Consider the following 72,089-nt stretch of genomic DNA (forward strand, 5'->3'; position numbering starts at 1 on the left):
TAGTGCATCGGAAAGGAGATACTCGTATCCCAAAAGAAAATCCTGTCGTTTCCATAGAAACGTTACTCGATTTAAAAGGAGATGTCATTGAAGACATAGTATTTCATGGCGACGCAATTTCTGTGTTAATTCGCCAGTGTGAAAGATCAGGGGATGCATTAAAGAAGGAGTAGTGGAACGGAAAGGAGATACTCGTATCCCAAAAGAAGATCCTGTCGTTTCCATAGAAACGTTACTCGATTTAAAAGGAGATGTCGTAGAAGACATAGTATTTCATGGCGACGCAATTTATGTGTTAATTCGCGAGTGTGAGGGAACAAGGGACGCCGAAATGAAGGAATAGTGCATCGGAAAGGAGATACTCGTATCCCAAAAGAAAATCCTGTCGTTTCCATAGAAACGTTACTCGATTTAAAAGGAGATGTCATAGAAGTCATAGTATTTCATAGCGACGCAATTTCTGTGTTATTTCGCCAGTGTGAGGGATCAGGGGATGCATTACAGAAGGAATAGTGCATCGGAAAGGAGATACTCGTATCCCAAAAGAAAATCCTGTCGTCTCCATAGAAACGTTACTCGATTTAAAAGGAGATCTCATAGAAGACATAGTATTTCATGGCGTCGCAATGTCTGTGTTAATTCGCCAGTGTGAGGGATCAGGGGATGCATTAAAGAAGGAATAGTGCATCGGAAAGGAGATACTCGTATCCCAAAAGAAAATCCTGTCGTTTCCATAGAAACGTTACTCGATTTAAAAAGAGATGTCATAGAAGACATAGTAATTCATGGCGACGCAATTTCTGTTTTAATTCGCGAGTGTGAGGGAACAAGGGACGCAGAAAAGAAGGAATAGTGCATCGGAATGGAGATACTCGTATCCCAAAAGAAAATCCTGTCGTTTCCATAGAAACGTTACTCGATTTAAAAGGAGATGTCATAGAAGACATAGTAATTCATGGCGACGCAATTTCTGTGTTAATTCGCTAGTGTGAAGGAACAAGGGACGCAGAAAAGAAGGAATAGTGCATCGGAAAGGAGATACTCGTATCCCAAAAGAAAATCCTGTCGTTTCCACAGAAACGTTACTCGATTTAAAAGGAGATGTCATAGAAGACATAGTATTTCATAGCGACGCAATTTCTGTGTTAATTCGCCAGTGTGAGGGATCAGGGGATGTATTAATGAAGGAATAGTGCATCGGAAAGGAGATACTCGTATCCCAAAACAAAATCCTGTCGTTTCCATACAAACGTTACTCGATTTAAAAGGAGATGTCATAGAAGACATAGTATTTCATAGCGACGCAATTTCTGTGTTAATTCGCCAGTGTGAGGGATCAGGGGATGCATTACAGAAGGAATAGTGCATCGGAAAGGAGATACTCGTATTCCAAAAGAAAATCCTGTCGTTTCCATAGAAGCTTTACTCGATTTAAAAGGAGATGTCATAGAAGACATAGTATTTCATGGCGACGCAATTTCTGTGTTGATTCGCCAGTGTGAGGGATCAGGGGATGCATTAAAGAAGGAATAGTGCATAGGAAAGGAGGTACTCGTATTCCAAAAGAAAATCCTTTCTTTTCCATAGAAACGTTTCTCGATTTAAAAGGAGATGTCATAGAAGACATAGTAATTCATGGCGACGCAATTTCTGTGTTAATTCGCCAGTTTGAACGAACAAGGGACGCAGAAAAGAAGGAACAGTGCATCGGAATGGAGATACTCGTATCCCAAGAGAAAATCCTTTCGTTTCCATAGAAATGTTACTCGATTTGAACGGAGATGTCATAGAAGACATAGTATGTCATAGCGACGCAATTTCTGTGTTAATTCGCCAGTGTGAGGGATCAGGGGAAGCATTACAGAAGGAATAGTGCATCAGAAGAGAGATACTCGTATCCCAAAAGAAAATCCAGTTGTTTCCATAGAAACGTTACTCGATTTAAAAGGAGATGTCATAGAAGACATAGTATTTCATGGCGACGGAATTTCTGTGTTAATTCGCCAGTGTGAGGGATCAGGGGATCCATTAAAGAAGGAATAGTGCATCGGAAAGGAGATACTCGTATCCCAAAAGAAAATCCAGTTGTTTCCATAGAAACGTTACTCGATGTAGAAGGAGATGTCATAGAAGACATAGAATTTCATAGCGACGCAATTTCTGTGTTAATTCGCCAGTGTGAGGGATCAGGGGATGCATTACAGAAGGAATAGTGCATCGGAAAGGAAATATTCGTATCACAAAAGAAAATCCTGTCGTTTCCATAGAAACGTTACTCGATTTAAAAGGAGATGTCATAGAAGACATAGTATTTCATGGCGACGCAATTTCTGTGTTAATTCGCGACTGTGAGGGAACAAGGGACGCAGAAAAGAAGGAATAGTGCATCGGAAAGGAGATACTCGTATCCCAAAAGAAGATCCTGTCGTTTACATAGAAATGTTACTCGATTTAAAAGGAGATGTCATAGAAGACATAGTAATTCATGGCGACGGAATTTCTGTGTTAATTCGCGAGTGTGAGGGAACAAGGGACGCAGAAAAGAAGGAATAGTGCATCGGAAAGGAGATACTCGTATCCCAAAAGAAAATCCTGTCGTTTCCATAGAAACGTTACTCAATTTAAAAGGAGATGTCATAGAAGACATAGTATTTCATGGCGACGCAATTTCTGTGTTAATTCGCGACTGTGAGGGAACAAGGGACGCAGAAAAGAAGGAATAGTGCATCGGAAAGGAGATACTCGTATCCCAAAAGAAGATCCTGTCGTTTACATAGAAATGTTACTCGATTTAAAAGGAGATGTCATAGAAGACATAGTAATTCATGGCGACGGAATTTCTGTGTTAATTCGCGAGTGTGAGGGAACAAGGGACGCAGAAAAGAAGGAATAGTGCATCGGAAAGGAGATACTCGTATCCCAAAAGAAAATCTTGTCGTTTCCATAGAAACGTTACTCGATTTAAAAGGAGATGTCATAGAAGACATAGTATTTCATAGCGACGCAATTTCTGTGTTAATTCGCCAGTGTGAGGGATCAGGGGATGCATTACAGAAGGAATAGTGCATCGGAAAGGAGATACTCGTATCCCAAAAGAATATCCAGTTGTTTCCATAGAAATGTTACTTGATGTAGAAGGAGATGTCATAGAAGACATAGTATTTCATAGCGACGCAATTTCTGTGTTAATTCGCCAGTGTGAGGGATCAGGGGATGCATTACAGAAGGAATAGTGCATCGGAAAGGAGATACTCGTATTCCAAAAGAAAATCCTGTCGTTTCCATAGAAGCTTTACTCGATTTAAAAGGAGATGTCATAGAAGACATAGTAATTCATGGCGACGTAATTTCTGTGTTAATTCGCCAGTGTGAGGGAGCAAGGGATGCAATAAAGAATGAATAGTGCATCGGAAAGGAGATACTCGTATCCCAAAATAAAATCCTGTCGTTTCTATAGAAACGTTACTCGATGTAGCAGGAGATGTCATAGAACACATAATATTTCACAGCGACGCATTTTCTGTGTTAATTCGCCAGTGTGAGGGATCGAGGGATGCATTAAAGAAGGAATAGTGCATCTCAAACGAGATACTCGTATCCCAAAAGAAGATCCTGTCGTTTCCGTGGAAACGTTACTCGATTTAAAAGGAGATGTCATAGAAGACATAGTAATTCATGGCGAGGTAATTTCTGTGTTAATTCGCGAGTGTGAGGGAACAAGGGACGCTGAAAAGAAGGAATAGTGCATCGGAAAGGAGATACTCGTATCCCAAAAGAAAACCTGTCGTTTCCATACAAACGTTACTCGATTTAAAAGGAGATGTCATAGAGGACATAGTAATTCATGGCGACGCAATTTCTGTGTTAATTCGCGAGTGTGAGGGAACAAGGGACGCTGAAAAGAAGGAATAGTGCATCGGAAAGGAGATACTCGTATCCCAAAAGAAAATCCCGTCGTTGCCATAGAAACGTTACTCGATTTAAAAGGAGATGTCATAGAAACATAGTATTTCATAGCGACGAAATTTCTGTGTTAATTCGCCAGTGTGAGGGATCGGGGGATACATTACAGAAGGAATAGTGCATCGGAAAGGAGATACTCGTATCCCAAAAGAAAATCCAGTTGTTTCCATAGAAACGTTACTCGATTTATAAGGAGATGTCATAGAAGACATAGTATTTCATAGCGACGCAATTCCTGTGTTAATTGGCCAGTGTGAGCGATCAGGGGATGCATTAAAGAAGGAATAGTGCATCGGAAAGGAGATACTCGTGTCCCAAAAGAATATCCTGTCGTATCCATGGAAACGTTACTCGATTTAAAAGGAGATGTCATAGAAGACATAGTATTTCATGGCGACGCAATTTCTGTGTTAATTCGCCAGTGTGAGGGATCAGGGGATGCATTAAAGAATGAATAGTGCATCGGAAGGGAGGTACTCGTATTCCAAAAGAAAATCCTTTCTTTTCCATAGAAACGTTTCTCGATTTAAAAGGAGATTTCATAGAAGACATAGTAATTCATGGCGACGCAATTTCTGTGTTAATTCGCCAGTTTGAACGAACAAGGGACGCAGAAAAGAAGGAATAGTGCATCGGAATGGAGATACTCGTATCCCAAGAGAAAATCCTTTCGTTTCCATAGAAATGTTACTCGATTTGAACGGAGATGTCATAGAAGACATAGTATGTCATAGCGACGCAATTTCTGTGTTAATTCGCCAGTGTGAGGGATCAGGGGAAGCATTACAGAAGGAATAGTGCATCAGAAGAGAGATAGTCGTATCCCAAAAGAAAATCCAGTCGTTTCCATAGAAACGTTACTCGATTTAAAAGGAGATGTCATAGAAGACATAGTATTTCATGGCGACGGAATTTCTGTGTTAATTCGCCAGTGTGAGGGATCAGGGGATCCATTAAAGAAGGAATAGTGCATCGGAAAGGAGATACTCGTATCCCAAAAGAAAATCCAGTTGTTTCCATAGAAACGTTACTCGATGTAGAAGGAGATGTCATAGAAGACATAGTATTTCATAGCGACGCAATTTCTGTGTTAATTCGCCAGTGTGAGGGATCAGGGGATGCATTACAGAAGGAATAGTGCATCGGAAAGGAAATATTCGTATCACAAAAGAAAATCCTGTCGTTTCCATAGAAACGTTACTCGATTTAAAAGGAGATGTCATAGAAGACATAGTATTTCATGGCGACGCAATTTCTGTGTTAATTCGCGACTGTGAGGGAACAAGGGACGCAGAAAAGAAGGAATAGTGCATCGGAAAGGAGATACTCGTATCCCAAAAGAAGATCCTGTCGTTTACATAGAAATGTTACTCGATTTAAAAGGAGATGTCATAGAAGACATAGTAATTCATGGCGACGGAATTTCTGTGTTAATTCGCGAGTGTGAGGGAACAAGGGACGCAGAAAAGAAGGAATAGTGCATCGGAAAGGAGATACTCGTATCCCAAAAGAAAATCCTGTCGTTTCCATAGAAACGTTACTCGATTTAAAAGGAGATGTCATAGAAGACATAGTATTTCATGGCGACGCAATTTCTGTGTTAATTCGCCAGTGTGAGGGATCAGGGGATGCATTAAAGAAGGAATAGTGCATCGGAAAGGAGATACTCGTATCCCAAAAGAGAATCCTGTCGTTTACATAGAAACGTTACTCGATTTAAAACGAGATGTCATAGAAGACATAGTAATTCATGGCGACGGAATTTCTGTGTTAATTCGCGAGTGTGAGGGAACAGGGGCGCAGAAAAGAAGGAATAGTGCATCGGAAAGGAGATACTCGTATCCCAAAAGAAAATCCTGTCGTTTCCATAGAAACGTTACTCGATTTAAAAGGAGATGTCATAGAAGACATAGTATTTCATGGCTACGCAATTACTGTGTGAATTCGCCAGTGTGAGGGATCAGGTAATGCATTAAGGAAGGAATAGTGTATCGGAAAGGAGATACTCGTATCCCAAAAGAAAATCCTGTCGTTTCCATAGAAAAGTTACTCGATTTAAATGGAGATGTCATAGAAGACATAGTATTTCATGGCGACGCAATACTGTGTTAATTCGCCAGTGTGAGGGATCAGGGGATGCATTACAGAAGGAATAGTGCATCGGAAAGGAGATACTCGTATCCCAAAAGAAAATCCAGTTGTTTCCATAGAAACGTTACTCGATGTAGAAGGAGATGTCATAGAAGACATAGTATTTCATAGCGACGCAATTTCTGTGTTAATTCGCCAGTGTGAGAGATCAGGGGATGCATTAAAGAAGGAATAGTGCATCGGAAAGGAGATACTCGTGTCCCAAAAGAAAATCCTGTCGTTTCCATAGAAACGTTACTCGATTTAAAAGGAGATGTCATAGAAGATATAGTATTTCATGGCGACGCAATTTCTGTGTTAATTCGCCAGTGTGAGGGATCAGGGGATGCATTATAGAAGGAATAATGCATCGGAAATTAGATACTCGTATCCCAAAAGAAAATCCTGTCTTTTCCATAGAAACGTTACTCGATTTAAACGGAGATGTCATAGAAGACATAGTATTTCATAGCGACGCAATTTCTGTGTTAATTCGCCTGTGTGAGGGATCAGGGGAAGCATTACAGAAGGAATAGTGCATCAGAAAAGAGATACTCGTATCCCAAAAGAAAATCCAGTTGTTTCCATAGAAACGTTACTCGATTTAAAAGGAGATGACATAGAAGACATAGTATTTCATGGCGACGGAATTTCTGTGTTAATTCGCCAGTGTGAGGGATCAGGGGATGTATTAAAGAAGGAATAGTGCATCGGAAAGGAGATACTCGTATCCCAAAAGAATATCCAGTTGATTCCATAGAAACGTTACTCGATGTAGAAGGAGATGTCATAGAAGACATAGTATTTTATAGCGACGCAATTTCTGTGTTAATTCGCCAGTGTGAGGGATCAGGGGATGCATTACAGAAGGAATAGTGCATCGGAAAGGAGATATTCGTATCACAAAAGACAATCTTGTCGTTTCCATAGAAACGTTACTCGATTTAAAAGGAGATGTCATAGAAGACATAGTATATCATGGCGACGCAATTTCTGTGTTAAATCGCCAGTGTGAGGGATCACGGGATGCATTACAGAAGGAATAATGCATCGGAAAGGAGATACTCGTATCCCAAAAGAAAATCCTGTCGTTTGCATAGAAACGTTACTCGATTTAAAAGGAGATGTCATAGAAGACATAGTATTTCATGGCGACGCAATTTCTGTGTTAATGCGCCAGTGTGAGGGTTCAGGGGATGCATTAAAGAAGGAATAGTGCATCGGAAGGGAGATACTCGTATCCCAAAAGAGGATCCTGTCGTTTCCATAGAAACGTTACTCGATTTAAAAGGAGATGTCATAGAAGACATAGTATTTCATGGCGACGCAATTTCTGTGTTAATTCGCGACTGTGAGGGAACAAGGGACGCAGAAAAGAAGGAATAGTGCATCGGAAAGGAGATACTCGTATCCCAAAAGAAGATCCTGTCGTTTCCATAGAAACGTTACTCGATTTAAAAGGAGATGTCATAGAAGATATAGTATTTCATGGCGACGCAATTTCTGTGTTAATTCGCCAGTGTGAGGGACCAGGGGATGCATTAAAGAAGGAATAATGCATCGGAAAGGAGATACTCGTATCCCAAAAGAAAATCCTGTCGTTTCCATAGAAACGTTACTCGATTTAAACGGAGATGTCATAGAAGACATAGTATTTCATGGCGACGCAATTTCTGTGTTAATTCGCCAGTGTGAGGGATCAGAGGAATCATTACAGAAGAATAGTGCATCAGAAAAGAGATACTCGTATCCCAAAAGAAAATCCAGTTGTTTCCATAGAAACGTTACTCGATTTAAAAGGAGATGTCATAGAAGACATAGTATTTCATGGCGACGGAATTTCTGTGTTAATTCGCCAGTGTGAGGGATCAGGGGATGCATTAAAGAAGGAATAGTGCATCGGAAAGGAGATACTCGTATCCCAAAAGAAAATCCAGTTGTTTCCATAGAAACGTTACTCGATGTAGAAGGAGATGTCATAGAAGACATAGTATTTCATAGCGACGCAATTTCTGTGTTAATTCGCCAGTGTGATGGATCAGGGGATGCATTACAGAAGGAATAGTGCATCGGAAAGGAGATATTCGTAATACAAAAGGAAATCCTGTCGATTCCATAGAAACGTTACTCGATTTAAAAGGAGATATCATAGAAGACATAGTATTTAATAGCGACGCAATTTCTCTGTTAATTCGCCAGTGTGAGGGATCAGAGATGCATTACAGAAGGAATAGTGCATCGGAAAGGAGATACTCGTATCCCAAAAGAAAATCCTGTCGTTTGCATAGAAACGTTAGTCGATTTAAAAGGAGATGTCATAGAAGACATAGTATTTCATGGCGACGCAATTTCTTTGTTAATTCGCCAGTGTGAGGGATCAGGGGATGCATTAAAGAAGGAATTGTGCATCGGAAAGGAGATACTCGTATCCCAAAAGAAAATCCTGTCGTTTACATAGAAACGTTACTCGATTTAAAAGGAGATGTCATAGAAGACATAGTAATTCATGGCGACGGAATTTCTGTGTTAATTCGCGAGTGTGAGGGAACAAGGGATGCAGTAAAGAAGGAATAGTGCATCGGAAAGGAGATACTTGTATCCCAAAAGAAAATCCTGTCGTTTCCATAGAAACGTTACTCGATTTAAAAGGAGATGTCATAGAAGATATAGTATTTAATGGCGACGCAATTTCTGTGTTAATTCGCCAGTGTGAGGGATCAGGGGATGCATTAAAGAAGAAATAGTGCATCGGAAAGGAGATACTCGTATCCCAAAAGAAAATCCTGTCGTTTCCATAGAAACGTTACTCGATTTAAAAGGAGATGTCATAGAAGACATAGTATTTCATGGCGACGCAATTTCTGTGTTAATTCGCCAGTGTGAGGGATCACAGGTTGCAATAAAGAAGGAATAGTGCATCGGAAAGGAGATACTCGTATCCCAAAAGAAAATCCTGTCGTTTCCATAGAAACGTTACTCGATTTAAAGGGAGATGTCATAGAAGACATAGTATTTCATAGCGACGCATTATCTGTGTTAATTCGCCAGTGTGAGGGATCAGGGGATGCATTACAGAAGGAATAGTGCATCGGAAAGGAGATACTCGTATCCCAAAAGAAAATCCAGTTATTTCCATAGAAACGTTACTCGATGTAGAAGGAGATGTCATAGAAGACATAGTATTTCATAGCGACGCAATTTCTGTGTTAATTCGCCAGTGTGAGGGATCAGGGGATGCATTACAGAAGGAATAGTGCATCGGAAAGGAGATACTCGTATCCCAAAAGAAAATCCAGTTGTTTCCATAGAAATGTTACTCGATGTAGAAGGAGATGTCATAGAAGACATAGTATTTCATAGAGACACAATTTCTGTGTTAATTTGCCAGTGTGAGGGATCAAGGGATGCATTAAAGAAGGAATAATGCATCGGAAATTAGATACTCGTATCCCAAAAGAAAATCCTGTCTTTTCCATAGAAACGTTACTCGATTTAAACGGAGATGTCATAGAAGACATAGTATTTCATAGCGACGCAATTTCTGTGTTAATTCGCCTGTGTGAGGGATCAGGGGAAGCATTACAGAAGGAATAGTGCATCAGAAAAGAGATACTCGTATCCCAAAAGAAAATCCAGTTGTTTCCATAGAAACGTTACTCGATCTAAAAGGAGATGTCATAGAAGACATAGTATTTCATGGCGACGGAATTTCTGTGTTAATTCGCCAGTGTGAGGGATCAGGGGATGTATTAAAGAAGGAATAGTGCATCGGAAAGGAGATACTCGTATCCCAAAAGAATATCCAGTTGATTCCATAGAAACGTTACTCGATGTAGAAGGAGATGTCATAGAAGACATAGTATTTTATAGCGACGCAATTTCTGTGTTAATTCGCCAGTGTGAGGGATCAGGGGATGCATTACAGAAGGAATAGTGCATCGGAAAGGAGATATTCGTATCACAAAAGACAATCTTGTCGTTTCCATAGAAACGTTACTCGATTTAAAAGGAGATGTCATAGAAGACATAGTATATCATGGCGACGCAATTTCTGTGTTAAATCGCCAGTGTGAGGGATCACGGGATGCATTACAGAAGGAATAGTGCATCGGAAAGGAGATACTCGTATCCCAAAAGAAAATCCTGTCCTTTGCATAGAAACGTTACTCGATTTAAAAGGAGATGTCATAGAAGACATAGTATTTCATGGCGACGCAATTTCTGTGTTAATGCGCCAGTGTGAGGGTTCAGGGGATGCATTAAAGAAGGAATAGTGCATCGGAAGGGAGATACTCGTATCCCAAAAGAGGATCCTGTCGTTTCCATAGAAACGTTACTCGATTTAAAAGGAGATGTCATAGAAGACATAGTATTTCATGGCGACGCAATTTCTGTGTTAATTCGCGAAAGTGAGGGAACAAGGGACGCAGAAAAGAAGGCATAGTGCATCGGAAAGGAGATACTCGTATCCCAAAAGAAGATCCTGTCGTTTCCATAGAAACGTTACTCGATTTAAAAGGAGATGTCATAGAAGATATAGTATTTCATGGCGACGCAATTTCTGTGTTAATTCGCCAGTGTGAGGGATCAGGGGAATCATTACAGAAGGAATAGTGCATCGGAAAGGAGATATTCGTATCACAAAAGACAATCTTGTCTTTTCCATAGAAACATTACTCGATTGAAAAGGAGATGTCATAGAAGACATAGTATTTCATAGCGACGCAATTTCTGTGTTAATTCGCCACTGTGAGGGATCAGGGGATGCATTACAGAAGGAATAGTGCATCGGAAAGGAGATACTCGTATCCCAAAAGAAAATCCAGTTGTTTCCATAGAAACGTACTCGGTGTAGAAGGAGTTGTCATAGAAGACATAGTATTTCATGGCGACGCAATTTCTGTGTTAATTTGCGAGTGTGAGGGAACAAAGGACGCAGAAAAGAAGGAATAGTGATTCGGAAAGGAGATACTCGTATCCCAAAAGAAAATCCTGTCGTTTCCATAGAAACGTTACTCGATTTAAAAGGAGATATCATTGAAGACATAGTATTTCATGGCGACGCAATTTCTGTGTTAATTCGCCAGTGTGAAAGATCAGGGGATGCATAAAAGAAGGAATAGTGGAACGGAAAGGAGATACTCGTATCCCAAAAGAAGATCCTGTCGTTTCCATAGAAACGTTACTCGATTTAAACGGAGATGTCGTAGAAGACATAGTATTTCATGGCGACGCAATTTCTGTGTTAATTCCCCAGTGTGAGGGAACAAGGGACGCAGAAAAGAAGGAATAGTGCATCGGAAACGAGATACTCGTATCCCAAAAGAAAATCCTGTCGTTTCCATACAAACGTTACTCGATTTAAAAGGAGATGTCCTAGAAGACATAGTATTTCATAGCGACGCAATTTCTGTGTTATTTCGCCAGTGTGAGGGATCAGGGGATGCATTACAGAAGGAATAGTGCATCGGAAAGGAGATACTTGTATCCCAAAAGAAAATCCAGTTGTTTCCATAGAAACGTTACTCGATGTAGAAGGAGATGTCATAGAACACATAGTATTTCACTGCGACGCAATTTCTGTGTTAATTGGCCAGTGTGAGGGATCAGGGGATGCATTAAAGAGGGAATAGTGCATCGGAAAGGAGATACTCGTATCCCAAAAGAGAATCCTGTCGGTTCCATAGAAACGTTACTCGATTTAAAAGGAGATGTCATAGAAGACATAGTATTCCATGGCGACGCAATTTCTGTGTTAATTCGCCAGTGTGAGGGATCAGGGGATGCATTGAAGAAGGAATAGTGCATCGGAAAGGAGATACTCGTATCCCAAAAGAAAATCCTGCCGTTTCCATAGAAACGTTACTCGATTTAAAAGGAGATGTCATAGAAGACATAGTATTTCATGGCGACGCAATTTCTGTGTTAATTCGCCAGTGTGAGGGATCAGGGGATGTATTAAAGAAGGAATAGTGCATCGGAAAGGAGATACTCGTATCCCAAAACAAAATCCTGTCGTTTCCATACAAACGTTACTCGATTTAAAAGGAGATGTCATAGAAGACATAGTATTTCATAGCGACGCAATTTCTGTGTTAATTCGCCAGTGCGAGGGATCAGGGGATGCATTACAGAAGGAATAGTGCATCGGAAAGGAGATACTCGTATCCCAAAAGAATATCCAGTTGTTTCCATAGAAACGTTACTTGATGTAGAAGGAGATGTCATAGAAGACATAGTATTTCATAGCGACGTAATTTCTGTGTTAATTTGCCAGTGTGAGGGAGCAAGGGATGCAATAAAGAATGAATAGTGCATCGGAAAGGAGATACTCGTATAACAAAATAAAATCCTGTCGTTTCTATAGAAACGTTACTCGATGTAGCAGGAGATGTCATAGAACACATAGTATTTCACAGCGACGCATTTTCTGTGTTAATTCGCCAGTGTGAGGGAATGAGGGATGCATTAAAGAAGGAATAGTGCATCTCAAACGAGTTACTCGTATCCCAAAATAAGATCCTGTCGTTTCCATGGAAACGTTACTCGATTTAAAAGGAGATGTCATAGAAGACATAGTAATTCATGGCGAGGTAATTTCTGTGTTAATTCGCAAGTGTGAGGGAGCAAGGGATGCATTAAAGAAGGAATAGAGCATCGGAAAGGAGATACTCGTATCCCAAAAGAAAATCCTGTCGTTTCCACAGCAACGTTACTCGATGAAGAAGGAGATGTCATAGAACACATAGAATTTCATAGCGACGCAATTTCTGTGTTAATTCGCCAGTGTGAGGGATCAGGGGAAGCATTACAGAAGGAATAGTGCATCAGAAGAGAGATACTCGTATCCCAAAAGAAAATCCAGTTGTTTCCATAGAAACGTTACTCGATTTAAAAGGAGATGTCATAGAAGACATAGTATTTCATGGCGAAGGAATTTCTGTGTTAATTCGCCAGTGTGAGGGATCAGGGGATGCATTAAAGAAGGAATAGTGCATCGGAAAGGAGATACTCGTATCCCAAAAGAAAATCCAGTTGTTTCCATAGAAACGTTGCTCGACGTAGAAGGAGATGTCATAGAAGACATAGTATTTCATAGCGACGCAATTTCTGTGTTAATTCGCCAGTGTGAGGGATCAGGGGATGCATTACAGAAGGAATAGTGCATCGGAAAGGAGATATTCGTATTACAAAAGAAAATCCTGTCGTTTCCATAGAAACGTTACTCGATTTAAAAGGAGATGTCATAGAAGACATAGTATTTCATGGCGACGCAATTTCTGTGTTAATTCGCGACTGTGAGGGAACAAGGGACGCAGAAAAGGAGGAATAGTGCATCGGAAAGGAGATACTCGTATCCCAAAAGAAGATCCTGTCGTTTACATAGAAACGTTACTCGATTTAAAAGGAGATGTCATAGAAGACATAGTAATTCATGGCGACGGAATTTCTGTGTTAATTCGCGAGTGTGAGGGAACAAGGGACGCAGAAAAGAAGGAATAGTGCATCGGAAAGGAGATACTCGTATCCCAAAAGAAAATCCTGTCGTTTCCATAGAAACGTTACTCGATTTAAAAGGAGATGTCATAGAAGACATAGTATTTCATGGCGACGCAATTTCTGTGTTAATTCGCCAGTGTGAGGGATCAGGGGATGCATTACAGAAGAAATAGTGCATCGGAAAGGAGATACTCGTATCCAAAAGAAAATCCTGTCGTTTACATAGAAACGTTACTCGATTTAAAACGAGATGTCATAGAAGACATAAAAATTCATGGAGACGGAATTTCTGTGTTAATTCGCGAGTGTGAGGGAACAGGGGCGCAGAAAAGAAGGAATAGTGCATCGGAAAGGAGATACTCGTATCCCAAAAGAAAATCCTGTCGTTTCCATAGAAACGTTACTCGATTTAAAAGGAGATGTCATAGAAGACATAGTATTTCATGGCGACGCAATTTCTGTGTTAATTCGCCAGTGTGAGGGATCAGGGGATGCATTACAGAAGGAATAGTGCATCGGAAAGGAGATACTCGTATCCCAAAAGAAAATCCAGTTATTTCCATAGAAACGTCACTCGATTTAAAACGAGATGTCATAGAAGACATAGTATTTCATGGCGACGCAATTTCTGTGTTAATTCGCCAGTGTGACGGATCAGGGGATGCATTAAAGAAGGAATAGTGTATCGGAAAGGAGATACTCGTATCCCAAAAGAAAATCCTGTCGTTTCCATAGAAACGTTACTCGATTTGAAAGGAGATGTCATAGAAGAAATAGTATTTCATGGCGACGCAATTACTGTGTTAATTCGCCAGTGTGAGGGATCAGGGGATGCATTAAAGAAGGAATAGTGCATCTGAAAGGAGATACTCGTATCCCAAAAGAAAATCCTGTCGTTTCCATAGAAACGTTACTCGATTTAAAGGGAGATGTCATAAGAGACATAGTATTTCATAGCGACGCATTTTCTGTGTTAATTCGCCAGTGTGAGGGATCAGGGGATGCGTTACAGAAGGAATAGTGCATCGGAAAGGAGATACTCGTATCCCAAAAGAAGATCCAGTTATTTCCATAGAAACGTTACTCGATGTAGAAGGAGATGTCATAGAAGACATAGTATTTCATAGCGACGCAATTTCTGTGTTAATTCGCCAGTGTGAGGGATCAGGGGATGCATTACAGAAGGAATAGTGCATCGGAAAGGAGATACTCGTATCCCAAAAGAAAATCCAGTTGTTTCCATAGAAACGTTACTCGATGTAGAAGGAGATGTCATAGAAGACATAGTATTTCATAGCGACGCAATTTCTGTGTTAATTCGCCTGTGTTACGGATCAGGGGAAGCATTACAGATGGAATTGTGCATCAGAAAAGAGATACTCGCATCCCAAAAGAAAATCCAGTTGTTTCCATAGAAACGTTACTCGATTTAAAAGGAGATGTCATAGAAGACATAGTATTTCATGGCGACGGAATTTCTGTGTTAATTCGCCAGTGTGAGGGATCAGGGGATGTATTAAAGAAGGAATAGTGCATCGGAAAGGAGATACTCGTATCACAAAAGAAAATCTTGTCGTTTCCATAGAAACGTTACTCGATTTAAAAGGAGATGTCATAGAATACATAGTATATCATGGCGACGCAATTTCTGTGTTAATTCGCCAGTGTGAGGGATCACGGGATGCATTACAGAAGGAATAGTGCATCGGAAAGGAGATACTCGTATCCCAAAAGAAAATCTAGTCGTTTGCAATGAAACGTTACTCGATTTAAAAGGAGATGTCATAGAAGACATAGTATTTCATGGCGACGCAATTTCTGTGTTAATGCGCCAGTGTGAGGGATCAGGGGATGCATTAAAGAAGGAATATGCATCGGAAGGGAGATACTCGTATCCCAAAAGAAGATCCTGTCGTTTCCATAGAAACGTTTTTCGATTTAAAAGGAGATGTCATAGAAGACATAGTATTTCATGGCGACGCAATTTCTGTGTTAATTCGCGACTGTGAGGGAACAAGGGACGCAGAAAAGAAGGAATAGTGCATCGGAAAGGAGATACTCGTATCCCAAAAGAAGATCCTGTCGTTTACATAGAAACGTTACTCGATTTAAAAGGAGATGTCATAGAAGACATAGTAATTCATGGCTACGGAATTTCTGTGTTAATTCGCGAGTGTGAGGGAACAAGGGACGCAGAAAAGAAGGAATAGTGCATCGGAAAGGAGATACTCGTATCCCAAAAGAAAATCCTGTCGTTTCCATAGAAACGTTACTCGATTTAAGAGGAGATGTCATAGAAGACATAGTATTTCATGGCGACGCAATTTCTGTGTTAATTCGCCAGTGTGAGGGATCAGGGGATGCATTAAAGAAGGAATAGTGCGTCGGAAAGGAGATACTCGTATCCCAAAAGAAAATCCTGTCGTTTAAATAGAAACGTTACTCGATTTAAAAGGAGATGTCATAGAAGACATAGTAATTCATGGCGACGGAGTTTCTGTGTTAATTCGCGAGTGTGAAGGAACAAGGGACGCAGAAAAGAAGGAATAGTGCATCGGAAAGGAGATACTCGTATCCCAAAAGAAAATCCTGTCGTTTCCATAGAAACGTTACTCGATTTAAAAGGAGATGTCATAGAAGACATAGTATTTCATGGCGACGCAATTTCTGTGTTAATTTGCCAGTGTGAGGGATCAGGGGATGCATTAAAGACGGAATAGTGCATCGGAAAGGAGATACTCGTATCCCAAAAGAAAATTCTGTCGTTTCCATAGAAACGTTACTCGATTGAAAAGGAGATGTCATAGAAAACATAGTATTTCATAGCAACGCAATTTCTGTGTTAATTCGCCACTGTGAGGGATCAGGGGATGCATTACAGAAGGAATAGTGCATCGGAAAGGAGATACTCGTATCCCAAAAGAAAATCCAGTTGTTTCCATAGAAACGTTACTCGGTGTAGAAGGAGATGTCATAGAAGACATAGTATTTCATGGCGACGCAATTTCTGTGTTAACTCGCGAGTGTGAGGGAACAAGGGACGCAGAAAAGAAGGAATAGTGCATCGGAAAAGAGATACTCGTATCCCAAAAGAAAATCCTGTCGTTTCCATAGAAACGTTACTCGATTTAAAAGGAGATGTCATTGATGACATAGTATTTCATGGCGACGCAATTTCTGTGTTAATTCGCCAGTGTGAAAGATCAGGGGATGCTTTAAAGAAGGAATAGTGGATCGGAAAGGAGATACTCGTATCCCAAAAGAAGATCCTGTCGTTTCCATACAAACGTTACTCGATTTAAAAGGAGATGTCATAGAAGACATAGTATTTCATGGCGACGCAATTTATGTGTTAATTCGTGAGTGTGAGGGAACAAGGGACGCCGAAAAGAAGGAATAGTGCATCGGAAAGGAGATACTCGTATCCCAAAAGAAAATCCTGTCGTTTCCATAGAAAAGTTACTCGATTTAAAAGGAGATGTCATAGAAAACGTAGTATTTCATGGCGACGCATTTTCTGTGTTAATTCGCCAGTGTGAGGGATCAGGGGATGCGTTACAGAAGGAATAGTGCATCGGAAAGGAGATACTCGTATCCCAAAAGAAGATCCAGTTATTTCCATAGAAACGTTACTCGATGTAGAAGGAGATGTCATAGAAAACATAGTATTTCATAGCGACGCAATTTCTGTGTTAATTCGCCAGTGTGAGGGATCAGGGGATGCATTACAGAAGGAATAGTGCATCGGAAAGGAGATACTCGTATCCCAAAAGAAAATCCAGTTGTTTCCATAGAAACGTTACTCTATGTAGAAGGAGATGTCATAGAAGACACAGTATTTCATAGCGACGCAATTTCTGTGTTAATTCGCCAGTGTGAGGGATCAGGGGATGCATTAAAGAAGGAATAGTGCATCGGAAAGGAGATACTCGTATCAAAAAAGAAAATCTTGTCGTTTCCATAGAAACGTTACTCGATTTAAAAGGAGATGTCATAGAAGACATAGTATATCATGGCGACGCAATTTCTGTGTTAATTCGCCAGTGTGAGGGATCACGGGATGCATTACAGAAGGAATAGTGCATCGGAAAGGAGATACTCGTATCCCAAAAGAAAATCCTGTCGTTTGCAATGAAACGTTACTCGATTTAAAAGGAGATGTCATAGAAGACATAGTATTTCATGGCGACGCAATTTCTGTGTTAATGCGCCAGTGTGAGGGATCAGGGGATGCATTAAAGAAGGAATATGCATCGGAAGGGAGATACTCGTATCCCAAAAGAAGATCCTGTCGTTTCCATAGAAACGTTTTTCGATTTAAAAGGAGATGTCATAGAAGACATAGTATTTCATGGCGACGCAATATCTGTGTTAATTCGCGACTGTGAGGGAACAAGGGACGCAGAAAAGAAGGAATAGTGCATCGGAAAGGAGATACTCGTATCCCAAAAGAAGATCCTGTCGTTTACATAGAAACGTTACTCGATTTAAAATGAGATGTCATAGAAGACATAGTAATTCATGGCGACGGAATTTCTGTGTTAATTCGCGAGTGTGAGGGAACAAGGGACGCAGAAAAGAAGGAATAGTGCATCGGAAAGGAGATACTCGTATCCCAAAAGAAAATCCTGTCGTTTCCATAGAAACGTTACTCGATTTAAGAGGAGATGTCATAGAAGACATAGTATTTCATGGCGACGAAATTTCTGTGTTAATTCGCCAGTGTGAGGGATCAGGGGATGCATTAAAGAAGGAATAGTGCGTCGGAAAGGAGATACTCGTATCCCAAAAGAAAATCCTGTCGTTTAAATAGAAACGTTACTCGATTTAAAAGGAGATGTCATAGAAGACATAGTAATTCATGGCGACGGAGTTTCTGTGTTAATTCGCGAGTGTGAAGGAACAAGGGACGCAGAAAAGAAGGAATAGTGCATCGGAAAGGAGATACTCGTATCCCAAAAGAAAATCCTGTCGTTTCCATAGAAACGTTACTCGATTTAAAAGGAGATGTCATATAAGACATAGTATTTCATGGCGACGCAATTTCTGTGTTAATTTGCCAGTGTGAGGGATCAGGGGATGCATTAAAGACGGAATAGTGCATCGGAAAGGAGATACTCGTATCCCAAAAGAAAATCCTGTCGTTTAAATAGAAACGTTACTCGATTTAAAAGGAGATGTCATAGAAGACATAGTAATTCATGGCGACGGAGTTTCTGTGTTAATTCGCGAGTGTGAAGGAACAAGGGACGCAGAAAAGAAGGAATAGTGCATCGGAAAGGAGATACTCGTATCCCAAAAGAAAATCCTGTCGTTTCCATAGAAACGTTACTCGATTGAAAAGGAGATGTCATAGAAGACATAGTATTTCATAGCAACGCAATTTCTGTGTTAATTCGCCACTGTGAGGGATCAGGGGATGCATTACAGAAGGAATAGTGCATCGGAAAGGAGATACTCGTATCCCAAAAGAAAATCCAGTTGTTTCCATAGAAACGTTACTCGGTGTAGAAGGAGATGTCATAGAAGACATAGTATTTCATGGCGACGCAATTTCTGTGTTAACTCGCGAGTGTGAGGGAACAAGGGACGCAGAAAAGAAGGAATAGTGCATCGGAAAAGAGATACTCGTATCCCAAAAGAAAATCCTGTCGTTTCCATAGAAACGTTACTCGATTTAAAAGGAGATGTCATTGATGACATAGTATTTCATGGCGACGCAATTTCTGTGTTAATTCGCCAGTGTGAAAGATCAGGGGATGCTTTAAAGAAGGAATAGTGGATCGGAAAGGAGATACTCGTATCCCAAAAGAAGATCCTGTCGTTTCCATACAAACGTTACTCGATTTAAAAGGAGATGTCATAGAAGACATAGTATTTCATGGCGACGCAATTTATGTGTTAATTCGTGAGTGTGAGGGAACAAGGGACGCCGAAAAGAAGGAATAGTGCATCGGAAAGGAGATACTCGTATCCCAAAAGAAAATCCTGTCGTTTCCATAGAAAAGTTACTCGATTTAAAAGGAGATGTCATAGAAAACATAGTATTTCATGGCGACGCATTTTCTGTGTTAATTCGCCAGTGTGAGGGATCAGGGGATGCGTTACAGAAGGAATAGTGCATCGGAAAGGAGATACTCGTATCCCAAAAGAAGATCCAGTTATTTCCATAGAAACGTTACTCGATGTAGAAGGAGATGTCATAGAAGACATAGTATTTCATAGCGACGCAATTTCTGTGTTAATTCGCCAGTGTGAGGGATCAGGGGATGCATTACAGAAGGAATAGTGCATCGGAAAGGAGATACTCGTATCCCAAAAGAAAATCCAGTTGTTTCCATAGAAACGTTACTCTATGTAGAAGGAGATGTCATAGAAGACATAGTATTTCATAGCGACGCAATTTCTGTGTTAATTCGCCAGTGTGAGGGATCAGGGGATGCATTAAAGAAGGAATAGTGCATCGGAAAGGAGATACTCGTGTCCCAAAAGAAAATCCTGTCGTTTCCATAGAAACGTTACTCGATTTAAAAGGAGATGTCATAGAAGATATAGTATTTCATGGCGACGCTATTTCTGTTTTAATTCGCCAGTGTGAGGGATCAGGGGATGCATTAAAGAAGGAATAATGCATCGGAAACGAGATACTCGTATCCCAAAAGAAAATCCTGTCGTTTCCATAGAAACGTTACTCGATTTAAACGGAGATGTCATAGAAGACATAGTATTTCATGGCGACGCAATTTCTGTGTTAATGCGCCAGTGTGAGGGATCAGGGGATGCATTAAAGAAGGAATATGCATCGGAAGGGAGATACTCGTATCCCAAAAGAAGATCCTGTCGTTTCCATAGAAACGTTTTTCGATTTAAAAGGAGATGTCATAGAAGACATAGTATTTCATGGCGACGCAATATCTGTGTTAATTCGCGACTGTGAGGGAACAAGGGACGCAGAAAAGAAGGAATAGTGCATCGGAAAGGAGATACTCGTATCCCAAAAGAAGATCCTGTCGTTTACATAGAAACGTTACTCGATTTAAAATGAGATGTCATAGAAGACATAGTAATTCATGGCGACGGAATTTCTGTGTTAATTCGCGAGTGTGAGGGAACAAGGGACGCAGAAAAGAAGGAATAGTGCATCGGAAAGGAGATACTCGTATCCCAAAAGAAAATCCTGTCGTTTCCATAGAAACGTTACTCGATTTAAGAGGAGATGTCGTAGAAGACATAGTATTTCATGGCGACGAAATTTCTGTGTTAATTCGCCAGTGTGAGGGATCAGGGGATGCATTAAAGAAGGAATAGTGCGTCGGAAAGGAGATACTCGTATCCCAAAAGAAAATCCTGTCGTTTAAATAGAAACGTTACTCGATTTAAAAGGAGATGTCATAGAAGACATAGTAATTCATGGCGACGGAGTTTCTGTGTTAATTCGCGAGTGTGAAGGAACAAGGGACGCAGAAAAGAAGGAATAGTGCATCGGAAAGGAGATACTCGTATCCCAAAAGAAAATCCTGTCGTTTCCATAGAAACGTTACTCGATTTAAAGGGAGATGTCATAGAAGACATAGTATTTCATGGCGACGCAATTTCTGTGTTAATTTGCCAGTGTGAGGGATCAGGGGATGCATTAAAGACGGAATAGTGCATCGGAAAGGAGATACTCGTATCCCAAAAGAAAATTCTGTCGTTTCCATAGAAACGTTACTCGATGGAAAAGGAGATGTCATAGATGACATAGTATTTCATAGCAACGCAATTTCTGTGTTAATTCGCCACTGTGAGGGATCAGGGGATGCATTACAGAAGGAATAGTGCATCGGAAAGGAGATACTCGTATCCCAAAAGAAAATCCAGTTGTTTCCATAGAAACGTTACTCGGTGTAGAAGGAGATGTCATCGAAGACATAGTATTTCATGGCGACGCAATTTCTGTGTTAACTCGCGAGTGTGAGGGAACAAGGGACGCAGAAAAGAAGGAATAGTGCATCGGAAAGGAGATACTCGTATCCCAAAAGAAAATCCTGTCGTTTCCATAGAAACGTTACTCGATTTAAAAGGAGATGTCATTGATGACATAGTATTTCATGGCGACGCAATTTCTGTGTTAATTCGCCAGTGTGAAAGATCAGGGGATGCTTTAAAGAAGGAATAGTGGATCGGAAAGGAGATACTCGTATCCCAAAAGAAGATCCTGTCGTTTCCATACAAACGTTACTCGATTTAAAAGGAGATGTCATAGAAGACATAGTATTTCATGGCGACGCAATTTATGTGTTAATTCGTGAGTGTGAGGGAACAAGGGACGCCGAAAAGAAGGAATAGTGCATCGGAAAGGAGATACTCGTATCCCAAAAGAAAATCCTGTCGTTTCCATAGAAAAGTTACTCGATTTAAAAGGAGATGTCATAGAAAACATAGTATTTCATGGCGACGCAATTTCTGTGTTAATTCGCGAGTGTGAGGGAACAAGGGTCGCAGAAAAGAAGGAATAGTGCATCGGAAAGGAGATACTCGTATCCCAAAAGAAAATCCTGTCGTTTCCATAGAAACGTTACTCGATTTAAAAGGAGATGTCATAGAAGACATAGTATTTCATAGCGAGGCAATTTCTGTGTTATTTCGCCAGTGTGAGGGATCAGGGGATGCATTACAGAAGGAATAGTGCATCGGAAAGGAGATACTCGTATCCCAAAAGAAAATCCAGTTGTTTCCATAGAAACGTTACTCGATGTAGAAGGAGATGTCATAGAACACATAGTATTTCATGGCGACGCAATTTCTGTGTTAATTCGCCAGTGTGAGGGATCAGGGGATGCATTAAAGAAGGAACAGTGCATCGGAAAGGAGATACTCGTATCTCAAAAGAAGATCCTGTCGTTTCCATAGAAACGTTACTCGATTTAAAAGCAGATGTCATAGAAGACATAGTATTGCATGGCGACGCAATTTCTGTGTTAATTCGCGAGTGTGAGGGAACAAGGGACGCAGAAAAGAAGGAATAGTGCATCGGAAAGGAGATACTCGTATCCCAAAAGAAAATCCTGTCGTTTCCATAGAAACGTTACTCGATTTAAAAGGAGATGTCATAGAACACATAGTATTTCATAGCGACGCAATTTCTCTGTTAATTCGCGAGTGAGAGGGATCAGGGGATGCATTAGAGAAGGAATAGTGCATCGGAAAGGAGATACTCGTATCCCAAAAGAAAATCCTGTCGTTTCCATAGAAACGTTACTCGATTTAAAAGGAGATCTCATAGAGGACATAGTGTTTCATGACGTCGCAATTTCTGCGGTAATTCGCCAGTGTGAGGGATCAGGGGATGCATTAAAGAAGGAATAGTGCATCGGAAAGGAGATACTCGTATCCCAAAAGAAAATCCTGTCGTTTCCATAGAAACGTTACTCGATTTAAATGGAGATGTCATAGAAGACATAGTAATTCATGGCGACGCAATTTCTGTTTTAATTCGCGAGTATGAGGGAACAAGGGACGCAGAAAAGAAGGAATAGTGCATCGGAAAGGAGATACTCGTATCCCAAAGGAAATACCTGTCGTTTCCATAGAAACGTTACTCGATTTAGAAGGAGATGTCATAGAAGACATAGTAATTCATGGCGACGCAATTTCTGTGTTAATTCGCTAGTGTGAGGGAACAAGGGACGCAGAAAAGAAGGAATAGTGCATCGGAAAGGAGATACTCGTATCCCAAAAGAGAATCCTGTCGTTTCCATAGAAACGTTACTCGATTTAAAAGGAGATGTCATAGATGACATAGTATTTCATGGCGACGCAATTTCTGTGCTAATTCGCCAGTGTGAGGAATCAGGGGATGCATTAAAGAAGGAATAGTGCATCGGAAAGGAGATACTCGTATCCCAAAAGATAATCCTGTCGTTTCCATAGAAACGTTACTCGATTTATAAGGAGATGTCATAGAAGACATAGTATTTCATGGCGACGCAATTTCTGTGTTAATTCGCCAGTGTGAGGGATCAGGGGATGCATTACAGAAGGAATAGTGCATCGGAAAGGAGATACTGGTATCCCAAAAGAAAATCCTGTCGTTTCCATAGAAACGTTACTCGATTTAAAAGGAGATGTCATAGAAGACATAGTATTTCATAGCGACGCAATTTCTGTGTTAATTCGCCAGTGTGAGGGATCAGGGGATGCATTACAGAAGGAATAGTGCATCGGAAAGTAGATACTCGTATCCCAAAAGAATATCCAGTTGTTTCCATAGAAACGTTACTTGATGTAGAAGGAGATGTCATAGAAGACATAGTATTTCATAGCGACGCAATTTCTGTGTTAATTCGCGAGTGTGAGGGAACAAGGACGCAGAAAAGAAGGAATAGTGCATCGGAAAGGAGATACTCGTACCCCAAAAGAAAATCCTGTCGTTTCCATAGAAACGTTACTCGATTTAAAAGGAGATGTCATAGAAGACATAGTATTTCATGGCGACGCAATTTCTGTGTTAATTCGAAGGAATAGTGCATCGGAAAGGAGATACTCGTATCCCAAAAGAAAATCCTGTCGTTTCCATAGAAACGTTACTCGATTTAAAAGGAGATGTCATAGAAGACATAGTATTTCATAGCGACGTAATTTCTGTGTTAATTCGCCAGTGTGAGGGAGCAAGGGATGCATTAAAGAAGGAATAGTGCATTGGAAAGGAGACACTCGTATCCCAAAAGAAAATCCTGTCGTTTCCATAGAAACGTTACTCGATTTAAAAGGAGATGTCATAGAAGACATAGTAATTCATGGCGACGCAATTTCTGTGTTAATTCGCCAGTGTGAGGGATCAGGGGATGCATTAAAGAAGGAATAGTGCATCGGAAAGGAGATACTCGTGTCCCAAAAGAAAATCCAGTCGTTTCCATAGAAACGTCACTCGATTTAAAAGGAGATGTCATAGAAGACATAGTAATTCATGGCGACGCAATTTCTGTGTTAATTCGCCAGTGTGAGGGAGCGAGGGTGGCAGAAAAGAAGGAATAGTGCATCGGAAAGGAGATACTCGTATCCCAAATGAAAATCCTGTCGTTTCCATAGAAACGTTACTCGATTCAAAAGGAGAAGTCATAGAAGACATAGTAATTCTTGGCGACGCAATTTCTGTGTTAATTCGCCAGTGTGAGGGAGCGACGGATGCAGAAAAGAAGGAATAGTGCATCGGAAAGGAGATACTCGTATCCCAAAAGAAAATCCTGTCGTTTCCACAGAATCGTTACTCGATTTATAAGGAGATGTCATAGAAGGCATAGTAATTCATGGCGACGCAATTTCTGTGTTAATTCGCCAGTGTGAGGGATCGAGGGATGCATTAAAGAACTAATAGCGCATCGGAAAGGAGATACTCGTATCCCAAAAGAAAATCCTGTCGTTTCCATAGAAACGTTACTCGATTTAAAAGGAGATGTCACAGAAGAAATAGCAATTCATGGCGACGTAATTTCTGCATTAATTCTCCAGTGTGAGGGAGCAAGGGATACATTAAAGAAGGAATAGTGAATCGGAAAGGAGATACTCGTATCCCAAAAGAAAATCCTGTCGTTTCCATAGAAACTTTACTCGATGTAGAAGGAGATGTCGTAGAACACATAGTATTTCATTGCGACGCAATTTCTGTGTTAATTCGCCAGTGTGAGGGATCGAGGGATGCATTAAAGAAGGAATAATGCGTCGAAAAGGAGATACTCGTATCCCAAAAGAAAATCCTGTCGTTTTCATAGAAACGTTACTCGATTTAAAAGGAGATGTCATAGAAGACATAGTAATTCATGGCGACGTATTTTCTGTGTTAATTCGACAGTGTGAGGGAGCAAGGGATGCATTAAAGAAGGAATAGTGCATCGGAAAGGAGATACTCGTATCCCAAAAGAAAATCCTGTCGTTTCCATAGAAACGTTACTCGATTTAAAAGGAGATGTCATAGAAGACATAGTATTTCATGGCGACGCAATTTCTGTGTTAATTTGCCAGTGTGAGGGATCAGGGGATGCATTAAAGACGGAATAGTGCATCGGAAAGGAGATACTCGTATCCCAAAAGAAAATTCTGTCGTTTCCATAGAAACGTTACTCGATGGAAAAGGAGATGTCATAGATGACATAGTATTTCATAGCAACGCAATTTCTGTGTTAATTCGCCACTGTGAGGGATCAGGGGATGCATTACAGAAGGAATAGTGCATCGGAAAGGAGATACTCGTATCCCAAAAGAAAATCCAGTTGTTTCCATAGAAACGTTACTCGGTGTAGAAGGAGATGTCATCGAAGACATAGTATTTCATGGCGACGCAATTTCTGTGTTAACTCGCGAGTGTGAGGGAACAAGGGACGCAGAAAAGAAGGAATAGTGCATCGGAAAGGAGATACTCGTATCCCAAAAGAAAATCCTGTCGTTTCCATAGAAACGTTACTCGATTTAAAAGGAGATGTCATTGATGACATAGTATTTCATGGCGACGCAATTTCTGTGTTAATTCGCCAGTGTGAAAGATCAGGGGATGCTTTAAAGAAGGAATAGTGGATCGGAAAGGAGATACTCGTATCCCAAAAGAAGATCCTGTCGTTTCCATACAAACGTTACTCGATTTAAAAGGAGATGTCATAGAAGACATAGTATTTCATGGCGACGCAATTTATGTGTTAATTCGTGAGTGTGAGGGAACAAGGGACGCCGAAAAGAAGGAATAGTGCATCGGAAAGGAGATACTCGTATCCCAAAAGAAAATCCTGTCGTTTCCATAGAAAAGTTACTCGATTTAAAAGGAGATGTCATAGAAAACATAGTATTTCATGGCGACGCAATTTCTGTGTTAATTCGCGAGTGTGAGGGAACAAGGGTCGCAGAAAAGAAGGAATAGTGCATCGGAAAGGAGATACTCGTATCCCAAAAGAAAATCCTGTCGTTTCCATAGAAACGTTACTCGATTTAAAAGGAGATGTCATAGAAGACATAGTATTTCATAGCGAGGCAATTTCTGTGTTATTTCGCCAGTGTGAGGGATCAGGGGATGCATTACAGAAGGAATAGTGCATCGGAAAGGAGATACTCGTATCCCAAAAGAAAATCCAGTTGTTTCCATAGAAACGTTACTCGATGTAGAAGGAGATGTCATAGAACACATAGTATTTCATGGCGACGCAATTTCTGTGTTAATTCGCCAGTGTGAGGGATCAGGGGATGCATTAAAGAAGGAACAGTGCATCGGAAAGGAGATACTCGTATCTCAAAAGAAGATCCTGTCGTTTCCATAGAAACGTTACTCGATTTAAAAGCAGATGTCATAGAAGACATAGTATTGCATGGCGACGCAATTTCTGTGTTAATTCGCGAGTGTGAGGGAACAAGGGACGCAGAAAAGAAGGAATAGTGCATCGGAAAGGAGATACTCGTATCCCAAAAGAAAATCCTGTCGTTTCCATAGAAACGTTACTCGATTTAAAAGGAGATGTCATAGAACACATAGTATTTCATAGCGACGCAATTTCTCTGTTAATTCGCGAGTGAGAGGGATCAGGGGATGCATTAGAGAAGGAATAGTGCATCGGAAAGGAGATACTCGTATCCCAAAAGAAAATCCTGTCGTTTCCATAGAAACGTTACTCGATTTAAAAGGAGATCTCATAGAGGACATAGTGTTTCATGACGTCGCAATTTCTGCGGTAATTCGCCAGTGTGAGGGATCAGGGGATGCATTAAAGAAGGAATAGTGCATCGGAAAGGAGATACTCGTATCCCAAAAGAAAATCCTGTCGTTTCCATAGAAACGTTACTCGATTTAAATGGAGATGTCATAGAAGACATAGTAATTCATGGCGACGCAATTTCTGTTTTAATTCGCGAGTATGAGGGAACAAGGGACGCAGAAAAGAAGGAATAGTGCATCGGAAAGGAGATACTCGTATCCCAAAGGAAATACCTGTCGTTTCCATAGAAACGTTACTCGATTTAGAAGGAGATGTCATAGAAGACATAGTAATTCATGGCGACGCAATTTCTGTGTTATTTCGCTAGTGTGAGGGAACAAGGGACGCAGAAAAGAAGGAATAGTGCATCGGAAAGGAGATACTCGTATCCCAAAAGAGAATCCTGTCGTTTCCATAGAAACGTTACTCGATTTAAAAGGAGATGTCATAGATGACATAGTATTTCATGGCGACGCAATTTCTGTGCTAATTCGCCAGTGTGAGGAATCAGGGGATGCATTAAAGAAGGAATAGTGCATCGGAAAGGAGATACTCGTATCCCAAAAGATAATCCTGTCGTTTCCATAGAAACGTTACTCGATTTATAAGGAGATGTCATTGAAGACATAGTATTTCATGGCGACGCAATTTCTGTGTTAATTCGCCAGTGTGAGGGATCAGGGGATGCATTACAGAAGGAATAGTGCATCGGAAAGGAGATACTGGTATCCCAAAAGAAAATCCTGTCGTTTCCATAGAAACGTTACTCGATTTAAAAGGAGATGTCATAGAAGACATAGTATTTCATAGCGACGCAATTTCTGTGTTAATTCGCCAGTGTGAGGGATCAGGGGATGCATTACAGAAGGAATAGTGCATCGGAAAGTAGATACTCGTATCCCAAAAGAATATCCAGTTGTTTCCATAGAAACGTTACTTGATGTAGAAGGAGATGTCATAGAAGACATAGTATTTCATAGCGACGCAATTTCTGTGTTAATTCGCGAGTGTGAGGGAACAAGGACGCAGAAAAGAAGGAATAGTGCATCGGAAAGGAGATACTCGTACCCCAAAAGAAAATCCTGTCGTTTCCATAGAAACGTTACTCGATTTAAAAGGAGATGTCATAGAAGACATAGTATTTCATGGCGACGCAATTTCTGTGTTAATTCGAAGGAATAGTGCATCGGAAAGGAGATACTCGTATCCCAAAAGAAAATCCTGTCGTTTCCATAGAAACGTTACTCGATTTAAAAGGAGATGTCATAGAAGACATAGTATTTCATAGCGACGTAATTTCTGTGTTAATTCGCCAGTGTGAGGGAGCAAGGGATGCATTAAAGAAGGAATAGTGCATTGGAAAGGAGACACTCGTATCCCAAAAGAAAATCCTGTCGTTTCCATAGAAACGTTACTCGATTTAAAAGGAGATGTCATAGAAGACATAGTAATTCATGGCGACGCAATTTCTGTGTTAATTCGCCAGTGTGAGGGATCAGGGGATGCATTAAAGAAGGAATAGTGCATCGGAAAGGAGATACTCGTGTCCCAAAAGAAAATCCAGTCGTTTCCATAGAAACGTCACTCGATTTAAAAGGAGATGTCATAGAAGACATAGTAATTCATGGCGACGCAATTTCTGTGTTAATTCGCCAGTGTGAGGGAGCGAGGGTGGCAGAAAAGAAGGAATAGTGCATCGGAAAGGAGATACTCGTATCCCAAATGAAAATCCTGTCGTTTCCATAGAAACGTTACTCGATTCAAAAGGAGAAGTCATAGAAGACATAGTAATTCTTGGCGACGCAATTTCTGTGTTAATTCGCCAGTGTGAGGGAGCGACGGATGCAGAAAAGAAGGAATAGTGCATCGGAAAGGAGATACTCGTATCCCAAAAGAAAATCCTGTCGTTTCCACAGAATCGTTACTCGATTTATAAGGAGATGTCATAGAAGGCATAGTAATTCATGGCGACGCAATTTCTGTGTTAATTCGCCAGTGTGAGGGATCGAGGGATGCATTAAAGAACTAATAGCGCATCGGAAAGGAGATACTCGTATCCCAAAAGAAAATCCTGTCGTTTCCATAGAAACGTTACTCGATTTAAAAGGAGATGTCACAGAAGAAATAGCAATTCATGGCGACGTAATTTCTGCATTAATTCTCCAGTGTGAGGGAGCAAGGGATACATTAAAGAAGGAATAGTGAATCGGAAAGGAGATACTCGTATCCCAAAAGAAAATCCTGTCGTTTCCATAGAAACTTTACTCGATGTAGAAGGAGATGTCGTAGAACACATAGTATTTCATTGCGACGCAATTTCTGTGTTAATTCGCCAGTGTGAGGGATCGAGGGATGCATTAAAGAAGGAATAATGCGTCGAAAAGGAGATACTCGTATCCCAAAAGAAAATCCTGTCGTTTTCATAGAAACGTTACTCGATTTAAAAGGAGATGTCATAGAAGACATAGTAATTCATGGCGACGTATTTTCTGTGTTAATTCGACAGTGTGAGGGAGCAAGGGATGCATTAAAGAAGGAATAGTGCATCGGAAAGGAGATACTCGTATCCCAAAAGAAAATCCTGTCGTTTCCATAGAAACGTTACTCGATTTAAAAGGAGATGTCATAGAAGATATAGTATTTCATGGCGACGCAATTTCTGTGTAAATTCGCCAGTGTGAGGGATCAGGGGATGCATGAAAGAAGGAATAGTGCATCGGAAAGGAGATACTCGTATCCCAAAAGAAAATCCTGTCGTTTCCATAGAAACGTTACTCGATTTAAAAGGAGATGTCATAGAAGACATAGTATTTCATAGCGACGCAATTTCTGTGTTAATTCGCCAGTGTGAGGGATCAGGGGATGCATTACAGAAGGAATAGTGCATCGGAAAGTAGATACTCGTATCCCAAAAGAATATCCAGTTGTTTCCATAGAAACGTTGCTTGATGTAGAAGGAGATGTCATAGAAGACATAGTATTTCATAGCGACGCAATTTCTGTGTTAATTCGCCAGTGTGAGGGATCAGGGGATGCATTACAGAAGGAATAGTGCATCGGAAAGGAGATACTCGTATCCCAAAAGAAAATCCAGTTGTTTCCATAGAAACGTTACTCGATGTAGAAGAGATGTCATAGAAGACATAGTATTTCATAGCGACGCAATTTCTGTTTTAATTCGCCAGTGTGAGGGATCAGGGGATGCATTACAGAAGGAATAGTGCATCGGAAAGGAGATACTCGTATCCCAAAAGAAAATTCTGTCGTTTCCATAGAAACGTTACTCGATGTAGAAGGAGATGTCATAGAAGACATAGTATTTCAAAGCGACGCAATTTCTGTGTTAATTCGCAAGTGTGAGGGATCAGGGGATGCATTACAGAAATAATAGTGCATCGGAAAGGAGATACTCGTATCCCAAAAGAAGATCCTGTCGTTTCCATAGAAACGTTACTCGATTTAAAAGGAGATGTCATAAAAGACATAGTAATTCATGGCGACGTAATTTCTGTGTTACTTCGCCAGTGTGAGGGAGCAAGGGATGCATTAAAGAAGGAATAGTGCATCGGAAAGGAGACACTCGTATCCCAAAAGAAAATCCTGTCGTTTCCACAGAAACGTTACTCGATGAAGAAGGAGATGTCATAGAACACATAGTATTTGATAGCGACGCAATTTCTGTGTTAATTCGCGAGTGTGAGGGACAAAGGACGCAGAAAAGAAGGAATAGTGCATCGGAAAGGAGATACTCGTATCCCAAAAGAAAATCCTGTCGTTTCCATAGAAACGTTACTCGATTCAAAAGGAGAAGTCATAGAAGACATAGTAATTCTTGGCGACGCAATTTCTGTGTTAATTCGCCAGTGTGAGGGAGCGACGGATGCAGAAAAGTTGGAATAGTGCATCGGAAAGGAAATACTCGTATCCCAAAAGAAAATCCTGTCGTTTCCACAGAATCGTTACTCGATTTAAAAGGAGATGTCATAGAAGGCATAGTAATTCATGGCGACGCAATTTCTGTGTTAATTCGCCAGTGTGAGGGATCGAGGGATGCATTAAAGAATTAATAGCGCATCGGAAAGGAGATACTCGTATCCCAAAAGAAAATCCTGTCGTTTCCATAGAAACGTTACTCGATTTAAAAGGAGATGTCATAGAAGAAATAGCAATTCATGGCGACGTAATTTCTGTATTAATTCTCCAGTGTGAGGGAGCAAGGGATACATTAAAGAAGGAATAGTGAATCGGAAAGGAGATACTCGTATCCCAAAAGAAAATCCTGTCGTTTCCATAGAAACTTTACTCGATGTAGAAGGAGATGTCGTAGAACACATAGTATTTCATTGCGACGCAATTTCTGTGTTAATTCGCCAGTGTGAGGGATCGAGGGATGCATTAAAGAAGGAATAATGCGTCGAAAAGGAGATACTCGTATCCCAAAAGAAAATCCTGTCGTTTCCATAGAAACGTTACTCGATTTAAAAGGAGATGTCATAGAAGACATAGTAATTCATGGCGACGTATCTTCTGTGTTAATTCGACAGTGTGAGGGAGCAAGGGATGCATTAAAGAAGGAATAGTGCATCGGAAGGAGATACTCGTATCCCAAAAGAAAATCCTGTCGTTACCATAGAAACATTACTCGATGTAGAAGGAGATGTCATAGAACACATAGTATTTCATAGCGACGCAATTTCTGTGTTAATTCGCCAGTGTGAGGGAGCAAGGGATGCAATAAAGAAGGAATAGTGCATCGGAAAGTGTAACGCCGGAAATGTATATACTCCTATTTCCATCTATTGTACTATTATTTTTTTTCCTTGTTTTGTTACCTCAAGATATGACATTTCTGTCTCTTTATATATTGTAATTGTTTTACTGTTTGTATATATATATTTATGCACTCATGTCGATGTATAATTGGTTTGTTTCGTAAATATTATTTGTATTTTTACGCTGGGTCTTGCCTAGGGAAAACTGCTATCGAACGATTATGTCGATAGGTCGTGTGACGAATCAAAGTGTGTAGGATCTTTGGTAGTGTTAACTCTGCCGCGTGGAGCGCGGGCAGAACAGTGAGAGTCTGGCGGGAGTATCGAGTGGAGCAGGTGTGTTGTGTGACGCTCCCGCGAGTTGCCGCGCTTTCGGGGTTTGGCAGCAAGTAATTGCGCTCGACTCGCGATGATAGTTTCTGACATGGTGTCGCGGACGGGAAGCATTAGCTGGCGCACATCAAGAGCCCGTTTCGCCTGGTGACCGTGTCGAGAAGAAGGCGCGCCAACATCCAGCTTCTGCAACAGCGACGGCCGACAATGAGTGACTGTCGCCACCTCCTCGATCGACGGCTTCAAACCTTGAATCAACCAACAAGGAAGACTAAAAGCACGTATGTTTCAGAACTGTATGGCAGACCTCAGCTTTTCAAATTGTTCCATTTGCCTCGCAAAATTACAGCAACTTAGCATGAACCTTTGTTGCTCATTGTCCCAATTGCATTGCCAAGCAGAGTCCCTTCCTTTTCCGAAATGAACCCGAGTGTCGTTGAAATTCAAACGCCAGCATTAAAATAATATGATTAGATTTCACTGCTTTAATTTCAAAGTTCAGTAGCTGGCTACAATATTTAGGTTACACGAGCACAAATTTAGAGTGCGAGTTTTGTTAGCATATTTTAGCTTACCTGTGACTGCAGCTCAGCTTGGTACGTACTAAATTTTACTATTGTTAATAGTTCAGAATCATTTAATTCAAGTTCAAAGTTAAATATCTTGTTTCTAAATTGCGTAGAGTCAAGTTGCTTTTGAAATGATTGTTGAGGTAGTCCAAGACTAACCGTATTTTACTGGATTTCGATGTGCTTCAGAAAGAAAGCTCACTATTAACTTCAGTCACTTAATTAACTTTCGATTTTCCGGTTTTATTAATTCTTTTGCTAAATTAAGTCAGAGTGTAGCGAAATTTATTACTTCTGACAAACTTTCAGATTTCACACTACATGTGTCAACCTTCAGTTGCCACGCTTCTAGTGTTAATTATATGTGTAATAACCTTTCTTTTTCAGTTACTATAGTAATTGTCCTTAGGACTGGCGACCGTGATTTCCCCCAAATCTCAAATATCTAATTACCGCTAGTTAATTGTTAACGTAACGGCCGCACATTTACTTTCTTTATTAACTTTACCCCTTTTCAAAATTAATTCCCACCAGTTTCATTTGCGTTTTTCCTTTCATTTAGATGTAACCCTTTCCTCCCTCTTTACCGATAGATTAACTTCGGTGACGATTGCTTTTCCCAAATTTCCATTAGGTACACGCGGTTTAATTTTTCACTGTCTTTAAGGTCGATAAGTGAGGGGGGAGGTTACACGTGGCGACCTGGTGACAGGACAATCTTCAACTTTGAGGTTGTTCTGGACACGAATTTTGCATTGTGCAAATCTCGTAACGAAGTACTGGTTACGAAATGGTCGATACGTCAGCGAGAATATTCGTGTGAGGAATTCTAATTAGAGTCGAGATTTTGCATTTATATTGAAAATTATTAAAATGAGTGAAGGCAACAATTACCAAAATTTGGTAGACTTGGATACGGAACAATCGGTCGAACAGTGGGAAACGCGCACAGCGGTATCCATTGTTCCGGGGCAGGCGGCTAGCATGAAAGATGCGACCGCCGAAACGCAACAAAGAGCAGAAATGGAATTCCAGACTTTAGAAAATGTTTCGGAATCGGAAGTGAAAATCAAATCTGAATCCCTTGATGACGAATACGGGGGGACAATGAAAGAGGAAGCCGCTACGGAAGTAAAACCGGTGGTTTCCGGGAATTTAACTGATTTATTGAATGTTTTGATTAACGAAATCAAGAGTCAATCGGCAGAAATTAAAGATCAGGCTGCCAAGCAAGAAGCTCAGGCTGTCGAGCAAGCAGCTCAGGCTGCCAAGCAAGTAGCTCAGTCTGAAAAAATTGAACGAATGCTAGACAAACAGAACAAAGCTATTAATGTTGTTAACAACAATGTTGAAGTTGTTAACACAAAAGTTGATAAAATCAAAGACGATATTGTCGTGATTAATACCGAAATCGGTAATCTTAAACAGGAAATGATAGGCGTTCAGGCGGAAATTGCGAGCATAAATACTCGTTTTGATTCCGAAATTAGCAGAATCGAGAAAAGTGTAGGAGACGCAGTTGCTCCGATCATCGAGAATAAGGTGACGGAACAAATTCAATTAGTGAGAAAAGTGGATCAACAGAAGGTGGAAACTTTAAAGGCTTTAGTATCCGAAGTAGATACCAAAGTGACGAAGCAGGCTAACACCTGCGAAGAGAAAAAGAGGGAAGTGGAAACGCTTGCGACAACCACTTGCCAAGTGATTACGAGGGTGTCGGAATTAGAAAGGAAACTTGACGAAAAACAGAGCTATGTGCCAATCTGTGCACATAGTTCGGAGTTGTTGACGAAAGAGGAGCGGTTCGACCCCTTGAAAAAAGGCGGTATACACCCGACGGATTTCATTAAAAATTGTGAAAGAGTTTTACCCAAATCATGGACTAATGAGGGAAAAATTAATGCGGTTATTGATGTGTTGGCTGGTGATGCCAAGCGGTGGGGCTTAAACCTCAACATTACGAACATGACTTTTGACGAATTTAAAAATTTGTTTCTGGCTGAATACTGGTCAGAGAAAAAACAGCAAAGTGTCTGGCGCGAATTTGTCGTATCGAGGCCTTTCGATGCTAATTCGCGCGGTTCGATGAAGGAGTTTTGTGAGGGCTGGATCCGCAAGTTGGAATATTTGCGTGACCGCCGCTCGGAATCCGAAATAGTCTGGGAACTCTACAAGAAGCTTCCAGATGATACAAAACGATACGTAGGAAGCAATTACAGGACAATCAATGATTTCCTGGAAAGAGTTGAGGACGAGGACAATTGGCGCAATAATCGCGACAGTGGTAGAGGTCGTGGTAACAACAATGGCTACCACAACTACGATAACCATGGGGATAATGCATACCGCAACCATGGCAGCAATAACAATAATGGTTCGGACCGTAATAACAATCGGTACAATGCAAATAATAACTGGAATAACGGAAACCAGTATCATACTAGCGTGATACGGGCTGCGCAGAATAGTAATAACGCCAGAGGGTGTGACCAGCCGCCTCAGCAGTATCCGGGGAGCGTATCTGCTGGGACGAGACAGGGAAACCATTAGCCGCGCCGGTGAGGGGCCGACCGGGCGTGGAGAAATTTTGGCGGCCCAATAACAGGAGAAAACCCAGGTGTCGTCGTTATGAAAATTCCGTATGGAATAATCAACGGCGGGAGAGTGTGCCAGTGTTAGGAGAAAGGAGTGCGCCCACAAGTAGTAGATCAGCTGTATACACGGCAGTGGGAAGTACATTCACTGTCAGTGAGAACAATTTAAGTAGTGTTCCGGAAATCGATTATAAAGTGGCAGCTGTAATACCCACAGCGGAACTGGAGATTGAGTTTAAGAATGATTCGCAAGTGTTGAAAGAAGATCAGATGTCGGATAAAACGTCCGTCATCGAGCGAGGAGATGCAGAGAGGGATGAGGTCTGGTTAAGGCAGTTCGGTCGCTTATACGACGAACTAAGAGATTATAGGGGCCTGTACGGGAGAAGTGTTTATGGGGAGCGCGGGCAGGATTTGCCGCGTCTCGTCCCGCAGGAAGATAGTGATTGTGAAGTGATAGAAAGTTCTGGCCCTAACCGGCAGACTTTACTAGATGTTAATGGGGAGCACGAGCAAGATGCGTCGTGTTTCGTCCCGCAGGAGTTGAATGTTGAAGTAGTAACGGAAAGTTCTGGCCCTAACCGGCAGACTTTACCGAAAGTTATAGTGATAGAAGTAGCCGACCCATCCGACGCAAACCTCCAGTTTAAACGTTGCGAGAGTATTAAGGAGAAAGATTACGAAAATTTTAGTGATAGCCGGGCACGATTGGTAGAAAAGCACATAGATTACAGCGTGTATGAGGTTGGAGCTGACATTATACAGTCAGACGATAGCAGTGTGGGTTGCACAGATCCAGAGGAAGTAATTTCAGATGCTACTGAGCACATTCCTCCAGGTAGATTGGCAGATGAGATCAATCTGACCAATGTGGAATCAACGAAGGTGACAATTAGTGAATTGATAGCAAAGCAACACTCACTAGTTGACGAGTTACAGGAAAAGGTTTCGGTATTGGAGGCGAAGCTTCAGACTAAGCCTCAGGACAGACGTGTTGAAATTAAAACTGTATGTGAACAGAGGCTGAAAAAGCCGCCAGATAAACCGGATTTAGGAACAAAGCCGGATGGTTTTTTCTGGAATGACCTGGATATAGACGAGGATTTACTGTGGGAAAATAATGAAACAGTCGAGGACAAGTGTAGACAGATAGTAGTGTCTGTTAATATGCACGACCTACAACTAAACGTGTTGATTGACACCGGTGCAGAATTGAGTGCTGTATCTGGGAAAATATTTGAGTTACTGAAAGACAGACCTGGCATCGTAGTTATGCCAGTAACAGGAGTGAAAATTATCGGTGCTACTGGGAAGACCAGTAAACCGGTCACAAAACAGATTTTTGTCAACTTCGAGATATGTGGGGCACGATTTGAACAAGAGTTTGTCGTCGTGCCAGACTTAACTACGGAAGTAATTATCGGATTAGATTGGCTATTAAAGTACCGTGCAGTGATTAACTGCGAAAGCAAAACTTTGACATGTATGTCACTAGATAAAACGATAGTAGTTAGCTTTGACGAGGCAGGAGACGGTGTGCATAGGCAATACCAGCCTATACACATTGTTAACTGGCCGAATGGTATTGATGTAGGTATGAATTTGAACTACTGTAATGTGAGGAATCTCGGCACTGACAATAGTGTAGAAACTGAATTGGAAAGTATTGTAGACGGTGTGTCAAACGTAACACACGAACAAAGACGAGGCCTGTATGAAGTAATAATGAGGAATAAGAGTGTGTTTTCAGACAAACCGGGTCTTGTGGACGGATATAAATGCAAGTTGCATGTAATTCCGCACGAACCATTCTTCGTGAGACCGTATGCTATACCGCTGTCCAAAAAGGAAGCAGTGCAACGGGAGATAGATAAGATGATCGAATGGGGAGTGATTGAAAGAAGTACAAGTCCATACAATAACGGTTTGGTCATTGTAGCAAAACGGGATGGTAGTGTGCGTATTGTGATTGACGCACGCACGTTGAATAGGGTCGTTCAACGTGAAACAGACAGACCAGAGAATATGGAGGAGATTTTGCAACGTTTTCATGACGTTAAGTTCATGACTAGCCTCGATCTGACGGCTAGTTACTGGCAAATAGAACTCGAAGAAGAATCTAGGCCATACACCGCCTTCTTGTTTGCGGGCAGGTGTTATCAGTATAGAGTACTGCCGTTTGGACTTAATATATCTGTGTTCGTATTCATCAGGGCCCTAGATAATGTGCTAGGACCGGCTTTGAGTTCAAGATTAACTGTATATGTTGACGACCTATTGTTGGCCAATGCCACTTGGCATGACCATTGTGACCTGTTAGATGAAGTTTTTAGAGCATTGCGCCGTGGCGGAATGACTCTAAAGCTAAAGAAATGCGAATTTGTGAAGCAGGAACTGAAATTTTTAGGGCATGTAATTACCACTGCTGGTATTACGAAAGACCCAGAGAAACTAGAGGCAATAAGGAATTGTCCTCCACCCAAGTCTAGGAAACAGTTAAAAAGTTTTCTAGGGCTCACAGGATTTTACCGTAAATTTGTAAAAGGACAAGTGTTTAATGATGAAAATTTGAATAACCTCTTACGCAAAAATGTTCCGTTTGTGTGGACTGACGGGTGTCAGACCGCTTTCGAGAGATTAAAAGACGAGTTGTTAAGATCTAACATACTATTTCATCCTGATTTATCGCTACCCTTCCATCTGGGAACGGATTCGTCGAATTACGGGGTGGGGGTAGAACTGTTCCAAGAAGTTGGTAAAGGAGAGGATAAGGAACACCGGACGATAGCGTTCGCGAGTCGAACTTTATCAAAAAGTGAGCGAAACTACACGATTTCTGAGAAAGAGTGTCTCGCTATCGTGTGGGGATTCAAGAAGTTCAAGGGTTACCTATGGGACCGTAAGGTGATTATTCATACGGACCATAAGGCGCTCACTTATCTGAAGGATTGTAAACTACTTCACGAAAGACTGACTAGGTGGTCGCTGTATTTACAGCAATTTAACTATGACATCTGTTACGTAAAAGGGACCGACAATTGCGTAGCGGATGCGCTGTCGCGGTTGCCCGAGTCTAATCAAGGTCTATTGAAAGATGAGGCAGATGGAGTGGTCAAATTGTACTATTTTAAAGAAGTTGAGGGACGTAAATTAATAATGAACATTTGTAAGAATCTACGTCGTCATCAGAACGAGGATGGTTGTTTAAATATGGTGAAAACCCGATATGATGAAAAGAGTCCAGAAGGAGAGAAATTAAGGAAGTATTACAAGATATACGATCATATCTTGTACATACGTAAGGGTGAAGATAGTAATATTTGGCGGGTATGCTGGCCCAGCAAATACGTCACGGAAATAATAGACTACTACCATTTGGCGTATGGTCACTGTGGACCAAAGAAATGTACGGAAAAGCTGAGTGAAGTAGTGCATTTCAACAACATGTTAAAACGAGTTACTGACAGAGTGAAAACTTGCGATTTATGTCAGAAGGTGAAGGTTACCAACTGTACGAGTCGTGGTCCTATGCAAAGTATAAGGCCTAACGACACCTTTGAGTTACTGTGCGTGGACTTGTATGGACCTTTGCCCAAGTCATCAGGAAACTTTGCCTACATTTTAGTAGTGCTAGAAGCTTTTTCCAAGTTCATCAAACTATACCCGATTAGGAAAGCTACAGCCAAAGCGGTCTATAGCAAGCTGGTGAACGATTATTTTGTTCATATTGGTAAGCCCAAGGCGATTCTATCAGACAATGGGGCACAATTTACTTCTAAGTTGTGGAATGAAGGCATGGAAAGTAATGGGGTCGAGGTGATCCATATTTCAGCTTATTGTCCGGCTGGGAATCCCGCTGAGAGGTATATGCGCGAGCTAGGCCGACTGTGCCGTACCTATTGCCATCACAACCATAGGGCATGGGGCAAATATGTAGCAGTATTTGAGAGAATTATGAACACCTTGAGACATGAATCGACGGGATTTTCTCCAGAGGAAATCCTGTTGGATGACAGAAGTAAAAGTTTAGTGGAAGAGATAATCAAATTCCCTCCACGGATTGACATTAGTATTGGTGTGAAAAAAGATCGTTTGCGAGAAGTAATGAAGCTTAAAGCCGATGCTCGCATACGTCGTCATGACGCTAAAGCGCGTTTTGCTAAGTTTGCGATCGGAGACTTAGTGCTTGTAAAAGCTCATGAGAAATCGAGCGAGATAGACAATGAAATCTCTAAATTTAAGTTTGTTTATAATGGACCATATAAAGTCATTGGTATACCTCACACAAATGCTTATTGCTTAGAGTATCCAAGCTCTGGAAAGCTGTTAGGTATACGAAATATAATAGATTTGAAATTGTACCAACCTAGGATCGATTAATACCACACAATGGGTAATTTGTACAATATGTAAATATAGAGTGTAAGATTTAAGGTTTGCTAGATTGCCATGATTTTGACTGACCAAGAGGACATTAAAGAAGTTGTAATTAATAAGTAATTAATTTTGACTAAATGATTTAAGAGAGAGTGATTATTTATCAATTGAAAAATCCAAGCTGCTAATTTAAGTTTTCAGCTGAGTCACAGTAGATTAAGCAACGTAAATATGATTTTGTAACTAGCTGTAAGATTTCATGAATATGTGTTTTACTAGTCATTGCCGATGTACTTAGACGCTGTTTTAAGTTTCAGGCTAGTACATGCGTGTGATGATGGACAGTGTTGAGTTATCCACTGTGATAGTATTAAGGGACTCCTTGAGATTACTCGGGAGTGAGTTTTTCCTAAAGAATTCAGTGAAACGGACGTTCTGGAAACGCCGTCACAAGGGCGAGTGAGATCAAGCGTGCCGCACACGCGGGCGCAACAATACTGGCGAGGCGAGCCGCTGTCGGCTCTTGTGCCGCTGTTGGCTCTTGGGCCGCTGTCGGCATTCTTTGTACTTGCGAGTACGGAAGGCGGAATAGTTTTTCTTCCCGGACAGCTGAAAGAATTCTACTGTCAATATTTATGTTTTTTTCGATCTGATGTGTGTTATTTTCTTGTTTAGCGTTTAATGGACTCCCATGACGAGAATATTAATTATGAAAGGGTTATGTAAAAATGTGTATTCTATGTAATTAATTATTAATTTGCGTATTTTGATCTACCTGTTTTTATGACCATGTACTCTGATTAATTTTGTAAATAGTATTCCATTTCTTGATTATGTTAGGAATTTTTACAATTTTAGAATAGCTAAACCATTTTCTATGTTTTCTATGAATTTTAATATGTTGTCAACCTGTTTTATTTTGTGCAAGATGACAGAGTGGAATAAGATTAGGAGGGTCCCCACTCAATTATTATGGTCTAAAAATTGATTTATGATTAATTAGACGAATGCTAAATTTTGTTGATGTTTTGAGCATATGCATTTCCGCTGTTTCTTTTTTGGGACATTTTCTGAGTCTGTTTACGTTACACGAACATCCTCAGACAATGTGGGGCACGTGTAACGCCGGAAATGCATATACTTCTATTTCCATCTATTGTACTATTATTTTTTTTCCTTGTTTTGTTACCTCAAGATATGACATTTCTGTCTCTTTATATATTGTAATTGTTTTACTGTTTGTATATATATATTTATGCACTCATGTCGATGTATAATTGGTTTGTTTCGTAAATATTATTTGTATTTTTACGCTGGGTCTTGCCTAGGGAAAACTGCTATCGAACGATTACGTCGATAGGTCGTGTGACGAATCAAAGTGTGTAGGATCTTTGGTAGTGTTAACTCTGCCGCGTGGAGCGCGGGCAGAACAGTGAGAGTCTGGCGGGAGTAGCGAGTGGAGCAGGTGTCGTGTGACGCTCCCGCGAGTTGCCGCGCTTTCGGGGTTTGGCAGCATGTAATTGCGCTCGACTCGCGATGATAGTTTCTGACATGGTGTCGCGGACGGGAAGCATTAGCTGGCGCACATCAAGAGCCCGTTTCGCCTGGTGACCGTGTCGAGAAGAAGGCGCGCCAACATCCAGCTTCTGCAACAGCGACGGCCGACAATGAGTGACTGTCGCCACCTCCTCGATCGACGGCTTCAAACCTTGAATCAACCAACAAGGAAGACTAAAAGCACGTAAAGTTTCAGAACTGTATGGCAGACCTCAGCTTTTCAAATTGTTCCATTTGCCTCGCAAAATTACAGCAACTTAGCATGAACCTTTGTTGCTCATTGTCCCAATTGCATTGCCAAGCAGAGTCCCTTCCTTTTCCGAAATGAACCCGAGTGTCGTTGAAATTCAAACGCCAGCATTAAAATAATATGATTAGATTTCACTGCTTTAATTTCAAAGTTCAGTAGCTGGCTACAATATTTAGGTTACACGAGCACAAATTTAGAGTGCGAGTTTTGTTAGCATATTTTAGCTTACCTGTGACTGCAGCTCAGCTTGGTACGTACTAAATTTTACTATTGTTAATAGTTCAGAATCATTTAATTCAAGTTCAAAGTTAAATATCTTGTTTCTAAATTGCGTAGAGTCAAGTTGCTTTTGAAATGATTGTTGAGGTAGTCCAAGACTAACCGTATTTTACTGGATTTCGATGTGCTTCAGAAAGAAAGCTCACTATTAACTTCAGTCACTTAATTAACTTTCGATTTTCCGGTTTTATCAATTCTTTTGCTAAATTAAGTCAGAGTGTAGCGAAATTTATTACTTCTGACAAACTTTCAGATTTCACACTACACGTGTCAACCTTCAGTTGCCACGCTTCTAGTGTTAATTATATGTGTAATAACCTTTCTTTTTCAGTTACTATAGTAATTGTCCTTAGGACTGGCGACCGTGATTTCCCCCAAATCTCAAATATCTAATTACCGCTAGTTAATTGTTAACGTAACGGCCGCACATTTACTTTCTTTATTAACTTTACCCCTTTTCAAAATTAATTCCCACCAGTTTCATTTGCGTTTTTCCTTTCATTTAGATGTAACCCTTTCCTCCCTCTTTACCGATAGATTAACTTCGGTGACGATTGCTTTTCCCAAATTTCCATTAGGTACACGCGGTTTAATTTTTCACTGTCTTTAAGGTCGATAAGTGAGGGGGGAGGTTACAAAAGGAGATACTCGTATCCCAAAAGAAAATCCTGGCGTTTCCACAGAAACGTTACTCGATTTAAAAGGAGATGTCATAGAACACATAGTATTTCATAGCGACGCATTTTCTGTGTTAATTCGCCAGTGTGAGGGAGCAAGGGATGCATTAAAGAAGGAATAGTGCATCGGAAAGGAGATACTCGTATCCCAAAAGAAAATCCTGTGGTTTCGATAGAAACATTACTCGATGTAGAAGGAGATGTCATAGAAGACATAGTATTTCATAGCGACGCAATTTCTGTGTTAATTCGCGAGTGTGAGGGATCGAGGGATGCATTAAAGAAGGAATAGTGCATCGCAAAGGAGATACTCGTGTCCCGAAAGAAAATCCTGTCGTTTCCATAGAAGCTTTACTCGATTTAAAAGGAGATGTCATAGAAGACATAGTAATTCATGGCGACGTAATTTCTGTGTTAATTCGCCAGTGTGAGGGAGCAAGGGATGCAATAAAGAAGGAATAGTGCATCGGATAGGAGATACTCGTATCCCAAAATAAAATCCTGTCGTTTCTATAGAAACGTTACTCGATGTAGCAGGAGATGTCATAGAAGACATAGTATTTCATAGCGACGCATTTTCTGTGTTAATTCGCCAGTGTGAGGGATCGAGGGATGCATTAAAGAAGGAATAGTGCATCGGAAAGGAGATACTCGTATCCCAAAAGAAAATCCTGTCGTTTCCATAGAAACATTACTCGATGTAGAAGGAGATGTCATAGAACACATAGTATTTCATAGCGACGCAATTTCTGTGTTAATTCGCCAGTGTGAGGGAGCAAGGGATGCAATAAAGAAGGAATAGTGCATCGCAGAGGAGATACTCGTATCCCAAAATAAAATCCTGTCGTTTCTATAGAAACGTTACTCGATGTAGCAGGAGATGTCATAGAACACATAGTATTTCATAGCGACGCATTTTCTGTGTTAATTCGCCAGTGTGAGGGAGCAAGGGATGCATTAAAGAAGGAATAGTGCATCGGAAAGGAGATACTCGTATCCCAAAAGAAAATCCTGTCGTTTCCATAGAAACATTACTCGATGTAGAAGGAGATGACATAGAAGACATAGTATTTCATAGCGACGCAATTTCTGTGTCAATTCGCGAGTGTGAGGGATCGACGGATGCATTAAAGAAGGAATAGTGCATCGCAAAGGAGATACTCGTGTCCCAAAAGAAAATCCTGTCGTTTCCATAGAAGCTTTACTCGATTTAAAAGGAGATGTCATAGAAGACATAGTAATTCATGGCGACGCAATTTCTGTGTTAATTCGCGAGTGTGAGGGAACAAGGGACGCTGAAAAGAAGGAATAGTGCATCGGAAAGGAGATACTCGTATCCCAAAAGAAAATCCCGTCGTTGCCATAGAAACGTTACTCGATTTAAAAGGAGATGTCATAGAAGACATAGTATATCATAGCGACGCAATTTCTGTGTTAATTCGCCAGTGTGAGGGATCAGGGGATAAATTAAAGAAGGAATAGTGCATCGGAAAGGAGATACTCGTGTCCCAAAAGAAAATCCAGTTGTTTCCATAGAAACGTTACTCGATTTAAAAGGAGATGTCATAGAAGACATAGTATTTCATGGCGACGCGATTTCTGTGTTAATTCGCCAGTGTGAGGGATCAGGGGATGCATTAAAGAAGGAATAGTGCATCGGAAAGGAGGTACTCGTATCCCAAAAGAAAATCCTTTCGTTTCCATAGAAACGTTTCTCGATTTAAAAGGAGATGTCATAGAAGACATAGTAATTCATGGCGACGCAATTTCTGTGTCAATTCGCCAGTGTGAGCGAACAAGGGACACAGAAAAGAAGGAATAGTGCATCGGAAAGGAGATACTCGTATCCCAAAAGAAAATCCTGTCGTTTCCATAGAAACGTTACTCGGTTTAAAAGGAGATGTCATAGAAGACATAGCATTTCATGGCGACGCAATTTCTGTGTTAATTCGCGAGTGTGAGGGAACAAGGGACGCAGAAAAGAAGGAATAGTGCATCGGAAAGGAGATACTCGTATCCCAAAAGAAAATCCTGCCATTTCCATAGAAACGTTACTCGATTTAAAAGGAGATGTCATAGAAGACATAGTATTTCATGGCGACGCAATTTCTGTGTTAATTCGCCAGTGTGAGGGATCACGGGATGCATTAAAGAAGGAATAGTGCATCGGAAAGGAGATACTCGTATCCCAAAAGAAAATCCTGTCGTTTCCATAGAAACGTTACTCGATATAAACGGAGATGTCATAGAAGACATAGTATTTCGTAGCGACGCAATTTCTGTGTTAATTCGCCAGTGTGAGGGATCAGGGGAAGCATTACAGAAGGAATAGTGCATCAGAAAAGAGATACTCGTATCCCAAAAGAAAATCCAGTTGTTTCCATAGAAACGTTACCCGATTTAAAAGGAGATGTCATAGAAGACATAGTATTTCATGGCGACGGAATTTCTGTGTTAATTCGCCAGTGTGAGGGATCAGGGGATGCATTAAAGAAGGAATATTGCATCGGAAAGGAGATACTCGTATCCCAAAAGAAAATCCAGTTGTTTCCATAGAAACGTTACTCGATGCAGAAGGAGATGTCATAGAAGACATAGTATTTCATAGCGACGCAATTTCTGTGTTAATTCGCCAGTGTGAGGGATCAGGGGATGCATTACAGAAGGAATAGTGCATCGGAAAGGAGATATTCGTATGACAAAAGAAAATCCTGTCGTTTCCATAGAAACGTTACTCGATTTAAAAGGAGATGTCATAGAAGACATAGTATTTAATAGCGACGCAATTTCTGTGTTAATTCGCCAGTGTGAGGGATCAGGGGATGCATTACAGAAGGAATAGTGCATCGGAAAGGAGATACTCGTATCCCAAAAGAAAATCCTGTCGTTTGCATAGAAACGTTACTCGATTTAAAAGGAGATGTCATAGAAGACATAGTATTTCATGGCGACGCAATTTCTGTGTTAATTCGCCAGTGTGAGGGATCAGGGGATGCATTAAAGAAGGAATAGTGCATCGGAAAGGAGATACTCGTATCCCAAAAGAAGATCCTGTCGTTTCCATAGAAACGTTACTCGATTTAAAAGGAGATGTCATAGAAGACATAGTATTTCATGGCGACGCAATTTCTGTGTTAATTCGCGACTGTGAGGGAACAAGGGACGCAGAAAAGAAGGAATAGTGCATCGGAAAGGAGATACTCGTATCCCAAAAGAAAATCCTGTCGTTTCCATAGGAACGTTACTCGATTTAAAAGGAGATGTCATAGAAGACATAGTATTTCATGGCGACGCAATTTCTGTGTTAATTCGCCAGTGTGAGGGATCAGGGGATGCATTAAAGAAGGAATAGTGCATCGGAAAGGAGATACTCGTATCCCAAAAGAAGATCCTGTCGTTTCCATAGAAACGTTACTCGATTTAAAAGGAGATTTCATAGAAGACATAGAATTTCATGGCGATGCAATTTCTGTGTTAATTCGCGAGTGTGAGGGAACAAGAGACGCAGAAAAGAAGGAATAGTGCATCGGAAAGGAGATACTCGTATCCCAAAAGAAAATCCTGTCGTTTCCATAGAGACGTTACTCTATTTAAAAGGAGATGTCATAGAAGACATAGTATTTCATGGCGACGCAATTTCTGTGTTAATTCGCCAGTGTGAGGGATCAGGGGATGCATTAAAGAAGGAATAGTGCATCGGAAAAGAGATAAAGGTATCCCAAAAGAAAATCCTGTCGTTTCCATAGAAACGTTACTCGATTTAAAAGGAGATGTCATAGAAGACATAGTATTTCATGGCGACGCAATTTCTGTGTTAATTGGCTAGTGTGAGGGATCAGGGGATGCATTAAAGTAGGAATAGTGCATCGGAAAGGAGATACTCGTATCCCAAAAGAAAATCCTGTCGTTTCCATAGAAACGTTACTCGATTTAAAAGGATATGTCATAGAAGACATAGTATTTCATGGCGACGCAATTTCTGTGTTAATTCGCCAGTGTGAGGGACCAGGGGATGCATTATAGAAGGAATTGTGCATCGGAAAGGAGATACTCGTATCCCAAAAGAAAATTCTATCATTTCCATAGAAACGTTACTCGATTTAAAAGGAGATGTCATAGAAGACATAGTATTTCATGGCGACGCAATTTCTGTGTTAATTCGATAGTGTGAGGGATCAGGGGATGCATTAAAGAAGGAATAGTGCATCGGAAAGGAGATACTCGTATCCCAAAAGATGATAATGTCGTTTCCATAGAAACGTTACTCGATTGAAAAGGAGATGTCGTAGAGGACACAGTACTTCATGGCGATGCAATTTCTGTGTTAATTCGCCAGTGTGAGGGATCAGGGGATGCATTAAAGAAGGAATAGTGCATCGGAAAGGAGATAGTCGTATCCCAATAGAAGATCCTGTCGTTTCCATAGAAACGTTACTCGATTTAAAAGGAGATGTCATAGAAGACACAGTACTTCATGGCGACGCAATCTCTGTGTTAATTCGCGAGTGTGAGGGAACAAGGAACGCAGAAAAGAAGGAATAGTGCATCGGAAAGGAGATGCTCGTATCCCAAAAGAAAATCCAGTTTTTTCCATAGAAACGTTGCTCGATGTAGAAGGAGATGTCATAGAACACATAGTATTTCATAGCGACGCAATTTCTGTTTAATTCGCCAGTGTGAGGGATCAGGGGATGCATTACAGAAGGAATAATGCATTGGAAAGGAGATACTCGTATCCCAAAAGATAATCCTGTCGTTTCCATAGAAACGTTACTCGATTTAAAAGGAGATGTCATAGAAGACTTAGTATTTCATGGCGCCGCATTTTCTGTGTTAATTCGCCAGTGTGAGGGATCAGGGGATGCATTAAAGAAGGAATAGTGCATCGGAAAGGAGATACTCGTATCCCAAAAGAAAATCCTGTCGTTTCCATAGAAACGTTACTCGATTTAAAAGGAGATGTCATAGAAGGCATAGTATTTCATGGCGACGCAATTTCTGTGTTAATTGGCCAGTGTGAGGGATCAGGGGATGCATTAAAGAAGGAATAGTGCATCGGAAAGGAGATACTCGTATCCCAAAACAAAATCCTGTCGTTTCCATAGAAACGTTACTCGATTTAAAAGGAGATGTCATAGAAGACATAGTACTTCATGGCGACCCAATCTCTGTGTTAATTCGCGAGTGTGAGGGAACAAGGGACGCAGAAAAGAAGGAATAGTGCATCGGAAAGGAGATACTCGTATCCCAAAAGAAAATCCAGTTTTTTCCATAGAAACGTTACTCGATGTAGAAGGAGATGTCATAGAACACATAGTATTTCATAGCGACGCAATTTCTGTTTAATTCGCCAGTGTGAGGGATCAGGGGATGCATTACAGAAGGAATAATGCCTTGGAAAGGAGGTACTCGTATCCCAAAAGAGAATCCTGTCGTTTCCATAGAAACGTTACTCGATTTAAAAGGAGATGTCATAGAAGACTTAGTATTTCATGGCGCCGCAATTTCTGTGTTAATTCGCCAGTGTGAGGGATCAGGGGATGCATTAAAGAAGGAATAGTGCATCGGAAAGGAGATACTCGTATCCCAAATGAAGATCCTGTCGTTTCCATAGAAACGTTACCCGATTTAAAAGGAGATGTCATAGAAGACATAGTATTTCATGGCGACGCAATTTCTGTGTTAATTCGCCAGTGTGAGGGATCAGGGGATGCATTAAAGAAGGAATAGTGCATCGGAAAGGAGATACTCGTATCCCAAAAGAAGGACTGTCGTTTCCGTAGAAACGTTACTCGATTTAAAAGGAGATGTCGTAGAAGACATAGTATTTCATGGCGACGCAATTTCCGTGTTAATTCGCGAGTGTGAGGCAACAAGGGACGCAGAAAAGAAGGAATAGTGCATCGGAAAGGAGATACTCGTATCCCAAAAGAAAATCCTGTCGTTTCCATAGAAACGTTACTCGATTTAAAAGGAGATGTCATAGCAGAAATAGTGATTCATGGCGACGGAATTTCTGTGTTAATTCGCGAGTGAACAAGGGACGCAGAAAAGAAGGAATAGGGCATCGGAAAGGAGATACTCGTGTCCCAAAAGAAAATCCTGTCGTATCCATAGAAACGTTACTCGATTTAAAAGGAGATGTCATAGAAGACGTAGTATTTCATGGGGACGCAATTTCTGTGTTAATTCGCGAGTGTGAGGGAACAAGGGACGCAGAAAAGAAGGAATAGTGCATCGGAAAGGAGATACTCGTATCCCAAAAGAAAATCCTGTCGTTTCCATAGAAACGTTACTCGATTTAAAAGGAGATGTCTTAGAAGACATAGTATTTCATGGCGACGCAATTTCTGTGTTAATTCGCGAGTGTGAGGGAACAAGGGACGCAGAAAAGAAGGAATAGTGCATCGGAAAGGAGATACTCGTATCCCAAAAGAATATCCTGTCGTTTCCATAGGAACGTTGCTCGATTTAAAAGGAGATGTCATAGAAGCCATAGTATTTCATGGCGATGCAATTTCTGTGTTAATTCGCCAGTGTGAGGGATCAGGGGATGCATTAAAGAAGGAATAGTGCATCGGAAAGGAGATACTCGTATCCCAAAAGAAGATCCTAACGTTTCCATAGAAACGTTACTCGATTTAAAAGGAGATGTCATAGAAGACATAGTATTTCATGGCGACGCAATTTCTGTGTTAATTAGATAGTGTGAGGGATCAGGGGATGCATTAAAGAAGGAATAGTGCATCGGAAAGGAGATACTCGTATCCCAAAAGATGATCCTGTCGTTTCCTTAGAAACGTTACTCGATTTAAAAGGAGATGTCATAGAAGACACAGTATCTCATGGCGATGCAATTTCTGTGTTAATTCGCCAGTGTGAGGGATCAGGGGATGCATTAAAGAAGGAATAGTGCATCGGAAAGGAGATACTCGTATCCCAAAAGTAGATCCTGTCGTTTCCATAGAAACATTACTCGATTTAAAAGGAGATGTCATAGAAGACATAGTACTTCATGGCGACGCAATCTCTGTGTTAATTCGCGAGTGTGAGGGAACAAGGGACGCAGAAAAGAAGGAATAGTGCATCGGAAAGGAGATACTCGTATCCCAAAAGAAAATCCTGTCGTTTCCATAGAAACGTTACTCGATTTAAAAGAGATGTCATAGAGACATAGTATTTCATAGCGACGCAATTTCTGTGTTAATTCGCCAGTGTGAGGGATCAGGGGATGCATTACAGAAGGAATAGTGCATGGGAATGGAGATACTCGTATCCCAAAAGAAAATCCTGTCGTTTCCATGGATACGTTTTTCGATTTAAAAGGAGATCTCATAGAAGACATACTATTTCATGGCGTCGCAATTTCTGTGTTAATTCGCCAGTGTGAGGGATCAGGGGATGCATTATAGAAGGAATAGTGCACCGGAAAGGAGATACCCGTATTCCAAATGAAGATCATGTCGTTTCCCTAGAAACGTTACTCGATTTAAAAGGAGATGTCATAGAAGACATAGTTATTCATAGCGACGCAATTTCTGTGTTAATTCGCGAGTGTGAGGGAACAAGGGACGCAGAAAAGAAGGAATAAAGCATCGGAAAGGAGATACTCGTATCCCAAAACAAAATCCAGTTTTTTCCATAGAAACGTTACTCGATGTAGAAGGAGATGTCATAGAACACATAGTATGTCATAGCGACGCAATTTCTGTTTAATTCGCCAGTGTGAGGGATCAGGGGATGCATTACAGAAGGAATAGTGCATCGGAAAGGAGATACTCGTATCCCAAAAGAGAATCCTGTCATTTCCATAGAAACGTTCCTCGATTTAAAAGGAGATGTCATAGAAGACTTAGTATTTCATGGCGCCGCAATTTCTGTGTTAATTCGCCAGTGTGAGGGATCAGGGGATGCATTAAAGAAGGAATAGTGCATCGGAAAGGAGATACTCGTATCCCAAATGAAGATCCTGTCGTTTCCATAGAAACGTTGCCCGATTTAAAAGGAGATGTCATAGAAGACATAGTATTTCATGGCGACGCAATTTCTGTGTTAATTCGCCAGTGTGAGGGATCAGCAGATGCATTAAAGAAGGAATAGTGCATCGGAAAGGAGATACTCGTATCCCAAAAGAAGGACTGTCGTTTCCGTAGAAACGTTACTCGATTTAAAAGGAGATGTCGTAGAAGACATAGTATTTCATGGCGACGCAATTTCTGTGTTAATTCGCCAGTGTGAGGGATCAGGGGATGCACTAAAGTAGGAATAGTGGTTCGGAAAGGAGATACTCGTATTCCAAAAGAAGGACTGTCGTTTCCATAGAAACGTTACTCGATTTAAAAGGAGATGTCATAGAAGACATAGTATTTCATGGCGACGCAATTTCCGTGTTAATTCGCGAGTGTGAGGCAACAAGGGACGCAGAAAAGTAGGAATAGTGCATCGGAAAGGAGATACTCGTATCCCAAAAGAAAATCCTGTCGTTTCCATAGAAACGTTACTCGATTTAAAAGGAGATGTCATAGAAGAAATAGTAATTCATGGCGACGCAATTTCTGTGTTAATTCGCGAGTGTGAGGGAACGAGGGACGCAGAAAAGAAGGAATAGTGCATCGGAAAGGAGATACTCGTGTCCCAAAAGAAAATCCTGTTGTATCCATGGAAACGTTACTCGATTTAAAAGGAGATATCATAGAAGACGTAGTATTTCATGGCGACGCAATTTCTGTGTTAATTCGCGAGTGTGAGGGAACAAGGGACGCAGAAAAGAAGGAATAGTGCATCGGAAAGGAGATACTCGTATCCCAAAAGAAAATCCTGTCGTTTCCATAGAAACGTTACTCGATTTAAAAGGAGATGTCATAGAAGACAAAGTAATACATGGCGACGCAATTTCAGTGTTAATTCACCAGTGTGAGGGATCAGGGGATGCATTAAAGAAGGAATAGTGCATCGGAAAGGAGATACTCGTATCCCAGAAAAAGATCCTGTCGTTTCCATAGAAACGTTACTCGATTTAAAAGGAGATGTCACAGAAGACATAGTATTTCATGGCGACGCAATTTCTGTGTTAATTCGCGACTGTGAGGGAACAAGGGACGCAGAAAAGAAGGAATAGTGCATCGGAAAGGAGATACTCGTATCCCAAAAGAAAATCCTGTCGTTTCCATAGTAACGTTACTCGATTTAAAAGGAGATGTCATAGAAGACATAGTATTTCATGGCGACGCAATTTATGTGTTAATTCGTCAGTGTGAGGGATCAGGGGATGCATTAAAGAAGGAATAGTGCATCGGAAAGGAGATACTCGTATCCCAAAAGAAGAACCTGTCGTTTCCATAGAAACGTTACTCGATTTAGAAGGAGATTTCATAGAAGACATAGTATTTCAAAGCGACGCAATTTCTGTGTTAATTCGCGAGTGTGACAGAACAAGGGACGCAGAAAAGAAGGAATAGTGCATCGGAAAGGAGATACTCGTATCCCAAAAGAAAATCCTGTCGTTTCCATAGAGACGTTACTCGATTTAAAAGGAGATGTCATAGAAGTCATAGTATTTCATGGCGACGCAATTTCTGTGCTAATTCGCCAGTGTGAGGGATCAGGGGATGCATTAAAGAAGGAATAGTGCATCGGAAAGGAGATACTCGTATCCCAAAAGAAAATCCTGTCGTTTCCATAGAAACGTTACTCGATTTCAAAGGAGATGTCATAGAAGACGTAGTATTTCATGGCGACGTAATTTCTGTGTTAATTGGCCACCGTGAGGGATCAGGGGATGCATTAAAGAAGGAATAGTGCATCGGAAAGGAGATACTCGTATCCCAAAAGAAAATCCTGTCGTTTCCATAGAAACGTTACTCGATTTAAAAGGAGATGTCATAGAAGACATAGTATTTCATGGCGACGCAATTTCTGTGTTAATTCGCGAGTGTGAGGGATCAGGGGATGCATTATAGAAGGAATAGTGCATCGGAAAGGAGATACTCGTATCCCAAAAGAAGACCCTGTCGTTTCCATAGAAACGTTACTCGATTTAAAAGGAGATGTCATAGAAGACATAGTATTTCATGGCGCCGCAATTTCTGTGTTAATTCGCGAGTGTGAGGGAATAAGGGACGCAGAAAAAAAGGAATAGTGCATCTGAAAGGAGATACTCGTATCCCAAAAGAAAATCCTGTCGTTTCCATAGAAACGTTACTCGATTTAAAAGAGATGTCATAGAAGACATAGTATTTCATAGCGACGCAATTTCTGTGTTAATTCGCCAGTGTGAGGGATCAGGGGATGCATTACAGAAGGAATAGTGCATCGGAATGGAGATACTCGTATCCCAAAAGAAAATCCTGTCGTTTCCATGGAAACGTTACTCGATTTAAAAGGAGATCTCATAGAAGACATAGTATTTCATGGCGTCGCAATTTCTGTGTTAATTCGCCAGTGTGAGGGATCAGGGGGTGCATTATAGAAGGAATAGTGCACCGGAAGGGAGATACTCGTATCCCAAATGAAGATCCTGTCGTTTCCCTAGAAACGTTACTCGATTTAAAAGGAGATGTCATAGAAGACATAGTATTTCATAGCGACGTAATTTCTGTATTAATTCGCGAGTGTGAGGGAACAAGGGACGCAGAAAAGAAGGAATGGTGCATCGGAAAGGAGATACCCGTATCCCAAAACAAAATCCAGTTTTTCCACAGAAACGTTACTCGATGTAGAAGGAGATGTCATAGAACACATAGTATATCATAGCGACGCAATTTCTGTTTAATTCGCCAGTGTGAGGGATCAGGGGATGCATTACAGAAGGAATAGTGCATCGGAAAGGAGATACTCGTATCCCAAAAGAAGATCCTGTCATTTTCATAAAACGTTACCCGATTTAAAAGGAGATGTCATAGAAGACATAGTATTTCATGGCGACGCAATTTCTGTGTTAATTCGCCAGTGTGAGGGATCAGGGGATGCATTAAAGAAGGAATAGTGCTTCGGAAAGGAGATACTCGTATCCCAAAAGAAGGACTGTCGTTTCCATAGAAACGTCACTCGATTTAAAAGGAGATGTCATAGAAGACATAGTATTTCATGGCGACGCAATTTCCGTGTTAATTCGCGAGTGTGAGGCAACAAGGGACGCAGAAAAGAAGGAATAGTGCATCGGAAAGGAGATACTCGTATCCCAAAAGGGAATCCTGTCGTTTCCATAGAAACGTTACTCGATTTAAAAGGAGATGTCATAGAAGAAATAGTAATTCATGGCGACGCAATTTCTGTGTTAATTCGCGAGTGTGAGGGAACAAGGGACGCAGAAAAGAAGGAATAGTGCATCGGAAAGGAGATACTCGTGTCCCAAAAGAAAATCCTTTCGTATCCATGGAAACGTTACTCAATTTAAAAGGAGATGTCATAGAAGACGTAGTATTTCATGGCGACGCAATTTCTGTGTTAATTCGCGAGTGTGAGGGAACAAGGGACGCAGAAAAGAAGGAATAGTGCATCGGAAAGGAGATACTCGTATCCCAAAAGAAAATCCTGTCGTTTCCATAGAAACGTTACTCGATTTAAAAGGAGATGTCATAGAAGACATAGTATTTCATGGCGACGCAATTTCAGTGGTAATTCACCAGTGTGAGATATCAGGGGATGCATTAAAGAAGGAATAGTGCATCGGAAAGGAGATACTCGTATCCCAAAAGAAAATCCTGTCGTTTGCATAAAAACGTTACTCGATTTAAAAGGAGATGTCATAGAAGACATAGTATTTCGTGGCGACGCAATTTCTGTGTTAATTCGCCAGTGTGAGGGATCAGGGGGTGCATTAAAGAAGGAATAGTGCATCGGAAAGGAGATACTCGTATCCCAGAAGAAGATCCTGTCGTTTCCATAGAAACGTTACTCGATTTAAAAGGAGATGTCATAGAAGACATAGTATTTCATGGCGACGCAATTTCTGTGTTAATTCGCGACTGTGGGGGAACAAGGGACGCAGAAAAGAAGGAATAGTGCATCGGAAAGGAGATACTGGTATCCCAAAAGAAAATCCTGTCGTTTCCATAGGAACGTTACTCGATTTAAAAGGAGATGTCATAGAAGACATAGTATTTCATGGCGACGCAATTTATGTGTTAATTCGCCAGTGTGAGGGATCAGGGGATGCATTAAAGAAGGAATAGTGCATCGGAAAGGAGATACTCGTATCCCAAAAGAAGAACCTGTCGTTTCCATAGAAACGTTACTCGATTTAAAAGGAGATTTCATAGAAGACATAGTATTTAATGGCGACGCAATTTCTGTGTTAATTCGCGAGTGTGAGAGAACAAGGGACGCAGAAAAGAAGGAATAGTGCATCGGAAAGGAGATACTCGTATCCCAAAAGAAAATCCTGTCGTTTCCATAGAGACGTTACTCGATTTAAAAGGAGATGTCATAGAAGTCATAGTATTTCATGGCGACGCAATTTCTGTGTTAATTCGCCAGTGTGAGGGATCAGGGGATGCATTAAAGAAGGAATAGTGCATCGGAAAGGAGATACTCGTATCCCAAAAGAAAATCCTGTCGTTTCCATAGAAACGTTACTCGATTTAAAAGGAGATGTCATAGAAGACATAGTATTTCATGGCGACGCAATTTCTGTGTTAATTGGCCAGTGTAAGGGATCAGGGGATGCATTAAAGAAGGAATAGTGCATCGGAAAGGAGATACTTGTATCCCAGAAGAAAATTTTGTCGTTTCCATAGAAACGTTACCCGATTTAAAAGAAGATGTCATAGAAGACATAGTATTTCATGGCGACGCAATTTCTGTGTTAATTCGCCAGTGTGAGGGATCAGGGGATGCATTACAGAAGGAATAGTGCATCGGAAAGGAGTTACTCGTATCCCAAAAGAAGACCCTGTCGTTTCCATAGAAACGTTACTCGATTTAAAAGGACATGTCATAGAAGACATAGTACTTCATGGCGACGCAATCTCTGTGTTAATTCGCGAGTGTGAGGGAACAAGGGACGCAGAAAAGAAGGAATAGTGCATCGGAAAGGAGATACTCGTATCCCAAAAGAAAATCCTGTCGTTTCCATAGAAACGTTACTCGATTTAAAAGAGATGTCATAGAAGACATAGTATTTCATGGCGATGCAATTTCTGTGTTAATTCGCCAGTGTGAGGGATCAGGGGATGCACTACAGAAGGAATAGTGCATGGGAATGGAGATACTCGTATCCCAAAAGAAAATCCTGTCGTTTCCATAGAAACGTTACTCGATTTAAAAGGAGATCTCATAGAAGACATAGTATTTCATTACGTCGCAATTTCTGTGTTAATTCGCCAGTGTGAGCGATCAGGGGATGCATTATAGAAGGAATAGTGCATCGGAAAGGAGATACTCGTATCCCAAATGAAGATCCTGTCGTTTCCATAGAAACGTTACTCGATTTAAAAGGAGATGTCATAGAAGACATAGTATTTCATGGCGACGCAATTTCTGTGTTAATTCGCGAGTGTGAGGGAATAAGGGACGCAGAAAAAAAGGAATAGTGCATCGGAAAGGAGATACTCGTATCCCAAAAGAAAATCCTGTCGTTTCCATAGAAACGTTACTCGATTTAAAAGGTGATGTCATAGAAGTCATAGTATTTCATAGCGACGCAATTTCTGTTTAATTCGCCAGTGTGAGGGATCAGGGGATGCATTACAGAACGAATAGTGCATCGGAAAGGAGATACTCGTATCCCAAAAGAGAATCCTGTCGTTTCCATAGAAACGTTACTCGATTTAAATGGAGATGTCATAGAAGACATAGTATTTCATGGCCCCGCAATTTCTGTGTTAATTCGCGAGTGTGAGGGAATAAGGGACGCAGAAAAAAAGGAATAGTGCATCGGAAAGGAGATGCTCGTATCCCAAAAGAAAATCCAGTTTTTTCCATAGAAACGTTACTCGATGTAGAAGGAGATGTCATAGAACACATAGTATTTCATAGCGACGCAATTTCTGTTTAATTCGCCAGTGTGAGGGATCAGGTGATGCATTACAGAAGGAATAGTGCATCGGAAAGGAGATACTCGTATCCCAAAAGAGAATCCTGTCGTTTCCATAGAAACGTTACTCGATTTAAAAGGAGATGTCATAGAAGACAGAGTATTTCATGGCGCCGCAATTTCTGTGTTAATTCGCCAGTGGGAGGGATCAGGGGATGCATTAAAGAAGGAATAGTGCATCGGAAAGGAGATACTCGTATCCCAAAAGAAGATCCTGTCGTTTCCATAGAAACGTTACCCGATTTAAAAGGAGATGTCATAGAAGACATAGTATTTCATGGCGACGCAATTTCTGTGTTAATTCGCCAGTGTGAGGGATCAGGGGATGCATTAAAGAGGCAATAGTGCATCGGAAAGGAGATACTCGTATCCCAAAAGAAGGACTGTCGTTTCCATAGAAACGTTACTCGATTTAAAAGGAGATGTCATAGAAGACATAGTATTTCATGGCGACGCAATTTCAGTGGTAATTCACCAGTGTGAGATATCAGGGGATGCATTAAAGAAGGAATAGTGCATCGGAAAGGAGATACTCTTATCCCAAAAGAAAATCCTGTCGTTTCCATAGAAGCGTTACTCGATTTAAGAGGAGATGTCATAGAAGAAGTAGTAATTCATGGCGACGCAATTTCTGTGTTAATTCGCGAGTGTGAGGGAACAAGGGACGCAGAAAAGAAGGAATAGTGCATCGGAAAGGAGATACTCGTGTCCCAAAAGAAAATCCTGTCGTATCAATAGAAACGTTACTCGATTTAAAAGGAGATGTCATAGAAGACGTAGTATTTCATGGCGACGCAATTTCTGTGTTAATTCACGAGTGTGAGGGAACAAGGGACGCAGAAAAGAAGGAATAGTGCATCAGAAAGGAGATACTCGTATCCCAAAAGAAAATCCTGTCGTTTCCATAGAAACGTTACTCGATTTAAAAGGAGATGTCATAGAAGACATAGTATTTCATGGCGACGCAACTTCTGTGTTAATTCACCAGTGTGAGGGATCAGGGGATGCATTAAAGAAGGAATAGTGCATCGGAATGGAAATACTCGTATCCGAAAAGAAGATCCTGTCGTTTCCATAGAAACGTTACTCGATTTAAAAGGAGATGTCATAGAAGACATAGTATTTGGTGGCGACGCAATTTCTGTGTTAATTCGCCAGTGTGAGGGATCAGGGGATGCATTAAAGAAGGAATAGTGCATCGGAAAGGAGATACTCGTATCCCAAAAGAAGATCCTGTGGTTTCCATAGAAACGTTACTCGATTTAAAAGGAGATGTCATGGAAGACATAGTATTTCATGGCGACGCAATTTCTGTGTTAATTCGCGACTGTGAGGGAACAAGGGACGCAGAAAAGAAGGAATAGTGCATCGGAAAGGAGATACTCGTATCCCAAAAGAAAGTCCTGTCGTTTCCATAGAAACGTTACTCGATTTAAAAGGAGATGTCATAGAAGACATAGTTCTTCATGGCGACGCAATTTCTGTGTTAATTAGCGAGTGTGAGGGAACAAGGGACGCAGAAAAGAAGGAATAGTGCATCGGAAAGGAGATACTCGTATCCCAAAAGAAGATCCTGTCGTTTACATAGAAACGTTACACGATTTAAAAGGAGATGTCATAGAAGACATAGTATTTCATGGCGACGCAATTTCTGTGTTAATTCGCCAGTGTGAGGGATCAGGGGATGCATTAAAGAAGGAATAGTGCATCGGAAAGGAGATACTCGTATCCCAAAAGAAAATCCTGTCGTTTCCATAGAAACGTTACTCGATTTAAAAGGAGATGTCATAGAAGACATAGTATTTCATGGCGACGCAATTTCTGTGTTAATTCGCCAGTGTGAGGGATCAGGGGATGCATTAAAGAAGGAATAGTGCATCGGAAAGGAGATACTCGTATCCCAAAAGAAAATCCTGTCGTTTCCATAGAAACGTTACTCGATTTAAAACGAGATGTCACAGAAGACATAGTATTTCATAGCGACGCAATTTCTGTGTTAATTCGCCAGTGAGAGGGATCAGGGGATGCATTATAGAAGGAATAGTGCATCGGAAAGGAGATACTCGTATCCCAAAAGAAAATCCTATCGTTTCCAAAGAAACGTTACTCGATTGAAAAGGAGATGTCATAGAAGACATAGTATTTCATGGCGTCGCAATTTCTGTGTTAATTCGATAGTGTGAGGGATCAGGGGATGCATTAAAGAAGGAATAGTGCATCGGAAAGGAGATACTCGTATCCCAAAATAAAATCCAGTTATTTCCATAGAAAAGTTACTCGAATTAAAAGGAGATATCATAGAAGACATAGTATTTCATAGCGACGCAATTTCTGTGTTATTTCGACAGTGTGAGGGATCAGGGGATGCATTACAGAAGGAATAGTGCATCGGAAAGGAGATACTCGTATCCCAAAAGAAAATCCAGTTGTTTCCATAGAAACGTTACTCGATGTAGAAGGAGATGTCATAGAACACATAGTATTTCATGGCGACGCAATTTCTGCGTTAATTCGCCAGTGTGAGGGATCAGGGGATGCATTAAAGAAGGAACAGTGCATCGGAAAGGAGATACTTGTATCTCAAAAGAAGATCCTGTCGTTTCCATAGAAACGTTACTCGATTTAAAAGCAGATGTCATAGAAGACAGTATTTCATGGCGACGCAATTTCTGTGTTAATTCGCGAGTGTGAGGGAACAAGGGACGCAGAAAAGAAGGAATAGTGCATCGGAAAGGAGATACTCGTATCCCAAAAGAAAATCCTGTCGTTTCCATAGAAACGTTACTCGATTTAAAAGGAGATGTCATAGAAGACATAGTATTTCATAGCGACGCAATTTCTGTGTTAATTCGCCAGTGAGAGGGATCAGGGGATGCATTATAGAAGGAATAGTGCATCGGAAAGGAGATACTCGTATCCCAAAAGAAAATCCTATCGTTTCCATAGAAACGTTACTCGATTTAAAAGGAGATGTCATAGAACACATAGTATTTCATGGCGTCGCAATTTCTGTGTTAATTCGATAGTGTGAGGGATCAGGGGATGCATTAGAGAAGGAATAGTGCATCGGAAAGGAGATACTCGTATCCCGAAAGATGATCCTGTCGTTTCCATAGAAACGTTACTCGATTTAAAAGGAGATGTCATAGAAGACACAGTATTTCATGGCGATGCAATTTCTGTGTTAATTCGCCACTGTAAGGGATCAGGGGATGCATTAAAGAAGGAATAGTGCATCGGAAAGGAGATACTCGTATCCCAAAAGAAGACCCTGTCGTTTCCATAGAAACGTTACTCGATTTAAAAGTAGATGTCATAGAAGACATAGTACTTCATGGCGACGCAATCTCTGTGTTAATTCGCGAATGTGAGGGAACAAGGGACGCAGAAAAGAAGGAATAGTGCATCGGAAAGGAGATACTCGTATCCCAAAAGAAAATCCTGTCGTTTCCATAGAAACATTACCCGATTTAAAAGAGATGTCATAGAAGACATAGTATTTCATGGCGACGCAATTTCTGTGTTAATTCGCCAGTGTGAGGGATCAGGGGATGCATTACAGAAGGAATAGTGCATGGGAATGGAGATACTCGTATCCCAAAAGAAAATCCTGCCGTTCCCATAGAAACGTTACTCGATTTAAAAGGAGATCTCATAGAAGATATAGTATTTCATGGCGTCGCAATTTCTGTGTTAATTCGCCAGTGTGAGGGATCAGGGGATGCATTATAGAAGGAATAGTGCATCGGAAAGGAGATACTCGTATCCCAAATGAAGATCCTGTCGTTTCCATAGAAACGTTACTCGATTTAAAAGGAGATGTCATAGAAGACATAGTATTTCATGGCGACGCAATTTCTGTGTTATTTCGCGAGTGTGAGGGAATAAGGGACGCAGAAAAAAAGGAATAGTGCATCGGAAAGGAGATACTCGTATCCCAAAAGAAAATCCAGTTTTTTCCATAGAAACGTTACTCGATGTAGAAGGAGATGTCATAGAACACATAGTATTTCATAGCGACGCAATTTCTGTTTAATTCGCCAGTGTGAGGGATCAGGGGATGCATTACAGAAGGAATAGTGCATCGGAAAGGAGATACTCGTACCCGAAAAGAAGATCCTTTCGTTTCCATAGAAACGTTACTCGATTTAAAAGGAGATGTCTTTTAAGACATAGTATTTGATGGCGACGCAATTTCTGTGTTATTTCGCCAGTGTGAGGGATCAGGGGATGCATTAAAGAAGGAATAGTGCATCGGAAAGGAGATACTCGTATCCCAAAAGAAGGACTGTCGTTTCCATAGAAACGTTGCTCGATTTAAAAGGAGATGTCATGGAAGACATAGTATTTCATGGCGACGCAATTTCCGTGTTAATTCGCGAGTGTGAGGCAACAAGGGACGCAGAAAAGAAGGAATAGTGCATCGGAAAGGAGATACTCGTATCCCAAAAGAAAATCCTGTCGTTTCCATAGAAGCGTTACTCGATTTAAAAGGAGATGTCATAGAAGAAATAGTAATTCATGGCGACGCAATTTCTGTGTTAATTCGCAAGTGTGAGGGAACAAGGGACGCAGAAAAGAAGGAATAGTGCATCGGAAAGGAGATACTCGTATCCCAAAAGAAAATCCAGTTTTTTCCATAGAAACGTTACTCGATGTAGAAGGAGATGTCATAGAACACATAGTATTTCATAGCGACGCAATTTCTGTTTAATTCGCCAGTGTGAGGGATCAGGGGATGCATTACAGAAGGAATAGTGCATCGGAAAGGAGATACTCGTACCCGAAAAGAAGATCCTTTCGTTTCCATAGAAACGTTATTCGATTTAAAAGGAGATGTCTTTTAAGACATAGTATTTGATGGCGACGCAATTTCTGTGTTATTTCGCCAGTGTGAGGGATCAGGGGATGCATTAAAGAAGGAATAGTGCATCGGAAAGGAGATACTCGTATCCCAAAAGAAGGACTGTCGTTTCCATAGAAACGTTGCTCGATTTAAAAGGAGATGTCATGGAAGACATAGTATTTCATGGCGACGCAATTTCCGTGTTAATTCGCGAGTGTGAGGCAACAAGGGACGCAGAAAAGAAGGAATAGTGCATCGGAAAGGAGATACTCGTACCCCAAAAGAAAATCCTGTCGTTTCCATAGAAGCGTTACTCGATTTAAAAGGAGATGTCATAGAAGAAATAGTAATTCATGGCGACGCAATTTCTGTGTTAATTCGCAAGTGTGAGGGAACAAGGGACGCAGAAAAGAAGGAATAGTGCATCGGAAAGGAGATACTCGTATCCCAAAAGAAGATCCTGTCGTTTCCATAGAAACGTACTCGATTTAAAAGGAGATGTCATAGAAGACATAGTATTTCATGGCGACGCAATTTCTGTGTTAATTCGCGAGTGTGGGGGAACAAGGGACGCAGAAAAGAAGGAATAGTGCATCGGAAAGGAGATACTCGTATCCCAAAAGAAAGTCCTGTCGTTTCCATAGAAACGTTACTCGATTTAAAAGGAGATGTCATAGAAGACATAGTAATTCATGGCGACGCAATTTCTGTGTTAATTAGCGAGTGTGAGTGAACAAGGGACGCAGAAAAGAAGGAATAGTGCATCGGAAAGGAGATACTCGTATCCCAAAAGAAGATCCTGTCGTTTACATAGAAACGTTACACGATTTAAAAGGAGATGTCATAGAAGACATAGTAATTCATGGCGACGGAATTTCTGTGTTAATTCGCGAGTGTGAGGGAACAAGGGACGCAGAAAAGAAGGACATACTCGTATCCCAAAAGAAAATACTGTCGTTTCCATAGAAACGTTACTCGATTTAAAAGGAGATGTCATAGAAGACATAGTATTTCATGGCGACGCAATTTCTGTGTTAATTCGCCAGTGTGAGGGATCAGGGGATGCATTAAAGAAGGAATAGTGCATCGGAAAGGAGATACTCGTATCCCAAAAGAAAATCCTGTCGTTTCCATAGAAACGTTACTCGATTTAAAAGGAGATGTCATAGAAGACATAGTATTTCATGGCGACGCAATTTCTGTGTTAATTCGCCAGTGTGAGGGATCAGGGGATGCATTAAAGAAGGAATAGTGCATCGGAAAGGAGATACTCGTATCCCAAAAGAAATCCTGTCGTTTCCATAGAAACGTTACTCGATTTCAAAGGAGATGTCACAGAAGACATAGTATTTCATAGCGACGCAATTTCTGTGTTAATTCGCCAGTGAGAGGGATCAGGGGATGCATTATAGAAGGAATAGTGCATCGGAAAGGAGATACTCGTATCCCAAAAGAAAATCCTATCGTTTCCATAGAAACGTTACTCGATTTAAAAGGAGATGTCATAGAAGACATAGTATTTCATGGCGTCGCAATTTCTGTGTTAATTCGATAGTGTGAGGGATCAGGGGATGCATTAAAGAAGGAATAGTGCATCGGAAAGGAGATACTCGTATCCCAAAAGAAAATCCAGTTATTTCCATAGAAACGTTACTCGATGTAGAAGGAGATGTAATAGAAGACATAGTATTTCATAGCGACGCTATTTCTGTGTTAATTCGCCAGTGTGAAGGATCAGGGGATGCATTACAGAAGGAATAGTGCATCGGAAAGGAGATACACGTATCCCAAAAGAAAATTCTGTCGTTTCCATAGAAACGTTACTCGATTGAAAAGGAGATGTCATAGAAGACATAGTATTTCATAGCGACGCAATTTCTGTGTTAATTCGCCAGTGTGAGGGATCAGGGGATGCATTACAGAAGGAGTAGTGCATCGGAAAGGAGATACTCGTATCCCAAAAGAAAATCCAGTTGTTTCCATAGAAATGTTACTCGGTGTAGAAGGAGATGTCATAGAAGACATAGTATTTCATGGCGACGCAATTTCTGTGTTAATTCGCGAGTGTGATGGAACAAGGGACGCAGAAAAGAAGGAATAGTGCATCGGAAGGGAGATACTCGTATCCCAAAAGAAAATCCTGTCGTTTCCATAGAAACGTTACTCGAATTAAAAGGAGATGTCATAGAAGACATAGTATTTCATAGCGACGCAATTTCTGTGTTATTTCGACAGTGTGAGGGATCAGGGGATGCATTACAGAAGGAATAGTGCATCGGAAAGGAGATACTCGTATCCCAAAAGAAAATCCAGTTGTTTCCATAGAAACGTTACTCGATGTAGAAGGAGATGTCATAGAACACATAGTATTTCATGGCGACGCAATTTCTGTGTTAATTCGCCAGTGTGAGGGATCAGGGGATGCATTAAAGAAGGAACCGTGCATCGGAAAGGAGATACTCGTATCTCAAAAGAAGATCCTGTCGTTTCCATAGAAACCTTACTCGATTTAAAAGCAGATGTCATAGAAGACATAGTATTTCATGGCGACGCAATTTCTGTGTTAATTCGCGAGTGTGAGGGAACAAGGGACGCAGAAAAGAAGGAATAGTGCATCGGAAAGGAGATACTCGTATCCCAAAAGAAAATCCTGTCGTTTCCATAGAAACGTTACTCGATTTAAAAGGAGATGTCATAGAACACATAGTATTTCATGGCGTCGCAATTTCTGTGTTAATTCGATAGTGTGAGGGATCAAGGGATGCATTAGAGAAGGAATAGTGCATCGGAAAGGAGATACTCGTATCCCGAAAGATGATCCTGTCGTTTCCATAGAAACGTTACTCGATTTAAAAGGAGATGTCATAGAAGACATAGTATTTCATGGCGACGCAATTTCTGTGTTAATTCGCCAGTGTGAGGGATCAGGGGATGCATTAAAGAAGGAATAGTGCATCGGAAAGGAGATACTCGTATCCCAAAAGAAAATCCTGTCGTTTCCATAGAAACGTTACTCGATTTCAAAGGAGATGTCACAGAAGACATAGTATTTCATAGCGACGCAATTTCTGTGTTAATTCGCCAGTGAGAGGGATCAGGGGATGCATTATAGAAGGAATAGTGCATCGGAAAGGAGATACTCGTATCCCAAAAGAAAATCCTATCGTTTCCATAGAAACGTTACTCGATTTAAAAGGAGATGTCATAGAAGACATAGTATTTCATGGCGTCGCAATTTCTGTGTTAATTCGATAGTGTGAGGGATCAGGGGATGCATTAAAGAAGGAATAGTGCATCGGAAAGGAGATACTCGTATCCCAAAAGAAAATCCAGTTATTTCCATAGAAACGTTACTCGATGTAGAAGGAGATGTAATAGAAGACATAGTATTTCATAGCGACGCTATTTCTGTGTTAATTCGCCAGTGTGAAGGATCAGGGGATGCATTACAGAAGGAATAGTGCATCGGAAAGGAGATACACGTATCCCAAAAGAAAATTCTGTCGTTTCCATAGAAACGTTACTCGATTGAAAAGGAGATGTCATAGAAGACATAGTATTTCATAGCGACGCAATTTCTGTGTTAATTCGCCAGTGTGAGGGATCAGGGGATGCATTACAGAAGGAGTAGTGCATCGGAAAGGAGATACTCGTATCCCAAAAGAAAATCCAGTTGTTTCCATAGAAATGTTACTCGGTGTAGAAGGAGATGTCATAGAAGACATAGTATTTCATGGCGACGCAATTTCTGTGTTAATTCGCGAGTGTGATGGAACAAGGGACGCAGAAAAGAAGGAATAGTGCATCGGAAGGGAGATACTCGTATCCCAAAAGAAAATCCTGTCGTTTCCATAGAAACGTTACTCGAATTAAAAGGAGATGTCATAGAAGACATAGTATTTCATAGCGACGCAATTTCTGTGTTATTTCGACAGTGTGAGGGATCAGGGGATGCATTACAGAAGGAATAGTGCATCGGAAAGGAGATACTCGTATCCCAAAAGAAAATCCAGTTGTTTCCATAGAAACGTTACTCGATGTAGAAGGAGATGTCATAGAACACATAGTATTTCATGGCGACGCAATTTCTGTGTTAATTCGCCAGTGTGAGGGATCAGGGGATGCATTAAAGAAGGAACCGTGCATCGGAAAGGAGATACTCGTATCTCAAAAGAAGATCCTGTCGTTTCCATAGAAACCTTACTCGATTTAAAAGCAGATGTCATAGAAGACATAGTATTTCATGGCGACGCAATTTCTGTGTTAATTCGCGAGTGTGAGGGAACAAGGGACGCAGAAAAGAAGGAATAGTGCATCGGAAAGGAGATACTCGTATCCCAAAAGAAAATCCTGTCGTTTCCATAGAAACGTTACTCGATTTAAAAGGAGATGTCATAGAACACATAGTATTTCATGGCGTCGCAATTTCTGTGTTAATTCGATAGTGTGAGGGATCAAGGGATGCATTAGAGAAGGAATAGTGCATCGGAAAGGAGATACTCGTATCCCGAAAGATGATCCTGTCGTTTCCATAGAAACGTTACTCGATTTAAAAGGAGATGTCATAGAAGACACAGTATTTCATGGCGATGCAATTTCTGTGTTAATTCGCCAGTGTGAGGGATCAGGGGATGCATTAAAGAAGGAATAGGGCATCGGAAAGGAGATACTCGTACCCCAGAAGAAGACCCTGTCGTTTCCATAGAAACGTTACCCGATTTAAAAGAGATGTCATAGAAGACATAGTATTTCATGGCGACGCAATTTCTGTGTTAATTCGCCAGTGTGAGGGATCAGGGGATGCATTACAGAAGGAATAGTGCATGGGAATGGAGATACTCGTATCCCAAAAGAAAATCCTGTCGTTCCCATAGAAACGTTACTCGATTTAAAAGGAGATCTCATAGAAGATATAGTATTTCATGGCGTCGCAATTTCTGTGTTAACTCGCCAGTGTGAGGGATCAGGGGATGCATTATAGAAGTAATAGTGCATCGGAAAGGAGATACTCGTATCCCAAATGAAGATCCTGTCGTTTCCATAGAAACGTTACTCGATTTAAAAGGAGATGTCATAGAAAACATAGTATTTCATGGCGACGCAATTTCTGTGTTAATTCGCGAGTGTGAGGGAATAAGGGACGCAGAAAAAAAGGAATAGTGCATCGGAAAGGAGATACTCGTATCCCAAAAGAAAATCCTGTCGTTTCCATAGAAACGTTACTCGATTTAAAAGGAGATGCCATAGAAGACATAGTATTTCATGGCGACGCAACTTCTGTGTTAATTCACCAGTGTGAGGGATCAGGGGATGCATTAAAGAAGGAATAGTGCATCGGAAAGGAGATACTCGTATCCGAAAAGAAGATCCTGTCGTTTCCATAGAAACGTTACTCGATTTAAAAGGAGATGTCATTTAAGACATAGTATTTGATGGCGACGCAATTTCTGTGTTAATTCGCCAGTGTGAGGGATCAGGGGATGCATTAAAGAAGGAATAGTGCATCGGAAAGGAGATACTCGTATCCCAATAGAAGATCCTGTCGTTTCCATAGAAACGTTACTCGATTTAAAAGGAGATGTCATAGAAGACATAGTATTTCATGGCGACGCAATTTCAGTGTTAATTCGCGAGTGTGGGGGAACAAGGGACGCAGAAAAGAAGGAATAGTGCATCGGAAAGGAGATACTCGTATCCCAAAAGAAAATCCAGTTTTTTCCATAGAAACGTTACTCGATGTAGAAGGAGATGTCATAGAACACATAGTATTTCATAGCGACGCAATTTCTGTTTAATTCGCCAGTGTGAGGGATCAGGGGATGCATTAGAGAAGTAATAGTGCATCGGAAAGGAGATACTCGTATCCCAAAAGAGAATCCTGTCGTTTCCATAGAAACGTTACTCGATTTAAAAGGAGATGTCATAGAAGACATAGTATTTCATGGCGCCGCAATTTCTGTGTTAATTCGCCTGTGGGAGGGATCAGGGGATGCATTAAAGAAGGAATAGTGCATCGGAAAGGAGATACTCGTATCCCAAAAGAAGATCCTGTCGTTTCCATAGAAACGTTACCCGATTTAAAAGGAGATGTCATAGAAGACATAGTATTTCATGGCGACGCAATTTCTGTGTTAATTCGCAAGTGTGAGGGATCAGGGGATGCATTAAAGAAGGAATAGTGCATCGGAAAGGAGATACTCGTATCCCAAAAGAATGACTGTCGTTTCCATAGAAACGTTGCTCGATTTAGAAGGAGATGTCATAGAAGACATAGTATTTCATGGCGACGCAATTTCCGTGTTAATTCGCGAGTGTGAGGCAACAAGGGACGCAGAAAAGAAGGAATAGTGCATCGGAAAGGAGATACTCGTATCCCAAAAGAAAATCCTGTCGTTTCCATAGAAGCGTTACTCGATTTAAAAGGAGATGTCATAGAAGAAATAGTAATTCATGGCGACGCAATTTCTGTGTTAATTCGCGAGTGTGAGGGAACAAGGGACACAGAAAAGAAGGAATAGTGCATCGGAAAGGAGATACTCGTGTCCCAAAAGAAAATCCTGTCGTATCCATAGAAACGTTACTCGATTTAAAGGGAGATGTCATAGAAGACGTAGTATTTCATGGCGACGCAATTTCTGTGTTAATTCGCGAGTGTGAGGGAACAAGGGACGCAGAAAAGAAGGAATAGTGCATCGGAAAGGAGATACTCGTGTCCCAAAAGAAAATCGTGTCGTTTCCATAGAAACGTTACTCGATTTAAAAGGAGATGTCATAGAAGACATAGTATTTCATGGCGACGCAACTTCTGTGTTAATTCACCAGTGTGAGGGATCAGGGGATGCATTAAAGAAGGAATAGTGCATCGGAAAGGAGATACTCGTATCCGAAAAGAAGATCCTGTCGTTTCCATAGAAACGTTACTCGATTTAAAAGGAGATGTCATTTAAGACATAGTATTTGATGGCGACGCAATTTCTGTGTTAATTCGCCAGTGTGAGGGATCAGGGGATGCATTAAAGAAGGAATAGTGCATCGGAAAGGAGATACTCGTATCCCAATAGAAGATCCTGTCGTTTCCATAGAAACGTTACTCGATTTAAAAGGAGATGTCATACAAGACATAGTATTTCATGGCGACGCAATTTCAGTGTTAATTCGCGAGTGTGGGGGAACAAGGGACGCAGAAAAGAAGGAATAGTGCATCGGAGAGGAGATACTCGTATCCCAAAAGAAAGTCCTGTCGTTTCCATAGAAACGTTACTCGATTTAAAAGGAGATGTCATAGAAGACATAGTAATTCATGGCGACGCAATTTCTGTGTTAATTAGCGAGTGTGAGGGAACAAGGGACGCAGAAAAGAAGGAATAGTGCATCGGAAAGGAGATACTCGTATCCCAAAAGAAGATCCTGTCGTTTACATAGAAACGTTACACGATTTAAAAGGAGATGTTATAGAAGACATAGTATTTCATGGCGACGCAATTTCTGCGTTAATTCGCTAGTGTGAGGGATCAGGGGATGCATTAAAGAAGGAATAGTGCATCGGAAAGGAGATACTCGTAACCCAAAAGAAAATCCTGTCGTTTCCATAGAAACGTTACTCGATTTAAAAGGAGTTGTCACAGAAGACGTAGTATTTCATAGCGACGCAATTTCTGTGTTAATTCGCCAGTGAGAGGGATCAGGGGATGCATTATAGAAGGAATAGTGCATCGGAAAGGAGATACTCGTATCCCAAAGGAAAATCCTATCGTTTCCATAGAAACGTTACTCGATTTAAAAGGAGATGTCATAGAAGACATAGTATTTCATGGCGAAGCAATTTCTGTGTTAATTCGATAGTGTGAGGGATCCGGGGATGCATTAAACAAGGAATAGTGCATCGGAAAGGAGATACTCGTATCCCAAAAGAAAATCCAGTTATTTCCATAGAAACGTTACTCGATGTAGAAGGAGATGTAATAGAAGACATAGTGTTTCATAGCGACGCTATTTCTGTGTTAATTCGCCAGTGTGAAGGATCAGGGGATGCATTACAGAAGGAATAGTGCATCGGAAAGGAGATACTCGTATCCCAAAAGAAAATCCAGTTGTTTCCATAGAAACGTTACTCGATGTAGAAGGAGATGTCATAGAACACATAGTATTTCATGGCGACGCAATTTCTGTGTTAATTCGCCAGTGTGAGGGATCAGGGGATGCATTACAGAAGGAATAGTGCATCGGAAAGGAGATACTCGTATCCCAAAAGAAAATCCAGTTGTTTCCATAGAAACGTTACTCGATGTAGAAGGAGATGTCATAGAACACATAGTATTTCATGGCGACGCAATTTCTGTGTTAATTCGCCAGTGTGAGGGATCAGGGGATGCATTACAGAAGGAGTAGTGCATCGGAATGGAGATACTCGTATCCCAAAAGAAAATCCAGTTGTTTCCATAGAAACGTTACTCGGTGTAGAAGGAGATGTCATAGAAGACATAGTATTTCATGGCGACGCAATTTCTGTGTTAATTCGCGAGTGTGAGGGAACAAGGGACGCAGAAAAGAAGGAATAGTGCATCGGAAAGGAGATACTCGTATCCCAAAAGAAAATCCTGTCGTTTCCATAGAAACGTTACTCGATTTAAAAGGAGATGTCATAGAACACATAGTATTTCATGGCGTCGCAATTTCTGTGTTAATTCGATAGTGTGAGGGATCAGGGGATGCATTAGAGAAGGAATAGTGCATCGGAAAGGAGATACTCGTATCCCGAAAGATGATCCTGTCGTTTCCATAGAAACGTTACTCGATTTAAAAGGAGATGTCATAGAAGACACAGTATTTCATGGCGATGCAATTTCTGTGTTAATTCGCCAGTGTGAGGGATCAGGGGATGCATTAAAGAAGGAATAGTGCATCGGAAAGGAGATACTCGTATCCCAAAAGAAGACCCTGTAGTTTCCATAGAAACGTTACTCGATTTAAAAGGAGATGTCATAGAAGACATAGTACTTCATGGCGACGCAATCTCTGTGTTAATTCGCGAATGTGAGGGAACAAGGGACGCAGAAAAGAAGGAATAGTGCATCGGAAAGGAGATACTCGTATCCCAAAAGAAAATCCTGTCGTTTCCATAGAAACGTTACCCGATTTAAAAGAGATGTCATAGAAGACATAGTATTTCATGGCGACGCAATTTCTGTGTTAATTCGCCAGTGTGAGGGATCAGGGGATGCATTACAGAAGGAATAGTGCATGGGAATGGAGATACTCGTATCCCAAAAGAAAATCCTATCGTTCCCATAGAAACGTTACTCGATTTAAAAGGAGATCTCATAGAACATATAGTATTTCATGGCGTCGTGACATCTGTGTTAATTCGCCAGTGTGAGGGATCAGGGGATGCATTACAGAAGTAATAGTGCATCGGAAAGGAGATACTCGTATCCCAAAAGAAGATCCTGTCGTTTCCATAGAAACGTTACCCGATTTAAAAGGAGATGTCATAGAAGACATAGTATTTCATGGCGACGCAATTTCTGTGTTAATTCGCAAGTGTGAGGGATCAGGGGATGCATTAAAGAAGGAATAGTGCATCGGAAAGGAGATACTCGTATCCCAAAAGAATGACTGTCGTTTCCATAGAAACGTTGCTCGATTTAGAAGGAGATGTCATAGAAGACATAGTATTTCATGGCGACGCAATTTCCGTGTTAATTCGCGAGTGTGAGGCAACAAGGGACGCAGAAAAGAAGGAATAGTGCATCGGAAAGGAGATACTCGTATCCCAAAAGAAAATCCTGTCGTTTCCATAGAAGCGTTACTCGATTTAAAAGGAGATGTCATAGAAGAAATAGTAATTCATGGCGACGCAATTTCTGTGTTAATTCGCGAGTGTGAGGGAACAAGGGACACAGAAAAGAAGGAATAGTGCATCGGAAAGGAGATACTCGTGTCCCAAAAGAAAATCCTGTCGTATCCATAGAAACGTTACTCGATTTAAAGGGAGATGTCATAGAAGACGTAGTATTTCATGGCGACGCAATTTCTGTGTTAATTCGCGAGTGTGAGGGAACAAGGGACGCAGAAAAGAAGGAATAGTGCATCGGAAAGGAGATACTCGTGTCCCAAAAGAAAATCCTGTCGTTTCCATAGAAACGTTACTCGATTTAAAAGGAGATGTCATAGAAGACATAGTATTTCATGGCGACGCAACTTCTGTGTTAATTCACCAGTGTGAGGGATCAGGGGATGCATTAAAGAAGGAATAGTGCATCGGAAAGGAGATACTCGTATCCGAAAAGAAGATCCTGTCGTTTCCATAGAAACGTTACTCGATTTAAAAGGAGATGTCATTTAAGACATAGTATTTGATGGCGACGCAATTTCTGTGTTAATTCGCCAGTGTGAGGGATCAGGGGATGCATTAAAGAAGGAATAGTGCATCGGAAAGGAGATACTCGTATCCCAATAGAAGATCCTGTCGTTTCCATAGAAACGTTACTCGATT

Source organism: Schistocerca americana, chromosome 4 (assembly GCF_021461395.2).
Source record: "Schistocerca americana isolate TAMUIC-IGC-003095 chromosome 4, iqSchAmer2.1, whole genome shotgun sequence".
NCBI classification, from domain to species: Eukaryota; Metazoa; Arthropoda; class Insecta; order Orthoptera; family Acrididae; genus Schistocerca; species Schistocerca americana.